Consider the following 60,021-nt stretch of genomic DNA (forward strand, 5'->3'; position numbering starts at 1 on the left):
TCTCAGAACCTGGGAAACACCCCGGGCGGGCCCCTGGCACAGGGGGTGGAGGGTTCAAGGGAGGAGCAAGGGAACCGGAGGGATACGGCCTAGTTAGCCGTCCCTCCCCTTCGCCTGCCCGCCCCCTCCTCGCAGCCGGGCTGGGCTTTTGGTCCTGCCGAGCCCGCAAGGGTTAAAGGCGGCCGCAGGTGAGGTGGGCGGGGCCGCGAGTTCTGGGGGAAAAAGGAGCGCAGGGGAGAGGATGAAGGCAGAGAGCGCGGTGAGTCACGGGCGGAGCTGGTCTCGCTCGCTCGCTTGCTCGCTCGCTCCCGCCCGCCCTCCGCCCTCTCGCGGGCTCTCACCGCCTCGGTCGTTGCCGATCTCCGGGTCTTGTCGCGCCCCCACCCAGCCTTTGGCTCCTGACTCTCGCCACAGAGAGCAGTCCTGCACACGGGGCCCATGAGCGCGGGTCTGTAGCACACCACACAGCCGCGCCTGCCGGGAGCCTGAGCTCAGCCTCCAGGTAGGAGCCCGGGTCGGGACCGCCAAGGGTGCGCTCTGTGGAGAGCCTCTGCGAAAAACTCGCTCCGATCGCGCCGCAGCCTCCTCTGGACTCGGGAGGGCGGGGGGAGCCCTAAAGGATCTGGGGAGCTTAGAGCCCGGATCGAAGGAAATTCGGGCGGATGGGAGAGGCGGCTGCAAACTGGGGAAACTGGAGCGACTGGGACAACCAGAGTACTGGCACACTGAAAACGGAGAGTACCAAAGTCCCGGCCGCTTGAGTGCCGGACATCGGGGAAAGCAGCCAGGTAAATGAGACTTAATGGTGTCTCTACTCGCCTTCCCTAATTGCGGAGCAGAAAGCGATGGTGGGCGCTCTGTTCTCTCCTTTTCTGAAACCTAGGTAGCAGGCCATTGCGCACCAGGCCTGTGCTTTCAAGCTTTCTGTGGGGAGAGGCTACTCTGGAGTCTGGGTCGTTCTAGCCTCCCCATCCCCCAGCCCCTGGGGCAGTTCCCAGGCGCCAAAAGCTATTAGGGTCCCTAGCCTCACTGCTCCCGCCCAGCCCCTTCTGGGCTGCCCCGCCCGGGCCTGAGGCTTCGTTCCTGCTGCTTCACCCTGTTCCTTTCTTGTGGTGAGGAAGCCAGAGCCTGAGTAGGCGCCCCAGCCCTCTTCTCCCTGCCTCTCCCAGACTATCAATGCCACCTCTCTGGTCCCAGAGGCTTAGGGTGGCAAGACGAGAAGACCTTACACTAAATCATTGGCTTCCTCCCCCACCATCAGAAAAGGCACACACAGGAGGCAAAAAGCTCCTACGTCTTAAGGAGAGATGATAACAGGGGGACCTTCAAGTCACAGATGTGTGATTGAGAAAGGGGGAAAGGGTCCTTAGATTCTTAATAGTTTAGGAAAAGAGTAACAATCAGAAGCCAGGAGAACTGGTTCACAGAGGTTCTGCACAGTATATATTTATTGACTGAAGCAATAAATGGACATCCTTGTTCAAGCCACTGCTTCAAAAATGGCTTTGGTTTCCTTTTTAAAACAAGAGGGTTGGCCAGGAGCAATGGTTCTCAACACCTGGCTTTACATTAGAATCATTTTGGGAGCTTCTCAAAACTATCTGGGCCTCGGATGCACTCCTTTTATCATCTTGGCAATTCTTGATCTTAAGTGATTATGGCTTTTCTTGCTGCCCTCCTCTCGCTGACCTCTTACTCTACCACCTTAAGGGGGTGGCAATTGTACCTTCCTGAGTTTTCTGACAAGCTCTTTCTGGGTGATCCCCTTCTCTGGGGAATCCAAACTTCCCAGCTTCATAGCTGGGTCTCCCCTAGCTTGGAGAAGGGGATATAGGTAGCAACAAGAGAGTTGGCTGGCACTGGTGTAGGTCAAGACAAAGAAGGGAGATTTGGCTTTCTCTGATGGGGGAAACTCCCCTGGAAACTGGCACTACAGCTGCACCCGAGGAAGGCAAAGTCCCTGCTGGAGGGAAGAGAGTGGAGGCTGGGTGTGGGAGTGAGTTTGGAAGGGCCCAGTCAACCAAGCCAGGCAGGAAGCTGAGAAGAGTAGTGTAGACCAATGCTCTTCATTCATCTTGCCTGTGATGGCATGAGGGCTCTTTCTCCCAAAACTCAGCACTTTCCTGAGGGGCAAGTTACCTGAAGCTTTGGGTTGCAAAAAACAGGCCACCCTTCTCTACCTGTCTGTGTCCTGAGTTAAAATGAGGAAGCTGAGATGGGTCTACTGTTTCCATTTGGCAGCAGATCTGCAGGGGGAAATGCCATTGCCCCCTTCTCTGACCTGAGTAGCTAGGGTGAGGGCTGTTCTAGCATTTTAACTTAGCACCCTGGGACCAGCCCAACTTCAGGGACCTATAAGAGCGGTCACTTAGAGGAAGGGTCTTCCTCTGCCCTCCTGGAGGCTCACATTCTCAGTCTGTACTCCCAAACTCTTAACCCATCTCTAGTCCTCTCCCAAAGACCACCCCTTCCCCTCTTCACTTTATTTTTTAACCTGGATACCAGAGAGGAACACTTCGCAGGGAGGGGATCAGGGTTACAACAGAAGAAGAGCCCGTTATTTTCCTCACCTCTTCTTTGTCTCCTTTAGGTTCCATCTGAGGTGCCCTTGACCGTCCCTGCCCCCACCCACCCCGGATCCCGGCAATGCTAACCGCTGTCTGTGGCTCTCTGGGCAGCCAGCACACCGACGCGCCTCACGCCTCTCCGCCGCGCCTCGACCTGCAGCCTCTCCAAACATACCAGGGCCACACGAGCCCCGAGGCTGGGGACTACCCTTCCCCACTGCAGCCTGGAGAGCTGCAGAGCCTCCCGCTGGGCCCGGAGGTCGACTTCTCTCAGGGATATGAGCTGCCAGGGGCCTCCTCGCGGGTAACCTGCGAGGATCTGGAAAGCGACAGTCCCTTGGCCCCGGGACCCTTTTCCAAGCTCTTGCAGCCGGACATGTCACACCATTACGAATCGTGGTTCCGGCCGACGCACCCAGGCACAGAGGATGGTTCCTGGTGGGACCTTCATCCGGGCACCAGCTGGATGGACCTCCCCCACACTCAGGGCGCATTGGCCTCACCTGGCCACCCGGGGGCGCTTCAGGCTGGCTTGGGGGGCTATGTCGGAGACCACCAGCTTTGTGCACCGCCGCCCCATCCGCACCCTCACCATCTCCTCCCAGCTGCTGGAGCGCAGCACCTTCTGGGGCCACCCGACGGGGCTAAGGCTTTGGAAGCGGCTGCGCCAGAGTCCCAAGGGCTGGATTCCAGTCTGGATGCGGCTGCCCGGCCCAAAGGCTCCCGGCGGTCGGTGCCCCGCAGCTCAGGTCAGACGGTGTGTCGCTGTCCCAACTGTCTGGAGGCCGAGCGATTGGGGGCTCCATGCGGTCCGGATGGGAGCAAGAAGAAGCATTTGCACAATTGCCATATTCCAGGCTGCGGAAAGGCCTATGCCAAGACGTCGCACCTGAAGGCGCATCTGCGCTGGCACAGCGGCGACCGTCCCTTCGTGTGCAATTGGCTCTTTTGTGGCAAGCGCTTCACGCGCTCGGATGAGCTTCAGCGCCACCTCCAGACCCACACTGGAACCAAGAAGTTCCCCTGTGCGGTCTGCAGCAGAGTCTTCATGCGCAGCGACCACCTGGCCAAGCACATGAAAACTCACGAGGGCGCCAAAGAGGAGGCTGCGGGAGCGGCCCCGGGAGAGGCCAAGGCCGGAGGTGCAGTGGAGCCCCCAGGGGGCAAAGGCAAACGAGAGTCTGAGGGCAGCTCGGCCCCCTCCAACTGAAGCCCTCTGGTGCCGCCTCCCTGCCGGTGTCCCTGGGACTTCGGAAGAGAGCACCTAGATCTGACGTCCTGGGCGGCTTGATTAAGAGGGGAAGGTGGTTATTTATTGAGGAGGAGGAAAAGTGGTGCGGGGACTGGGAGACAGGCGGTAGGGTTTTTTTGGTCTCTGGGGGCTGGACTGGTCGCCTTGGACTGTTTTAGGCTGCAAGGAGCTGCACATGCCCCTCGGTTCTTCCCTTCCTCACTATTTTACTGGTCCCTGGGCCAGAGGTTGGGCTGGAATGGGGCACCCCTTGCTGCATCTAGGGGTGGAAGGGACCGGCTGGAGGAGATGGTGCGTCCCCCCGGAGTGGGGCCGGGGTGCTGCAGCTACCTGTCTGAACACATCCTTAGCGCCTGGGAACCCCGACATAAAAGCGCCTCCGGAGCCGCCCTGCGGCCTGGGTCCCTTTCATCCCCCTTCTCATGCTCTTGCCCCTAGGGTTTCCGGAGAGAGCTGAGATGAGGTGGGGGAGGCCGGTGGTCCCTCTTAGAGGGAGTGTCTATCTAGCTCGAGAGTTGCTGAAATAACTCCTTTGATGTGCCTCCTTATTAACCCTTCCAGACCTGGTCTGATAGGGCCACAAAGGAAGAGGGGACAGCTTCTAAGTCAGAGTTGTGGGTGGATGACAGAGTAGGTAGGGTGAGCAGAGAAGTCCCTTTCTAAAATGAGAGATAGGAATGGGGGAGGACTGCAGATAGAAGAAACTAACCTTACCCTCTTTAATTTTGGTTCAGTCATTAACTCTTGGTCATTTAAAAAATCAGGTGCAGTTAGTCCACCTGCCCCATTCATTACCCTAGGTAGGATTTTAAGGCAGCCAGTAGCACCAGCTCTAGAGTTGATGTAGTTCCTTATCCTAGGTCCCCATCATCTGCCTTCCTCTTGGGATGGAAGGGAGAGAGTTACTTAGGCTGGTTGGGGATAGGTGAGGGTGTCCCTGCAGAGGGACCCAACAATTTCCACCCAGTGTGGTGGACCGTGCCCCTGACTTTCCTCTCCTGTCCATCAAGAACTAAGACCCCACTCTGTTAGCTTGACTCTTCTGAGTTCCTTGCTCCTGCTATAGAGTTCTCCCCCTTATCTTGAGGGGGAGATTTCCTTCCATATGAAGGAGTTGTTCTCCCATTGGAAGGGATTCCAGGAAATTGTCCAGATCCTTCCCTTCTCTTTAGATAGTAGAAATACATTTGGATTTTGATCATGGGGGTGGGGAGGGGAGAAGCCCAGCAGAAGTTGAGCCAGGCTGAGGGATAAGAAACAGATATGGGGGAGGGTCTGGCAGGCCACAGGACCCTGGGGCTGGGGGAGTTCCCAGGAGAGAGGTAGGGGCCTTGAGTCTCTCTGACATCCCCTTTCCCCTGCTCCTCTCTCTCCACCCAGAGCCCTCTGCAGGGATTAGCTGTGTATTGATTTTTAAGTTATAAGCAAAGGGTATTTTATTTAATATTAGGGCATGTGTGTGTGTGTGCATGTGTGTGTGTTGTGTGTACACTGTGTATATGTGTGTGTTTCTCTACTGAGCCTGGGGTCTCCTGAGACCCCAACTTGTTCACCTGTCCGAGGTCTAGGGCATAGACCCACAGCATCTCTTTCTCCCTTGGGGATGCTGGAGCCCAGTCCAAGGACTGGGAGCTATATGGGAAGTGGGGGCTGGGATCTGGGTGGGAATATGTGTTTGTGTAGAAAGGGCTCCCCTTGAAAGGGACAGGGTGACTTTCCCTGTGGGACTCATGAGCCTGCAGTAATTTAAGAAGTAAGGTTCTTTCTATATTCTCCCTCTTTCCCCACCTCCTTCGGTCACAACCAGAGGCCCCTTCCTTGTGGGAGCTTTAAGGGAAAGAGGGGAGTTGACTGCGCCTGCAGGTTGCCTGACCAGGTGGAGGGGGGAGAAAGGAGGGCACCGTGGGTGTAGGATGCCTTTCTCCTCCACCCATCGAAACCAGCCACCCCCTCCCTGTGCTACCAAGTGACCATTGTGAGGGGAACTCCCAAAAGGATATTGGTAGGGGGACATGGAGGCCTTGAGTCCTAAGGTATGCAGGTGGGGGCTTTGAATAGGTTTTCTTCTGCTCCCCTCTTTTATAGTTCTAGGTTTTTTGGCTGCCTGCTCTTCTAGGCAGCCCCCCTAGAGGAAAATGTAGGAATTTATTTTTCTTTAACTGCTGTGAACCCATTTAGGGGGGAGGAAGAGGAAGAAACAGCCTGTGTTTTTTATGCAACAATAAAGTCATCAACCACATCATTGCCTCATTTGTCTTCTAGCTTGGTTTCCTTTTTGACAAGGTGTACCTCTGTAGTGAGGACCAGATCAGGGCTGCAGGGCAGGGTGGAGACTTCCCTTTGATCCTGCAGCCCCTGGACAGCCTCACCTCCATCCATTTGATTGGGTCAGAGATGGGGTCTGATCCTGCCCTGGAGGGGCAGTGGGAGGGAGGGACTCTCATTGGGTTTACTGCTGAGCTGTCCCTCCCTGGTCTTCACCTGTGTAGGTTTCTAGATATTTCCTTCTTCCTCTCTATAAAGTCCCCTCTTTCCCTTCCCCTAAGAACCCAGTTCCTTTCCTTCTCAGCCAGAGCCAGCCTCTGGCCCCTCATCCCGCCCCCATGGGTGCGTGCATGTCAGCCGGGCCCTCTGGCTGTGAGTGAGGTGGGGGTGACTGACAGCAATTTCTTCACCTAGATGATCCCTATCAGGGACAAGGCGATGAAAGGCAGCCAAGATATCTGATGGGCTCCTGCCCAGCTGGAAAGTCTTGAGGGAAAGGTTGCTACTGCAACTAGCAGCTAGAGCCATGCCACAGTTACTCAACTGCAGTGTACACAGACAGCTCACTGGGCCCACTGTGTGCCTCACTCAGAGGGATGTAGAAATACCATCCATACACACTTTTCCAGGCATCTGGTGCCTAATTCGCATCAAGGGAGTAAAAATCTCAAGACTCAAGAGCCCTCCAAATAGGAAAGTAAATAGAGGGTCTGGTTTAGGCCCCAAAGAGGTAGGGCTATGTTTTTTTGTTTTTTTTTTTCTCACTTCCTACCCTTGTTTTTGCCAAATGTATTATTTTCCCCTAGTGGGACTCCTATTTCCCCCACTCTATCCCTAACCTAATTTCTCCAACCAAATTGACTCTCACTTGGCCCTTTCTATCCTTGTTTCTGAGATTCTGGTCCACAAAGTTTAGGAGAATAAACCTTGGGATAGGGGTATTGGAATGATTTAAGGGTTATAGAGGAAACCAGACTTATTTTTTTTTGGGGGGGGCAACTGTTTATTTCTATCTGTTCTGGGATGGAGCAATTTGGGAAGAGGAGGAACAGGTGTGTTTCTCTGTGACCTCATACGGGCAGCACTCCTGCTGGACACCTTTTTTGTCTTCCTGGTTCTGGGGGAATAAGACCCCAGAAGCCTGGTGAATCCCCTCCTTTTTCCACAGGTTGCCCCCAGGGATAGGAGGGCAGCTGTGGGGCCGGCTAGGCCTGTTTGGGCAGGGTTGAGGCTGCTCCTCCTCCCCTTGCAGCTCCTCCCGCTGACCTGCATTCTTAGCGGGGGCCTTTGGTGGGGCTGATGCTTGCTTGCTGGTATGCAATGCTGCCTGGCTGGCCTGGGCCCCCTGACTGGAGCCCAAGTCCACCTCTGACCCCTCAGATGTGGTGCGCAGACAGCATGATCCTGGCGATGCTGGGAGGAAATTAGGGAAATAGCTTCAGGGCTGACCCTATGGGTGACCTCTTTGGGCCGGCTCCTCTCCTGGGAAGTGAAGTAAAAGCCCTGTAGGGTGGGGAAATAAAGTCAGGAAGGGAAATCTGACAGCGGAGAAGGCAGCCTACCAACTGCAGCCTGAGGCTGCGCTATGCTCTTTCTTCTCTTACCTGCTCTCGCCACCCAGCGGGCAATCCGAGGAAGTGCAGAAGGTGAACCGGTTTGGGGACGCAAAGCCTTGACGTTTGCTGCAATGACAACCAATAGCATCCTCACAGCCCCTCCCCAACGATGCACTAGAAACCACCCTCACCGTCCCAATAAGCCTAGCTTGCCTGACCGCTCAGCACATTAGCAGTGTAGGCTTGAAAAGAATCTTGGGAAACAAACTCCACAAAAAACTGTTAGAACTAATCAATTAATAAGTCACAGGATACAGTCAGCACACACAAATCAGTAGCATTTCTATACAAACAATAAACTATTCGGAAAAGAAATCAATAATCCAGTTAGGTGCAGGGCAGGCTGAACTAAGTTGTCTGTAGGGCAGGCTGAACGAATGTTAGCTGCAGGATAACCTGGGCACTCAAACCCCCCTCTGTCTGGTCCTTTATCACCAGTTTGCATCAAGTCTGAACACTCAACCCCACTCAAGGCTGAATACTCAACCCCACTCAAGGCTGAATACTCAACCCTACTCAAGGCTGAACACTTGATCCCCACCCGTCTGGTGCAATGGAAACCCACATCTGACCCCTGCCCCCTACGTCTGAAGGCAGAAGATGACACTCTTAGCAACTACTGTATGATCCAATCACTGTACGCCAACAAGGCAGCTTGCAGACCCAGAGACCCCATTAGATTTGGGCTATAAAAACTCCCTCCTGCTGGTCCCCCTCCCATCTCGCTCTCTCTCTCTCACACCCCCCTTCTCTTTTCCACTGCTCTTTCTCTCTCTCTCTCTCTCTCTCTCTCTCTCTCTCTCTTTCTCCTCTTTTTGCACTGCTCCAATAAAGATCTCTTGGTCGCTCCGAGTGTTGTAGTCACTTTCCTTTCAAATCCCATTTACTAATAGTTTATAACATAGAGGTCTTTTTTGTTTGTTTTTGGTACCGGGGATTGAACTCGGGCACACTTGACCACTGAGCCACATTTCCAGCCCTTTTGTATTTTATTTAGGGATAGGGTCCCACTGAGTTGTATAGCACCTTGCTTTTTCCTGAGGCTGGCTTTGAACCTGAAATCCTCCTGCCTGAGCCTCTTGAGCCACTGGTATTACCGGCGAGCGTCACCGCACCTGACACAAATAGGGATAAATTTAACAAAGTACGGGGAAATATCTATACACTGAACCACTAAGACATTAATGAAAGAAATCAAAGAATACACGCACACATACACAAATGGAACAATATTCTGTGTTCATAGTTTGGAAGAATTAATATTGTTAAAGTGTCCATACTACCCCAAGGGACCTACAGATTCAATACAATCCCGGGCAGTACCTAGTCTGTAATGTACCCCATTCCACATTCCTGGAGGGCTCCATGAAGCAAAAGTGTGTGAGACGAATTTTGCTTAAATTCTGGCTATGGAGATAATTTTATTTTTGTTATTGGTACTGGAGATTGAACCCAGGGCTTCCCAAAGGCTACTCTAAGGATATAACCCTCTATCACTGTAAATGCTAGATCTTCAGACCTTTTTTTTTTTTTTTTTTTTTTAAGAGAGAGAGGGTCTTGCTGTCTCCTTGTCCTGTCCAGGTTGGCTGGCCTGGAACTTGAGAGATCTTCCTTCTTCAACCTCCTAGGTAGCTTGGATTAGAGATTTGCGCCACCCCACTGGATTTATGGAAATGTTTTATAGTGCAAAATGAACTGGAAGTCAGAATATTTGGGATCATGGGGCTGGGATTGTGGCTCAGCGGTAAAGCCCTTGCCTAGCCCGGACGGGGCGCGGGTTCGATCCTCAGCACCACATAAAAAAATAAAGGCATTGTGTTGTGTCCTAAAGAGTAATATTTAAAAAAAAAAGAATATTTGGGATCATGATCCATCTCTGTACTGTGATGTGTCTGTTCCCCTTGACCAAGACGCTTCTTTTGCTGTTTCAGTTTCACTATATGTAAAACACACCAAAGCTTTGGACTAGAAAAATTTTAAATTTCCTTTCAAAGCTATATTCTTAAAAGCATTATGGGGCAGGAGAGAACTTTTGGGGTGGGACAATATGCATATGTGTCCTTGTGCCTTTTTATAAAAAGGAATTGTTATCTCTACACCTACTAGCTTGTGACCCCTCATATAGCTCATTGGGATTGTGACTTTGGAATTCAAGACAGGACTCAAGTAACTGAGATTCTTCCTTAATTTCCAGATGCCCCAGCAGTCCCCAATCTCTTAGGAAGCTTCCCTTTTCACGCAGATTCTTTTCCACTCCCAGCTCTAGCTCCCCACAGCGACCCCATCAGATGAGGGGCGCCCGGGTAATGAGCTGCTGGAGTCCCGCAGGACTTGACAAACCGCTGCGCTCCGAGAAGTGGTGTTCGCGCGCACCCAGGTGGAAAACAGTGGAACCGCAGGTGCGATCTTCTGGCTCCGCCTCCGGGGTCAAAGGCCTTCCAGGTCACCTAGAAGCTTCCGTCCATTGGAATCCACCCGACACGAAGCGGAGGAAGAGGCTCCGGTGACCAAGTTGGGGGCGTTGGAAGCTGAGAGAGTGAGGGGTATACGGTACTGGGGATGGAAAGGGTGTGCATGGAAGAGAGGCGGGTCTTTGGGCATGCACAGGAGCGTGGGACACCAGCGAGAAGTGGGAGAGCCAGTGAGTCCGTACCACTCTATCCCAGACTATCAGGGCAGGACACTCAGACTAGGACTCTGCGCCACCAGCTGACTCCAAGCCATGTGCTGGGTTTGTTTGGTCCCAGGCATCAAGTGTCCGCGCTGTTCAGTGTCTTCCCTCTGTATACACGTGTTGGGGGAGAGAGCGCCTTAGGCCTGAGACGTGGGCAGGATTATGGAAAGGTGGCATGAAAGGGACACAGTCGTCCCCCACTCTCCGCAGATGTCGTCCTCAATCCATGACACCCCTTGTTCCTGCGACTGCTTGGTCTCCATGCCTCCGGCCTCTGCCATTCCGGCTGTGATCTTTGCAAAGAACTCAGACAGACCCCGGGATGAGGTGCAGGAGGTGGTGTTTGTACCAGCAGGCACTCACCCCCCTGGGAGCCGGCTCCAGGTGGGTAAGGCCTTATGCGATACTGAAAAGGATGGCAGTTCTAGGCATTCTTCTAAGACCTTCTTCCTCTGCTTTCTACACTTTGGAGGTTGTCAGATGTGGTGAAAAAGAAATATGAGCTTCAAGTCTACCAACCTGGACCATAAGCCTATTATTTAGCCAATGGACCCCAGTTTCCTCAGCTGTAAAATGGGAATAAGACCTTCCCAAGGACAATACCTTGGGTGATTGGCAAAGTGCCTGCACAGTGTAGGTTCTGGCCCTTTCTGAGTGGATGCTTCCTTTCTTTCTGCCTCCAGTGCACCTACATTGAGGTGGAACAGGTGTCGAAGACACATGCTGTGATTCTGAGTCGTCCTTCTTGGCTGTGGGGAGCTGAGATGGGTGCCAATGAGCATGGTGTCTGCATTGGCAACGAAGCTGTGTGGACCAAGGAGCCAGTTGGGGAGGGGGAAGCCCTGCTGGGCATGGACCTGCTCAGGTGTGGATGCTTCCCTTCTCCATCTCCCTTTTCCTCCCTCCCCCAGTCTGGTTCATAGGGACAGACTCCTTTCTGCTGAATTTGCCCTTCTGCCCTCCCAGGGGAGGCTTCCCTGCCCCTCCTCTCTCCTGGCCCCATCTCCTCAGTCTGATAAGGAGCCTGTCCTGGCCCAGAAATAGGATGGCACTGGTTTACATTTTTTTAATAAGAGTAAATTTTTTTTTCAATTGAAATCTCATGTAGAATCCAGGTTTATAAAACTGATAGAGCAGCCCTGATGGAGGATAAGTTTGGGGCTCAGGGCACTTCTCTCTCTGTTTCAGGCCTTCCTATGGAATCTTCAGAGCACAGCTTAGAAACCACTGGCATAATTGTGTTTAATATGACCAATGCCAGTGGGTTTGCTGTGTGACTTGGGCTTGTTACCAAATATCTCTGGGCCACTTCTGTCCCCTGACCTTTCTTTGCCAGGCTGGCTTTAGAACGGGGCAACACTGCCCAGGAGGCCCTGCATGTTATCACAGGCTTGCTGGAGCGCTATGGGCAGGGGGGCAGCTGCCGGGAGGACCCCATGCCATTCTGCTACCACAACACTTTTCTGCTGGCTGACCGGACTGAGGCATGGGTGCTGGAGACAGCTGGGAGACTGTGGGCTGCACAGAGGATCCAGGGTGAGGGGCGCAGTGCCAGGGCCCACCTCCCAAAGTTGTTCCCCTTTGGAAGTGGTAGAGCTGGTGGGACAGAGAGGGACACCATCCAGGTGCCAACCTTTGGGGACATCCAAAGAGATGGGAAATGAACCCTTATAGGGACTCTCCCCTCCTTTCACCTGGTTAAGTCCTCCTGTGAGTCAGCCTGTCACTTCCTCTGGGAAGCCTTCCTGGACTTCCCTGGGTAGTTAGGCTCTTCCTTACATGCAAGCAGGTACCTCCTCGCCGTTGCATTTATCTCTGTGATTATTTTGTCTCCCCCACCTCTGTAGCCCCATGAGGGTAGGGTGTTCTTGTCACCATCATATTCTCAGCACCTAGCCCAGAGCTTGGCATACAATGGGTACTTCATGATAAATGAACAACTCCCTTATCTCCTTCACAGGGGGTGCTCGAAACATCTCCAACCAGCTGAGCATTGGCACGGACATCTCAGCTGAACATCCGGAACTTCGGAGCCATGCCCAGGCCCAGGGCTGGTGGAGTGGGCAGGGCGCCTTTGACTTTGCTCAGGTCTTCTCTCTGACCCAGCAGCCTGTGCGCATGGAGGCTGCCAAGGCCCGCTTCCGGGCTGGGCGGGAACTGCTACAGAAATGGCAAGGTCTGTGTGGGTGGGTGGGGTCCCAGGAGGGCCACAGTTCTCCCTCTGCTGGGAACCTCACGCTTTCCTTCTTGGCAGGGAACATCACAGCAGAGGTGATGATGGGCATTCTCAGAAACAAAGAGAGTGGCATTTGTATGGACTCTGGAGGCTTCCGAACCACAGCCAGCATGGTGTCCATCCTGCCTCGGGATCCCACACGGCCCTGTGTCCACTTCCTCACAGCCACACCAGACCCTTCCAGGTGAGAAGAATGAGGGTTTGGGGTGCTGCGTACCAGGCAGAGGAGGTGACAGGAGATGAGCCACCTCAGTCTTGCTGTCCATGTTCCATTAGGTCAGTGTTCAAACCTTTCATCTTTGGGGTGGGGGCGACTCAGGCCCCCCAGGTGCTGTCCCCCACTTTTGGAGTACAGGATCCTGTTCGGACCCTGCCTCGATTCCAAACTCAAGTGGATCGCCGTCACATGCTCTACCGTGGACAGCAGGTGGCCCTGGGGCTGATGGAGAGTGAGCAGGTAACCCCAGGGGATAGGGCATACCCTGGGGGAACTCCCCCACACCACCTGGCACTTTGGAAATAAGGAGCTGGGAGGAGACTGCAGAGCTGGGAGAGAGGCCCCACTCTTGGAGTCAGCTGCCATGGACAGGGTGGTGACCTTGGCTTTCTCCTCCTGAGATACATTTCCCGCTCTGGCCTTTTCCGCAGGAGCAGGGGCAGCAGCTGCAGCAGAAGCAGCGGGACCTGGAGCAGGAAGGCTTGGAGGCTGCGCGGGGGCTTCTGGCTGGTGAGCAGACCCCAGCCCACCAGGAGCTAGGTGGCCTCTTCCAGGCCTTCGTGGAGAGGGAGAGCCAGGCCTACACAGAGCTGAGCACATAGCTCCTCCTGGCCCAGGGCGGGGCAGGTTCCTAGCCCCAGATGCCCTGAGGTAATGGTGGTTTGGGGCAATTCCTTCCTGCCCCTTGGCCTGTTCTGTGTGGCTGATACAGCCTTGGCCTTAATAAATGTGGTTTATTTTCTTGTTCAGTGAGCTGAATTCCAGGTTCAGTGGGGCACAAGAGGCTGGTGAGGGCAAAGGGTAGACCCAAATTTGCCACACCAGCACATTTAAAAAATTTTCTTCTTTCCTTCTTTTGTTTTATTCCTCCCTTCCTTCCTTCTAATTTCCTTCCTTCCTTCCTTCCCTCCTTCCTTCCTTCCTTCCTTCCTTCCTTCCTTCCTTCCTTTCTTCTTTCCTTCCTTATTTTCTTTCCTCTCTCAGGATTTAGCCCAGAGGTACTTAATCACATTCCCAGCCCTTTTTATTTTTTATTTTGAGACAGGGTCTTGCTAAGTTGCTTAGGGACTCACTAAGTTACTGAGGCTGGCCTCAAACTTGCAATCCTCCAGCCTCAGCCTCCTGAATCCCAGACATTACAGGTGTGCACACCACACCTAGCTCTACCCAGCACATTCTAATGAGGGAGGTGATAGGGATTAGCCATGAAATTTGTGGAGGGAATGTGAGAACAGGGAGGAAACATCCTTAATGGTGTGGGTATGTGTTATTTTTTTGTGTGGGTGCATACGTGTGTGCGCATTAAGATCAAAGATCATGCCTTGTGTGGTAGCTGGCTTCTATTTGTGAGGACATTTATTTATTTATTTATTTATTGTGATTGAACCCAAGGCCTTGCATGTGCTAGGCAAGTACTCTACCACTGAGCTATACCCTCAGCCCTGTCTGGGGACAATTAGGACCACAGGCTTGGGTCCTTGGCTTAGAACTGGGAAGGACACACCCTTGGAGGGGCAGTGAGGTGTACCCTGAGAGATGGCCTCCTCCATGAGGCAGTACCCACTTCCTGCCCACTCAGGAGCTGTGACACCAACTGGGACCCTGAGGGACATCAGCCTTTTGGAAGATTAGAAATTTGTTCTTTAGCTGGGCATGGCGGTGCACACCTATAATCCCAGTGGTTTAGGAGGCTGAGGAAGGATGATCACAAGTTCAAAGCCAGCCTCAGCAACTTAGCAAGGCCCTAAGCAACTCAGGGAGACCCTGTCTTTTATAAATAAGATACAAAAAAGGGCTTGGGATGTGGCTGGTTAAGCACACCTGGGTTCAATCCCTAGTACCAAACAAAAAAAAAAAAAAAAAAAAAAAAGGAAGGAAGGAAGTAATTAGTTTTTTAGAATTAGGTTGCTATTTTATTTACTGGTTCCTTCCCCTGAGGTGCCACCAAGTGACATGAAAAGCCTAGAGACAGTTTACCAGGGAGGGGCTCCTGCCACAGGTGAGGGGTGAGAGGACAAGAGGAAGCTCACATAGGGAGGCCACACGTCACTTCTTGGTATTTTTGGTTGCAGTTTTGGTTGTGCTAAGGGACCCAACCAGAGAGGCTTTGGGGGCTGCTGCTGCTGGGGCCCCTTTCCTTGCCTGGACAGAGCTTGGCTGGGCCCTGGGAACCAGAGTGCATGGTTTCTTGGTGGGAGATGAGGCTTGGAGTGAAGAGGCAGCCTCAGGGGGTGACTCCTTTCCTTGCTCTGGAGTGACAGAAGGGCTGCTCTCCCCAGCCTCGGGCACCCCGTGCTGCAGGGGCAGCTCAGTAAGGGTGGGTTGGATCTCCATCCTCAGAAGGTGCTCTGTCAGGGCCTCCTGCTGCCTGCGCTCCTGGTGTCTGCTCAGCTGCTCCAGCTCCTTGAGGAAGCCTGGGAGGGGCCAGGGTGGTGGCTGGAGCCTAGGGCTCAGCAGGAGGGCCCTCTGGGTTCTGGAAGGTCTCTGGGTGATCCCGAACCACACATCCTTAGTAGGGAGGAGCCCAAGGCTGACAGTGGGGAGGAGTGAGTCCCCTGCATGCCCAGGACAAGGACCTGGCCTGGCTGCACTTTCTACCACCCATGGCCCAGATGCTGATTGGGATTGAGGCCACTCCCCAGACACCACCACCCTCTTAGCTTCCTCCAGACCCCATAGGTTGGGCTCTGGGGAGGCTGCAAGCCATGGAAAACAGTGTCACCTCGCTCTGAACAGAATGGGCCACTCAGCTCCGGGAACTCATCGTCACCATCAGAGGCTTTGTCCTCCTCATCTGAGGCCCAGCGCTCCGACACAGGCTGCCCATCCAGGTCCAGGAGCAGTGGCAGGGCTCCTAGCACCATCTCCCTGCAAGGCAGTAAGAGCAGAGGCTACTGAGGAAGGCATCCTTGGTGTGGAACCTGGGAGGACACAAGGACACATGTCACAGCATCCACACCTGGACAGGTAGCAGCTCATGGTCTAGCAGTGGGGCCTCAGGTCAGCCCCAAAGAGCTAAGGGCTGGCTCCTGTGCAGCATGGGAACGAAATGGGGAAGGAGCAAACTTGAACTGTTGGGCTGGAGGAGCAGGGGCCATGGGCAATGCCAGGTTTGCAGGCTGGGAAGGAGCCCTTGTGGAGATAGTAGGTGGAACTTAACCAGGACCTTGTTCCTCCCACCCTCAGTCCTTCACCTGTAGCACTTTTGCTTGGTGCAGCTGTTGCCAGTCAGGTTGAGGATGAGGAGGCTCTGGGGGAGCTCATCTGCACATGGAGAGACACAGGGATTGAGGCTCTCATACCAACTCTGCACCCTCCGAGGATGAAGCGTATGTGCAGGTTGTGTTGAGCACAAGCACAGGGAGGTAGCGGAAGAGGGCAGAAAGGGAGGTCCCCACACAGGACATGTGCCATGAGCCAGGGCTAGGGTGTTCCTACCCGGCTTCAGCGTTTCTATCAGGTTCTCAGAGAGGTCCAGAAACTGGAGGTATGGGAGGTTGAGGAGGTTTTCCACGTGCCTGATTCTGTTTCCTGCTAGAGACAGGAAACTAGGGAAGGAATGGTGGGGGGCAGAGACAGGACTGTTGAGGAACAGAGGAAGACACCAGACACCTGGGCCCCCTGTCAGGCAGTTGGATGACTAGTGGGGACACATGGCCTATGGGAGTAGAGGAAACAGAGCAAGGCTTGGAAAGAGCTGATCAAGGCTGATCAAGAGCCAGGCTTGGAAAGCTCTGAGCAGGTTCTTGGGGTATTGCCGTGTTTCCCCTCCCACTCCTTACTCCTTCCCCCACTTGAGCCTTGGTGCCACATACCGCAAGGAGGGGATGCAAGCCAGGTTCTCAATTCGCTGGATCTTATTCTGCAGGAAGAAACCAAAGTGGGGGAAACCAAGCTGTCAGTTGGGTGGGGAGCCCTGTAAGGGGAAAAAGCCCCAGTACCACAGCTGCACTTAAAGCTGGAGATGTTGCACTTTGGGAACAACCCCACTCCTGACTGGTTGTCGCTATCTTTGGGAGATGATTGGCTTTCTTTGGATGGATGGTTAAAAGTATAAACTTGGGGCTGGATAAACTGGTTTGAAGTACCCTTTTCTGACCCCACAGCCAAAGAGGGACCTTGGAATCAGGGAAGGAAACCAAGGGCCACTAGAAAAATGGAAAAAAGCCTTGGTGGTGACTTGCATGCCAAAAGGGGAAAATGAGCACATATTCATTTGATTTGGGCTGGGGATGTGGCTCAAGAGGTAGCGCGCTCGCCTGGCATGCGTGCGGCCCGGGTTCGATCCTCAGCACCACATACAAAGATGTTGTGTCTGGTGAAAACTAAAATAAATAAATAAATATTTTAAAAATTAAAAAAAAAATCATTTGATTTGAAGACTTTCTGTGGGGAAACTGAAAGGGAGCTGGGAATATGAAGGCTGGGGGAGTCTGAAGACCACCACCAATGTCTAGCAGCCTTCAAGGATCCAAAAGGTGTAGAGGAATCTTCAATTTTCTTCTTCTTCAAAACAGGAATGGGCTTGGGCTGTATAATATGAAAAGTCTAGGGCAGATACCAAGAAGAACTAGACCAAAAGAAGTGTCTGATTAAGGAGCAACAATTCAAGGGCATGTTCAAGATCTCTTTCAGAGGGATCAGTCTTTCAACTGAGGAGAATTCCTGATTTATTTGGGAATGATTTAAACATAGACCTATTTGTCTGAACATCAAAGAAGGCACAAGATGACCTGTTTGGATGCTTTTGGATTAGACAGACCTAGTCCACAAGGGGTCAGGGGAAAGGAAGAGCAAGGAGCAAGAGTTACCGCTTGTAGATAAAGACTGTGAAGATTCTGGAGACTCTCTAAGTTCTTGATAGTGGTAATCCCCTCCCGGTCCAGGCGGACAATCTGCAGCTCAGCAAGGGTGTGAAACCTGGGAGAAGATTGGGTGGAGTGGTGTGACAAAGCTCACCTCTATGGTTTCAGCAGGAGAGATGGGAAGGAGGAGGAGGAGAAGAGATGTTTTGAGGAGGGGTAGATGGCTGAGTGACTCTCATCATTGTCAAGAACAGCTTCTTGACCCATGAAGTGATGTCCAGGTCATGAAGCTGGCTTGCCTAGGAGACCTCTATCTATGTTGATGGCACTGGGGAGAATCAGACTGAGAGAGTAGAGGCCCTTTGGGAAACTGAGTGAAATCCATTCATGATTCCTGGAGAGATTTGGAGGCCAGAAATTCTTTCTTGGGCCAGCCTGGATGGTAGGTGGAGCAGTAATGACAGCATCTCTGCAGGAAGATCCTTCCTCATTCTACCTTTTGAGTGGTCCATGGAGTGGAAAGTCACCCATTCCATCCATGAATTCATTCATTAATTCCACAACATTTACTGGGTTCCAACTAGAGATAAATGACAGAGTCTCTGCCCATCACTCTTAGGGAAGTCTTCAGACTCCCCCAGCCTTCATCTATGACAAGTGGGTGACAGAGCCAGGTACAAGGGTCTCTGGCAGCTGTGCACCAGGTCCGGAATAAGGGGATCCAGAATTGCTTTCTAGAGGAAGTGACAGATGAGTAGGAGTTAGCTACAAAGCTGGGAGGGGGACAGGGAGAAGGCATTTCAAGCAGAATGAACAGTACATGTGTATGCTAATTCAGCCCTTCTCAAACTTTAATAGGCCCACCAATCCCTTGGGATCATTAAAATGCAGATTCTTATTCAGTAGTTCTGCTGTGAGCCTCAGATTTTTTTATTTCTCACAAACTCCTAGATGAATGCCAATGTCGCTGCCCCCAACACCTTTGAGTAACAAGGTGCTAAGGTGTGAGAACACACTAATGGAGAGTTGTTGGAAATAGGCTGAAGAGAACAGAGGCCAACTCATTTTAAGGCATTTGGAGTTTATTGTGGAGATAATAGGGAGCTGAGGAAGTTTCTATTACAGAGTACCTGATCAGATTTGTTATTTAAAAGGATTGCTTTAGGGCTAGGGATGTGGCTCAAGTGGTAGCACAACGGCCTGGCATGCGTGTGGCCCGGGTTCGATCCTCAGCACCACATACAAACAAAGATGTTGTGTCTGCCGAAAACTAAAAAATAAATATTAAAAAAAATCTCTCTCTTTAAAAAAAAAGGATTGCTTTAAATAAATAATGTAGCTCAAGCGGTAGCGTGCTCGCCTGGCATGCACAGGGTGCTGGGTTTGATCCTCAGCACCACATAAAAAATAAAAATAAAAAAAATAAAGATGTTGTGTCCACTGAAAACTGAAAAAAAATTTTAAAAAAGGATTGCTTTAAGCCATACAGTACTACACACCTGTAATTCCAGCAATTTGGTCTTCTGACCTAGAAGAACCACAAGTTCTAGGCCAGCCTTGGCAATTTAGCAAAACTTTAATAAAGTGCCCTGGGTTCAATCTCAGTATTAAATAAATAAATAAAAAGATTTCTGAGAAGGGATGACAGCCTTATCTAAGGCAGCTGAGTGAGGACGCTGGAAAGCAGATTTTTTTTTTTTTTTTTTTTTTTTGGCACTGGGAATTAAATCCAGAGGCCAGAGGTGCTGAACTACATACCCAGTCTTTTTTATTTTTTTATTTTGAGATAGGGTCTCTCTAAGTTGCTGAGGCAGATATTGAACTTGCAGTCCTCCTGCTTCAGTCTCCTGAGTTACTGAGACTACTGCACCACTGTGCCTGACTGAAAGGAACGATTTTTTTAAAAAAATTTTAGTTGAAGTTGGATACAACATCTTTATTTTATTCATTTATTTTTATGCAGTGCTGAGGTTCGAACCCAGCGCCTCGGACGTGCTAAGCAAGCACTCTATCGCTGAGCCACAGCCACAGCCTTTAAAAGGAACGATTTTTAAGGAGGGAAAATCATTGGACACGATCACTGATTGGAGTGGGAGTAAGTAAAGAAACAAGGATGAGTGGACAAATCTGTAGGATTCAGCGAACTGGTCACTACGTACACGTCTCCCACCCCCCCCACCCCCCGCACTCACATCTTCTCTGACAGATCTTCATCCTCAGGGTAGGTTAAGTTCCGCTCAGTAATAAGGGCCTCAGTAATGTAGACATCCTTTTCCTGTGGACTCTGGGCAAGTTTAGCTGTGAAAACATGAGTCCAATTGTCATCTTTCTTCTTTCTTGGAGGCTGACCCTACCGTTGTCCAACTGTTCTACTTACCAACCCACTTCCCTACTTACCCCCAGGCATGATGTAAAATAGACAGCTGCTAGCTTGAGGCGAGAGAGGAACGAAGAGGAGCGGAGAAGTTCCTAAGGATGGACTGTTCTTAAGGATGGCCAAACCGAGAATGGCGGGTGAGAGAGAATCCTAGACTTGGGAGACAGTGGAAAGGGGTTGACTCAGAACAACTTGTTAGGGATGTAGTCGAAGACAAGTAAATAGGGGTGAAAGGTCTGGAGTTTGTGGGGGTGTGGAAAGACTTTGCTGGCAGCAAATTGGGCGGTTGTGGGTAGGAGGGATGAGAAAGGGGCGGTTTCCTAGAGTTCGTATCGTTGCTAGGATACCGGACGCCAGCTAGAGAGGAAGTGGAGAAGGGAGGGTGCCGCTCTGCGCATGCGGATTACGGCTCTATCCGGAAGATTTGCCCACCACTTCCGACCCCAGGGTTCGCTGGCCCATAATCCTTAGCTTCTTCCGGCTCCGTGCCGTTTCTGTCTGTTTTTCCGGTGGCGATGGCTGCGGCCGCAGCTGGAATGCTGCGAGGGGGTCTCCTGCCCCAGGCGGGTAAGGAGCGGCCCGTAAGATCTCACGCGTATTTGGCCAGCGCTTTCTAATCCTCGTCTCCCCTCCTCTACTTCTGACACTTCCGGTTGTCTCTGACTCTAGAGATGTCCCGGTGATCCCTGACTCCAGCTAGATCGCGGGTCTTATCCCATCTAATTCCCTGTGACTCCAGATTATCATAGCAACGATGTCACCAACAAAAGCATTTATTCCTTACGTCCCGATCCCCCTGCCTTGGGTTTCTTTACCCTACCACTTAGCTCTCGCCCCTGGTTGCACCAGTCTTTGCCCGAACTTTTGCCTTATGCCTCCTTTTGAAGCTCTAAGCCTGATTGTCTCTTCCTCAAGTTTTCCCTCTGACCTCTGTAAAGCAGGTTTCTTCAGTTAATTCTGTATCTTGTACCCTGTTTACTGACCCCCTCGTCCCATTATAGCCTGTAATTTTACTTTTATTTATTCGTTTATCTCCTGTGTTAAGCTCTGAAAGGACAGAATCATTTATACAGCATAGCCAGCAGGCAGCATGGTTTCTGACCTTAGTGGCATGCAGCAGATAATTGTTTAATGAATTAATTAGAGCATTTATAGGCCAGGAACTGTGATAAATGTTTTACACATATTATCCCATTTAGATTTTGAAGCATCCTGTAAGGAAAGGATTACCATCTGCCCTTTACAGATGAGGAAACAAGTTTTGGACCAGTTTAGTGACTGGGCAAGGTCACACTTAGTAAGTGGCTGAAGAAATATTAAAATTCAGTTTCATCCGATTCCAAAGCCACTTATAACAATTAGATTTTGTGGCCACTGGCAATAAACTTCTAGCCCCAGCAGGTCTCCATGCTGTCTGTCAGAGCTATTTTCTAGCAGACCCTTTTTCTGAGGTCCCATCTCAGCCTTGGGAGGGGCTGAAATTGGGAAACATTAGGCTTGGCCCTTGTGTTGAGGATGAAGGGGTCACTTTAGCTCAGGGCTTTAAGTGTCTTTTTGTTTTCTGAGGGGTGCTCTCAAGCATTGCCTGTCAACAAGAAGAGAGAAGGGAAGAGAGATGTGGAAGAGTAGCATAATGGTCAGGGAGCATACTGGTCATAAATGTGTGCCCACTCTTGCTTCAAATGATAGGAACAGCCCTCACAGGCAGTGTTTGAGCATGGTTTTCAAACTTGAGCATGCATCAGAATCACCAGGAGAACTTATTATTTTTTTTGGTGGTACTGGGAATTAAACTCTGGGCCTTTCCTGTGCTAGAGAAACTTTCTACTACTGAGCAATATCTCAAGCCCCCACCAGGAGGGTTTTACTAAAACACTTTGCTAAGCCCTACCCCAGAGTTTGTGATTCAATAGGTCTAGGGCAGGTATTTCTAACAAATTACTGGAGGATGCTGATGTTGATGGCTGAGTGAGGGTAGGTTATACTTCAAAAACCACTGACTTGGACCAGGGGTTGGCATATCATGGCAAGGCTAGTCACTGAGGTTTTTAATTTTTGTTTTGTTTTGTGGTGCTGGAGATTAAACTCGGGAGTATGTTAGGCAAGTATTCTACCACTGAACTATACCTCCAGCCCCTGGTCACTGTATTTTATAAATAAAGTTTTATTGGAACAAACCTTATCTGTTTTTTACATAAATGTCCATGGTCACATTTTGGCATAGTTGAATATAAGTGACAGATAGTACAGCCCCCAAATCTAAAATATTTACTATTTGTCCATTTAGGAAAAGGTTTGCTGAGCCCTTTCCCCCTTTGTTTAATGTGTTTTAAATATTTTCTCCTTTGTTCTCATTTTTTATCCCAATTCTGCATAAAAAGCAAGCTGGAGAAATGGGATCCTCAAGAGATCAAGCACTAAAAAAGAGAAGGTTTGGGATTTCAGGATTTCTGGCAGGCACTTCCTTGTCTATCTCTGTGAGCCATTTTGTGTCTGTCTAGAGGGTGTGCTTTTGCTCCATTTGGGCAAACTAGGGCCTCAAAAAGATTGTATTTCACTGTGTTACCATCTCCTCCCTCAGGCCGGCTGCCCACCCTCCAGACTGTCCGCTATGGCTCAAAGGCCGTTACCCGCCACCGTCGTGTGATGCACTTTGAACGTCAGAAGCTGATGGCTGTGACTGAGTATATTCCCCCCAAACCTGCCATCAACCCAAGGTGCCTGCCACCTCCCCCCAGCCCTCCCAAGGAGGTAAGGAGGAGACTGCATGCACATCACTTGGTGGTGGGATAGTGGATGAAAATGATTTTTTCTCTCATAGTGAAGTGGGACTCCAAACCACAGTCACTGATATCATTGTTTCATTTCTACTTGATCCTGTGGCCCAGGTACTTTAAGATGAAATCTGCACTTGATTCTACATTTGCCTGTGGGTTCTATGGATTAGATGGCCTCCTGGATTTCCTTCATTCTGTTCTTGTCTCTAAAAATGTGTGTGTGGGGGCTGGGGTTGTGGCTCAGTGGTAGAGTGCTTGCCTAGCATGTGTGAGGCACTGGGTTTGCTTCTCAGCACCACATAAAAATGAATAAATAAAATAATGGCATTTTAAAAATGCATGTGAAAGCTACCTGGGCAGGTGGGGGGAGGGGAGAGGTCTCTGCTATTTTTGTGTTTTTTGTTTTCTGTTTTTTTGCAATGTTAGGGATCAAACCTAGGGACTTGTGCATGCTAAGCAAGCACCCTACCACTAAGTGACACCCCAATCCTCTCCTGTCTTAAAAGGAGTTGACGCTTCCATATTTTCCTAAAGAAATGAGAGAATCATTCTGTCCTTAAAAAAACAGGAAGACTAGTGGAGTTTTGTATCTTTTTAATTTTTTTAAATTTATCTTTATCCTATTTGCCTTTATCCTATTCATTTATTTATATGAGAATCGATCCCAGTGCCCCACACATGCTAGGCAAGTGTTCTACCACTGAGCCACAACCCCAGCCCTGGGAATTTGTATCTTTTTAGTGGCTTTTGTTTTGTATACCTAATAAATTCTAGTATTCTAGTTGTCTGCTGCTGCTTAAGGATTAGGTAGCTGTCTTCTCTTGCAGGAGAGAAGGACATCAGCAACTGCAGCCTGAGGGAGTTAGGTCAGATGGAAGAGATGCTCTGAGTCATTGAGCAGCTTCCTCAAAGGTGAATGAGAAGACAACCTAGCATCTGGGTTTTTGCCTGTGAAAACAAAGAGCACTCTGAAATGGCCCTGTAGGGTCAGCCCATGGAGCATTGCTTGGCAAACCACACTTTAGTGACTGGGCCTCTTCCATCAGCACTTAGGAAATTTTTGTTTGGTTTTGCATCTTTAAAAAAAAAAGCAAACAGGGCTGGGGATGTGGCTCAAGTGGTAGCGCGCTTGCCTGGCATGCGTGCGGCCCGGGTTCGATCCTCAGCACCACATACAAACAAAGATGTTGTATCAGCCGAAAACTAAAAAATAAATATTAAAAATTCTCTCTCTCTCTCTCTCTCTTTAAAAAAAATATTTTAAAAAAAAGCAAACAAACTTAAATATTACTCGACCTTTATTTTTTTGTTTTGTTTTTTTGAGATGAGATCTCACTATGTACCATGTTCTCCAGACTGATCTTATTTATTTCTTTATTTATTTTAGTTGTCAATGGACCTTTATTTTATTTATTTATATGTGGTGTTGAGAATTGAACCCAGTGCCTCATGAGTGCTAGGCAAGTGTGCTACCACTGAGCTACAACCCAGCCCTCCAGACTGATCTTGAATTCATGAGCTCTAGTGATCCTCCTGCCTCAACCTCCCAAGTAGCTGGGGCTATAGGCAATCCAGTTAAAGTCTATTCACAGCATTTCCCTCTCAGTTCAGTCAAATTGTATGGAATTTTTCTCCCATACTTTTTTCTTAGGCCATTTGGGCATGCTACTTCTTAACTGTAGAATAATCTAAAATAGCACATGCAATAGAACTTTGTGGAATGAAGGAGATGTTCTATATCTGCACTGTCCAATATGGTAGCCACTTGCCACTTGTGACTACTGAGCATTTGAAATAAAGCTAGTGTGACTGAGTAACTGATTCTTTTTTTTTTTTTTTAAAGAGAGAGTGAGAGAGGAGAGAGAGAGAGAGAGAGTGAGAGAATTTTTTTAATATTTATTTTTTAGTTCTCGGCGGACACAACATCTTTGTTGGTATGTGATGCTGAGGATTGAACCCGGGCCGCACGCATGCCAGGCGAGCGCGCTACCGCTTGAGCCACATCCCCAGCCCCAGTAACTGATTCTTAATTGTGTTTGATTTTAATTACTTTAAATATAAATAGCCACATTTGCCTTAGTGGCTACTATATCAAACACGGCAGGTCTGGAACCTACATTTAGTACAATATTGTATTTTTTTCACGGAATTCTGCAAAAAGCACATGACTTCTAGGTTGTCCACTTTTTTTTTTTTAAATTTTTTTTTTTTAAAGAGAGAGTGAGAGAGGAAGGAGAGAGAGAGAGAGAGAGAGAGAGAATTTTTTTTTTTAATATTTATTTTTTAGTTCTCGGCGGACACAACATCTTTGTTTGTATGTGGTGCTGAGGATCGAACCCGGGCCGCACGCATGCCAGATGAGCGCGCTACCGCTTGAGCCACATCCCCAGCCCGGTTGTCCACTTTTTAAATATATTTTATTATTTTCAATTTTTTTAATGTTTTTTTGTGGTGCTGAATCAAACCCAGGGCTTTGAGAATACTAGACAAGCACTTTGCTACCAAGCTACATCCCCAGCTAAATAAATTTTAGATTCTTTGCTTTAGGGAAATAGAAAATCTTAAACAGTGTTGTAGAGATATGTAAGTGTATTCTTAGGTCCTGAGGTTCTCAATTTTGAGAAACATTTTCTTAAGAAAATTAAGTTTTGGGCTGGGATTGTGGCTCAAGCGGTAGCGCGCTCGCCTGGCATGCATGCGGCCCGGGTTCGATCCTCAGCACCACATACCAACAAAGATGTTGTGTCTGCCGAAAACTAAAAAAAAATATTAAAATTCTCTCTCTCTCTCTCTCTCTCTCTCTTTAAAAAAAAAAGAAAATTAAGATTTGTTCTGTGAAAAATGTTTTGTTTCACATTTAAACTAACAGTGCAAAAGTTGTGTTGTATTTTTCTTTCTTTCTTTTTTTTTTCTTTGTGGCAGGGGTACCAGGGATAGAACTCAGGGGTACTCCACCACTGAGCCACATCCCTAGTCCTGTTTTATACTTTATTATATTTTATTTTAAATATTTTATTAGTTGTTGATAGACCTTTATTTATTTGTTTGTTTAATTATTTATTTATATGTGTTGCTGAGAATTGAACTCAGTGCCTCATACATGCTAGGCAAGCACAACCCCAGACTGTATTTTATACTTTATTTAGAGACAGGGTCTCATGAGTTGCTTAGTGCCTCACTTTTGCCAAGGTTGGCGTTGAACTCACAATCCTCCTGTCTCAGCATCTTAAGCAGCTGGGATTACAGGTGCACATCACTGCACCCGACTCTTTTTTTTTTTTTTTTCCTTTTAATTGGTGTTATGGATTTAACCTGGGTCCTCATGCATGCTAAGCACAAGCTTTGTCACCCAACTATATCCTCATCTTGTATTTATAACTGGTAAAATAATTTAATATGAATACAGTGTCAGATTGATAACTGAAGTAATTTTCACAATATTATTGTCAAATGGTGTTGACTAGGGAGCCTGCTGACCTGTTTGGGGAGGTCAAGAGTTCTTAGGTTTGAAAGCACTACTCTGAAGATTGTGATTAGCTAATGAAAACAGAAGGGTTACAGTGGGAGGTGTTATACCTCACTGAGTCAGGTGCCCAGCTACCTCACCTGATCCCCAATGTGTTGCACATTTGGCCATCGCCGAAAGCCCCAGTGCCTATCTGGGAGAGATTGAGAGCTGCCAGGGGGATAGACAGCTGATGTCCCTCAGCATCCCTTCTTGCCTTCAGGAAACAGGCCTCATCCGGCTCCTCCGTCGGGAGATAGCAGCAGTTTTCCAAGACAACCGAATGATAGCCGTCTGCCAAAATGTGGCCCTGAGTGCAGAGGACAAACTTGCCATACGGCACCAGCTGCGGAAACACAAGATCTTCATGAAAGTCTTTCCCAATGAGGTAGGGGTGACTCTGTCACAAGGCCTGTCTTTTCCACCCTTTGCTTTCATGCCTGCCAGACAGGTTGGCTCTGCTCCCTCCATAGCCTACTTCTGACTCCTCCCTTAGCTGGCCTAGACAAACCACCTCCTAGTCGGGTGCCTAAGCTACAGTTAAGGGCTGAGGGGTTGCACCTTCACCTGATGTGGCCCATGACCAAGGTAAGTGTCACTTGTCCCCACTTTCCCCCCATCAGCCATTCTTTCTTGCCATCCTAGGTCCTGAAACCCTTTCTGGAAGATTCCAAGTACCAAAATCTGTTGCCCCTTTTTGTGGGACACAACATGTTGCTGGTCAGCGAAGAGCCCAAGGTCAAGGAGATGGTGCGCATCTTAAAGGGTGTGCCTTTCCTACCACTGCTAGGTGAGCAAACATTCCTGCCAGTTAGGGCTGGGAGTGAGGTGGGGCAGGTGCCACTAGCCTGGTGCCATAGGGAACATGCTGTCATGGATGGGACCAGAATCAACGGCAGGTTTATTGAGGGCTGACTGTCATTTGACACCTCTGTTGTCTCACAGCCCCACTTCTGTGCTAGAGGAAAGACCAAAGAAGACAGAAAGGGGGCTCTGGGGTGGGAGACGGCAAATTCAGACACCTTGAGTCTGCGATGTAGTGGGTGCTGAATTCACCACACAGATAAAGGTATTTAAAATAAATATCTGAAGTAAAGGGTGCTGGACCAATGACCAGTTTTTCCAGATTCTTCTAAGACTCACTAGGGTGCTTATCTGTAAAGAATATTGCCCATGTCCCTAGGAAATTTGAATTTTATAGGAAAACCATATTTATAGTACCACCTGTGATTCTTTTTTTTCCTTAAATTTTTCTGTTGTAAAATACATATAATATAAAATTTACCATTTTAGGAGCCAGAATTTGTGGCACACACCTGTAATCTCAGCAACTGGGGAAGCCAAGGCAGGAGGTTTGCAAGTTCAAGGGCAGCCTCAGCAATTTAGTGAGCCTCTCAGCAACTTAATGAGACCCTATCTCAAAATAAAAAATGAAAAGGACTGGGGATATAGCTCAGGGTAACACACCCCTGGGTTCAATCCCCAGTATGAAAAAATAAAATAAATTTTACCCTGTTAACTATTTTAATTAATTTTAGTTTTTTTTTTTTTTTTAGTTATACATGGACACAATACCTTTATCTTATTTATGTGGTGCTGAGGATCAAACCCAGGGCCGTACACATGCGAGATGAGCACTCTACTGCTCAGCCTCAGCCCCCCTGCTAAATATTTTTTTTCTCTCTCTCTCTTTTTTTTATTTGTTTTAATTAGTTACACATGACAGTACAATGATCTTGACATATCATACATTTGAATCAGATGGGATATAATATCTCATTTTTCTGAGTGTACAGGTTGCAGAATTACATTGGTCATGCAGTCACATATATACCCACAGCAGTAATAATGTCTATTTTATTCTGCTGCCTTCCATTCCCCCCTTCCCCTCCCCTCCCATTACTTTTCTCTACCCAATCTAATGTGACCCACTTCTTTTTTTTCCCCCTCACATCTTCACCTGCTATTTTTAAAAGTATAGTGATGTTAAATACATTTATAATATTGTGCAATCACCATCTCCATAACTTTTTTTTTTTGAGAGGGGCCTAATTAAGTTGTTTAGGGCCAAGGCTGGGTTTGAACTTGTAATCCTCCTGCTTCAGCCTTCTCAGTCACTGGGATTACAGGTGTGTACCACCAGTCCTGGCTTCCATAACTTTTCATCATATATATGTATATGTCATAGATAGACACAATACCTTTATTTTATTTATTTTTATGTGGTGATGAGGATTGAGCCCATTGCCTTACACATGCTAGACTAGACCTTTACCCCATTGAGCCCCAGCCCCAGCCAGCCCCTAATTTTCATTTTGTAAAATTGAAACTCTATCAAATAACTCCCTGTTTTTTCCCTCCACTCCATGATTCGGTTTTTAAGAAAGTTTAGGAAATGCTGACTTCAGGGGGTTGGGGCCATTGGATGCATGATGCAAGTTTTCAGAAGGAAGGGAGGGAGGGTAAAGATCTCTACTGATGGGGCTGGGGATGTGGCTCAAGCGGTAGCGCACTCGCCTGGCATGCGTGCGGCCCAGGTTCGATCCTCAGCACCACATACCAACAGAGATGTTGTGTCCGCCGAGAACTAAAAAAAAATAATAAATATTAAAAAATTCTCTCTCTCTCTCTCCTCTTTCACTCTCTCTCTTAAAAAAAAAAAAAAAAAAAGATCTCTACTGATGGGAGTGGGTGTGGCAATGGAACCCAGACTTGGGCAGGCTGAGAGGGGAGAGAGGGGCAATGGAGAGCAGATTCCTAGGGTTGGGACATTATTTCTAGAGAAGACAGGCATTTGTGGGGAGCCCAGCTGACTCTCTGTTCTTCCAGGTGGCTGCATCGATGATACCATTCTCAGCAGACAGGGCTTCATCAACTACACCAAGCTGCCCAGTCTGTCCCTGCTGCAAGGGGAGCTGGTAGGAGGGCTTGCCTTCCTCATGGCCCAGACTCACTTCTTGCTTCAGCACCAGCCCATCCAGCTGACGGCCCTGTTGGGTCAGCATGTCAGACAGCAGCGGGACGGGGACTCTGCCACTTTGGCCACTGGGAAGCCTGATCCTCCTGACCCTGTTCCGGACTCCTAGCCAGCCTGTTTTGCCAAGCCATGCCCATAAATATACTCTGCTCCTGTTGACTGTGCTGTCTTCTGTCAGAGTTGTGGAAGAATTTGGGGTGGGAGAGTGTCATGTGACTTGACTTCTATTAACAAAGACCTCCTTGGGGGCAGGGCCACTTGGAGATACACAAGAATTCCATATCAGAATGGAGGCTGCTAATTACTGTCTTTTTTTTTTCCAGTTGTAGATAGACACAATATCTTTATTTATTTTTAAGTGGTGCTGAGTATTGAGCCAGTGCACTCTACCACTGAGCTACAGCCCCAGCCCCTAATCACTCTTTGTCCTTAGTTTTCCCAAATTGGGACCTGATAGTGCAAAGCCTGTCAGTTCTCCAGGTACAAGGCAAAGAGCCAGGAAAGATGAGGATCTTGCCTCTGCCTCCTTACCACAGTTCTTTACTACATATATCTCCACAGCCCACCCTCTTGGGGCTACAACCTGTCACAGTAGCTCAGCTAAGTAAAGACTATATACATATCAGTTTATTCCTCACCATGTTGTCCCCATTTCACAGAAGATGAAGAGTCAGAGAAGTTAAATAGTCTGCACAAGGTCATGTAGCTAGTAAATGGCAGAACAGGGACTCAAATCAGACTTTCTGTTCTGATGACCTCACCCAGAATTTTGACACCAGGTGGGTTTTGGGTGAGCTCTGATGTTAACGCTCCACCCTTGGGGTGTGTGTGCCATATTGTAGAGGTTGGAGCACTGCTTGTGATAAAATGAAGTATATTTTACAGACTCTGTTTCGCTGTTTACAAGGTTATTTTCAGGGTCGTCTCTGACTCTCCTCACTTCCCTTCCTAGAAGATTTTTCCTCTTCCCTCACCATAAATGGCATCTCTTCCATGCTTGTCCTTTTTTTCTTTAAAATGTTTTTTTAGTTATAGATGGACACAATACCTTTATTTATTTTTATGTGGTGCTGAGGATCGAACCCAGTGCCTCACACGTGCAAGGCACGCACTCTACCACTGAGCTACACTACTTGAGGCCAGCAGTTCTCCAGTCCCTTCATGCTTGTCCTTTTGAAGGCAGCTAACAGCTGTGTCCAGTAGCAAACATTCTCAAGTGGTTCTGCACAAAAGGACTAAGGTAGCTGGGTTCTCTGTTGACCCAAGGGTTCTGGGTACTCTAGCAGGACTCCCCCAGTCTTGAGGAACCCAAAATTCCTAATAAAAAAGCTGAATTAGTGGCCTGTTATTGTCCTTATAGGAGCACATCCTGGGTGAACCCAAGAATGTATCGGGAGGGCGGCTCTTCGGCATTCCTTCCCAGACTGGAGCAATGCCACAATGTCCTTGGTCCTGGATATGTATATCTGGCAGTGATAATCTGCAGCAGTGTTTCCATGGCCTGGGCCAGGACCAACCACTCATAGTGCCCAATTTTGTCCTGGGTGCCCAGGGATGTCCAATTACTGTGAAGTGAATTAAAAGACCCCTGAGGCTCCTAGATGTGAGAGCTCGTCTGGCTAGTGCTGCCCAGGGCTGCTTAGTGGCTCTCCCAGCCTCCAGAACCCTGCCAGCTATTAACAACACTCCTTGTCCTGGGGAGGCTAGAGTAGTGCTGAGATTCTTTGTGGAGCTAGGACAGCAGATACCTAAGAGATGCATGACTCTGAAGTGTGACCAAGCCCACAGGGGGACAAGGTGAGGTAGATAAGTAACCCACATGATTTCTGGGGCTGTAAAAGAACTTCACATTCTATCTTCACCTGCCTGAGTCGCCATCATTAAAAACCCACTTCTTTCCAAAAAGCTGCTTCATTGCACTTAAAGTTGTCAATCTGTCAATCCTTTTGAATGAATTTTAGATCTTTCTCAAGAGCCAATTTTTAATTAGATTTGAGCAATTGGACTTATTCCTCTAGCAGAAGGGTAGAGGTGCTCAGAAAGGCAGGTGAGGGTGTCTAAATTGCCTTCCCTTTTTAGTATCTGGTGGGTTATTGCCCCAGACCTGCTCCTGGCCCAGAGACACTGTGTTCTGGGATTTGTCTCACTTCAGGGACACTTCTGAACCCTCTTGAAGAGACATGGTGGGGCTTTGCTCCCTGAGAGCAGCTTCAGTATGGGGCCATGGACTGTCCCCTCTCCCCCTGACTGCGCTGCTGACTATGCTCCTGGCACTATCTATTGTGTCGGAGGCAGGAGGGGGGCATCTGTCCCTTCCCTGTCAACCTGATACCTTACCTAGCTCCAAATTTTGCAATCTATTTTCAGATGTAAAATGAGAGGCCAGGGTTAATAAGGAAATGGCCTTGGGCGCTCCCTTGGGTCAAGGCCACACTAGTCTGAACAAATCCTTTACCACTCTGGCGTGAGGCCAGCAGTTCCCCAGTCCTCTAATCTGTCTGGAACCGTGCCTAGTGGGGACTATGCCCCCATTCCCAAACCACGTTGGTCCACTCAGTCCTGAGTCCTCCGGGGAGCAGGGGGGCAGAGCTGAGCGGCCGCCCGGAGCTTGGCGGGAGGAGGCGACAGGGGGAGGGGAAGGTGGGGAGATCCGGCTAGAGGGGAGGCTCCGACGTCTCCTTCCTTCCTGGTTCCTGCAGCAGCTGCTGCCACTGCTCAGCTCTGTGAGGAGGGAGCCGGTGACTCTCGGAGACAGTGACTCAGAGGCAGAGCGGTGCGCGGGCCAAGGAGCACTGGCGTCCATGGACCCTGGGGTAAGGGGGCTGCGCGACACAAGCTGACACTCCCAAGGAGGGCTTCCTCCCACCTGGAGCTGGTGGGTCTGCTCCTCTGGATCCAGGGCTGGGAATGGAGGTGGCAAGGGGGTACCTGCCTGGCTCCCCTGGACCCCCTCCTTCCTAATGGTAGAATCTCCCCCTCTGCGGGCAAGCTGTGAGGGGTCAGGATCCCAGAGGCCAGGACAAGGGCACAGAGATACCCAACACTGGAAGAGTTTGGGAACTTTCAATGGCAGAATGCAGGAGTTTCCCCTCCGTTCAGCATCTTGCACCCTGGGCCCTTAGCCCCGATCTCCTGGCCACTCTTACCCTTCCACGTCCCTGTCCCCTCCGGCCTCAGCTCCTCAGGTGCTTACTAGCTCCACAAGAAGGTCCGAGCTGCTTCCCCAGCCTTAGGACATCCTCACCCCTTCAGTCCCCTCCCCCCCCCCCACACTCACACAGCCTCATGCATTATTGATCTCCTGGTGGAGCCAGGATGACCAGGGCCCGTGCCAAGGGCGCCTGTGGGCACTGCTGCGGGACCTGGGCGGACCTTGGCATGTTCTTGGCCACCTCTTCTGCCGCCCACAGTGTCTCCATCAGCCCAGTGTCCTGCTCTCTCTGGGTGGGCGGTACTTCTCAGGAGCCATAGTAAGAGGATAGTGAAGCTTTGGAGGGGACTGAGGTGGGAATCCTACAGGCATGTTTTGTGGAAGGAGGCACAAGGGAAAATAGGGGCTATCTCAGGCCTCAGTTTCCCCAAGCAGAAAACAGGAGTCCAAGAACTTGCGGGTATGGAGACCAATCGGGGTTTGATGGGTGTTCTGCAGGGTGATAGTGGCAAAGGAGTCTCCACACCATTGCGCTGGGGGTGGAGGGTTTCTAGAGAAAGAGACAGCTGGATTGAACTCTTGCCTGTCCAGTATCTGAGTCCCTCTGTCTCTTCTTAGAGCCTCTTCCTTCACTTCCCTGCTTTACCTCTGATCCCCATCCTGCAGGGAATCCTGCCAAGAAAGCACCTAGTGTTTCCGGGAGCCCCAGGATGTGTGCCCAAGCTGGGATTGGGCACACTTCTTATGGTTTTCTCCCAGCACCAACCTGTCTGCAGTGTGCTGGTTCACCTCTCTAAGCAGCAGCCATAACCAGAGGGTGTAGGCAGGGGACCCGCCCAGGGTGGCATAGGAACAGATGCAGGGTGTGGGGGAGAAGCATGGCAGGTGAGCCCTTATTCCCAGAGGGCACAGGAGGGATCAGAGGTGGGTAGGTGAAAGCAAGGGCAGCACTAATGGGGTCTCTCTCTTGTTTCAAGGGCCCCCTCAGGTTCAGGTGACATCTTTCCCCTTTGACCTGCTCTACATCCTCAGCAGGGAGTGGCCTCTCCCTCCTCCATGGACTTCCAAGAGAGGGACACCCCCTCACTGGCCGAGAGCACTCAGTCCTCGAAGCCTAGCAGCACGCAGCAGGTCTGAGGGGCAGCAGCAATGGGTGGGCCTACCTTGGGCCCGAGGGGCAGAGGCAATGCAGTGGGCTCAGTAGCTCCCTCCCTCTGCCCTGGACTGCAGGCCTCTGAGCTGTGGGAGGTAGTGGAGGAGCCTCGGGGCAGGCTGGGAGCAGAAGGTGTCAAGCCTGAAAGGCAGGAAGGTCACCTGCTCAAGAAGAGAAAGTGGCCTCTGAAAGGCTGGCACAAGGTAGGCTGTGCAGGGCATGGGGAGGCTGCCTGGCTACGCAGGCTTTTGCACATGGAGGAGAAAAGCCTATGTGCGTTTGCTCTTCTCTGTTCTCTGTCCTCTGGGCCACGCGGTCTTACTTCTCCTGGGCGACTTCACAGAGGTACTTTGTGCTCGAGGATGGGATCCTCCACTATGCAACCACCCGGCAAGATGTGAGTCAGGGCCCTGGCTTGGGTTCTGGGAGGAATCTGCCCCAGGATGCCCTGAGCAGGCAGTGGGTATCTGGAATAACCCAGAGCAGGGTCCAAGTCCCAGGTACACCATTTGCTGAGTGAGCAGCCTCTGGCCAGTTATAATCAGCCCTCTGGATCCTTAGTTCCTCATTCTCTGATTCAACCAACTGCAAATCTAAATACATGTACTTTTTTTTTCTCTTTCCACATTTTTTTTATTGGTGCATGATATTAGTACATAATGATGGGGTTTGAAATTACATATTCATATATGCACGTGATAATACAATATAATTTGGCCAATATCATCCCCCAGCACTTCCTCCCTCCCTTCCCACAAAATGTATGTATTTTAAAATTATATCTGTACTGAAAACGTACAGGTTTGTTTTCCTGTCACTACTACCTAAACACCAATACAACTATTTACACAGCATGGACACTGTATTAATTATTATCGATAATCTGAAAATGATTTAAAGTGTATGGGAGCAGGGCTGGTGTGTAGCTCAGTAGGAGAGCACTTGCCCAGCTCCATCCCCAGCACCACACACACACACACAAACACACACACACAAATAATAAAGCCCACAGGAGGATGTGCATAGGTTACATGCAAATACTAGGCCATTTTATATAAGGAGCTTGAGCATCCACAGATTTTGATATCATGGGGGTTCTAGAACCATTCTCTCAAAGACACCTTAGGGACAACTGTACTTCCCTGAGCCTCAGCCTCCTCCTCACTAAGATGGGGAGCATGCTTGCCTCCAGGTAGAGCTGCCCTCTTGGTAAGGGCATAGTGCACATGAGACCTCTGGATGAGGCCTTGGTACAAACTACCCAAGAAATGAGAGCGTTCCCCCTTCACCTTTCTCATACTGGCAACAAGGAACTGAAGGCTGCACTCCCAGGTTCTCCATGGGGAGGGGTCCACCTTCCTCCAGACAGATTCCCAGGGGGAGAGTATTTGTTCTTGCTCTGTGGCTTCCTAACTCAGAGTGAGGCTGGACATACTGGAGGGTTCTGTACATAGAACATGATTGGCAACCCCCTCTGATAGTGTGCCTTGGACCTGGGGGTGAATTACTGCCTGACCCTTGAGCCTAGAGTGGTATTAGGGAGATGGTGGTTTTGTGGCCCAGAGACACTAAAACCAGTCCTCTCACCAACCTTCTACTCAAGATCACCAAGGGGAAGTTCCATGGCTCCATTGATGTCCGCCTATCAGTCATGTCCATCAACAAAAAGGCCCAGCGCATTGACCTTGACACTGAGGACAACATCTACCATCTCAAGGTAACATCCTGGGAACCAGGGAATATTATGGCCTTCTGCCTAGGAGAGGTGCTGGGCACGAAGACATAGGGGCTGAGAGTCTGTGGAGCTCAAGGTCTTTTCCTGAATTTGACAAAAAGAAAGTTGCCATTGTATCAAACAGCAGACCACCCCTATTGGTTGTTATGTGAACAGGTCTGGGGCTAAGAGCTCAGACAGGGGACTGTGCTTCACCTGCTTGCAAGGGGACTTTGCACTAATGGGGCACTATAGGGACAGACACTATTTGCCTGCGACCAGAATCCTTATAGCTCCTGGCAAGTAGCCCTCCCTTCAAATATACTCTCCCTTCTCCATCATGTCTGCAGATCAAATCCCAGGACTTGTTCCAAAGCTGGGTGGCCCAGCTGCGTGCCCACCGCCAGGCCCAGCGCCTGGACTTGCCCAGCACCACTCATCGGAAGGTATGATGGGCTGCAGGGTGGATGTGATGATTCAGAGATGGTGGCTCCGGGGAACTGTGAGACCCACAAAGGTGGGCACCATCCTTCCCGACCCTTGGTTCACCACACAGGCTCCTGGCACCCAGCTTCTGACAGCAGGTAGCACTTCAGCTCTACCTGGAGTTGGACCTCGGGAGAAGGTGTCTTCCTGGCTGAGGGACAGTGACGGGCTAGACCGCTGCTCTCATGGTGAGGGATCCCTCTCAAGTGCTTCTGTGGGTGTGACCCATGCTGTCGGGTCTAGGTGGTATCAGCAGGAGGGAAAAATGGTATCTCCATCCCTACCCCAGGGAGCCCCAGTCTGATGGGGGAGATGGCCTCTGCCTCCAAGGTGGTCGAGTCTCCTTGAACCTACTTGGAGGAGCCCCAATCTTACAAAGGATGGTGGGGCTTGTGTCCTAGGCCCATAGACAGACATGGATGCATGACCAGGATTCCTGACAAGGAGGACAGTGAACACCCGTGCAGGGAAGAATCCTGAGCTGTAGTGCCGGGCGGGGATGTCCTCTAGAATCGGGTTCCTGCAATAGGGAGGTGTGGTGTTGGCCTGGGGAGGAAAGTGTGCACCCAGTGAGGAGAGTGGCAGGGCATAGGGCCTATGTGTGGCTAGAGGAGCTGAGAGGTTGTCTGCAGACAGGGTAGAAACCAGGGAGGCCACACCATGGAGCTTTGGGATCTTGAGCAGGGAAGAGGAGCAGTGTCAGGGTCTCTGTGGTGGCTGGTGACATTTTGGAGGAGAAAGGAAGCTGAGGGACAGATGGGGGGTCTGGCTGGCATTGGAGCAGTGTCCTCCTTTATTCTCCATCAGCACTCTCTGAGTGTCAGGGGAAGCTCCAGGAGTTACACAGACTCCTCCAGAGCCTGGAGTCCCTGCACCGGATCCCCTCTGCCCCTGTGATTCCCACACACCAGGTAAGGATGGGGGAGGAGACAGGGCTTCACCCCCATCACCTCCCTGGGGCGGGCCTCCCTTCCTCTATATTGCTGGAGTTTCCCCGGCCCTCGCTTCTTCCTCTGAGATGTCACTTCCCTGGGGATGGTACCTGGGTGCCTAGCATGATCTGTGCCCTCTTTTGTGGTGTCTGCCTCTCCCCGGGTTGCCCCCTTTCCCCACCCTGTGAGTGAAACTTCTCCCTCCTCAACTTGCAAGGCCTCAGTGACAACTGAGAGACCCAAGAAAGGAAAACGGACCAGCCGCATGTGGTGCACACAAAGCTTTGCCAAGGACGACACCATTGGACGGGTGAGGTGGCGTGAGGACCCCAGTTGCCGGGGCAGGATCCCCGGGAGGAAGCTTCCATCTACTCCCTCCCTTTCACCTGCAGGTTGGTCGTCTCCATGGCTCTGTTCCCAACCTGTCTCGCTACCTGGAGTCTCGGGACTCCTCTGGCTCCCGTGGGCTGCCACCCCAAGACTATGCCCACCTGCAGCGCAGTTTCTGGGCCCTGGCCCAGAAGGGTGAGTGCAATCTAGGGGGTGGTGAGGAGCAGGAGGTAGAGGGCGAGGAGTCTGATGGCCTGCCCTGCCCCCGACAGTGCACACTTCCCTCAGCAGTGTTCTGGCTGCCCTCACCACCGAACGGGACCGACTGAGGGACCTGCACCAGGGTTCAGAGCTGTCAAGGATGGGGGTGAGCCTTGGGGACAGGGCAGGTGGTCAGGGCCAGGGCTTGAGGCTGAGGACTTCAGGCCTCCAGTCCAACAGCAGGTCTGCGCTAGGGCTGGGGGTTTGACAGAGGCCATCTCTGCAGAGAGGAGGGTGGCAGGGCTGGGAAGACTTTCTCCTCCTTCACCCTGTCCCTCACCTTCCTCCTCAGGTCTCTGAGGCCCCAGCTGGGCAGAGGCGCCTCCACTCACTGTCCATCTCCTCAGATACCACTGCAGATTCCTTCAGTTCCCTCAACCCCGAGGAGGTGAGGAGCCAGGGCGGGCTTCAGGCCATCTCCCCTGCACCTTCTTCACTACAGGAGCGAAGGCCAGGGTGTTGGGCAAGGTTGGGTTTTAGCCTGAAAACAAAGTCCAGAAGTCCTGGCTCCAACGTTTTTCACGCAATGTGGACACGGCCACCCTTGACCCATCCTTACAGATGTAGTATGCTTTGTTTTGAATTCAGAGTTCATAAGGTGGTGGCTCTCACCTACCATATGACAAAACTGAGACCCAAACAATCGAATTGATGGGCCCAGGCTCCCACAGTTATGGCCAGGCTGAACAGACTCTGGGACTGGACTCTGTGGGTCTGAATCCGGCTCCGCTGCGTGCCAGCTTTTTGGCCTGAGCCTCACTATCCTAACCTACAAAGTGGAGGTAAAAAATGCACCTTTGCACAGGATGGGTGTCAGTATTGAGTGGGTTGATACAGGAAAAGGATTTGCAGCAGAGCTCAGAGTTGGTGGCCAGGAAGTGCATGCAGTTACTATGGAACCGGGTCACCTCCCCCGCAGCTGGGGTTGGTCCTCTACACTCTTGCGTCCTGCACATTGCCCCTGCCTCTCCTGGTCTGCAGATGGCAGAATCAGTGGATGTCCCCATAGTGCTTTCCTCTCAAGGGAGTGTTGAGCAAAAGTGAGTCTTGCCTGGCTTTCCACCATGGCCTGACCCTCCCTTGGCTCCCACAGCAAGAAGCTCTGTACATGAAGGGGCGAGAGCTGACCCCCCAACTATCCCAGAGTAGCATCCTGTCCCTTGCTGATTCCCACACGGAGTTCTTCGATGCCTGTGAAGTTCTCCTTTCCGCCAGTTCTTCAGAGAATGAGGTGAGGGAGGAGGAAGGCCGGCAGTGAGGGGGAAGGGAAATTGGGAAGGTACGGGTGAGTCCAGAGGGACTAGGATCTAGATTCCTGAGTCCTTTCTCACCACCTTGGCTGCTATCTCTGGGAACACATCCACATCTATTGGGGCTTGTATGGTTTTGCTCAGAAATCTCTGCTGGAGACCGAGTTTGGCATGTTTTATCCCCCTTGGGTCCTCTGACATTGCTGCCTCAATTCCCACCCTAGTCATCTCCCTGTGACCCATTTCAGCTTCAGCACCCCCTTGACTCCAGGTCTCCTTACACCCTAAATCTCAGCAGTCCCCAGATTCCCTTCTCTTCTGCCAGGTTCCTTAGTTCTCCTACCCTCACCAGTGGTAGGGCTAGGCGCTGTCCCTCCAAGGCAGCTGGGCACAGTCCACAATGCCAGTCCTCCTGGGGCAATGTCTTAGGGTTCAGAGCTCTCATCCCCCAATACCTTCTCTTCCCCTTCCCATCAGAGTGCTAGCTGGGCAGATTCTTGCCAGGCCCTGGGCACTGCCCAGCTGCCCTGAGAGACACAGTCTGCCCAGCCTGTCATCTCTTCTGGCCCAGGGCTCTGAGGAAGAGGAAGAATCATGCACCAGTGAGATTACCACCAGCCTGTCGGAAGAGGTGCTGGACCTCAGGGGAGCTGAGCGCTATCAGAGAGGTGCCAGGCGGGCATGTGGATGTGGGGTGTGGGTGGGTAGAGGAATTGCATTTGCTTGTGGCTCTCGGACTCATGCAGACCAGTCCCTTGTGGTGATGGGTGGGCTAATGGCTTTGGGTGCTGACCCCAGCATGACCCCTGAGCTGAGAAAGTCTAAGCCACAGCTGGAAAATATTCCAGAAGCAGCTCAGGGTGGAGAGCCAGGCTCAGACTTGGTGCTGGCCTCTGTTCCTGTGGGCTGGGAAGGCCTACAAACAGGCCTGACAGAGAGCAGAAGGTCCCACTTTTTTTTGGCACCAGAGGTTGAACTCAGGGACACTCAAGCCCTGAGCCACATCCCTGTATTTTAGAGACAGGGTCTCACTAGTTGCTTAGTGTCTTGCTTTCACTGAGGCTGGTTTTGAACTCGTCCTGCTTCAGTCTCCCAAGTCACTGGGATTACAGGCGTGTACCACCCCACCCCACCCACTTTGCCACTTTTTATTAGAGTACTTTTGGACCCGTCATTTTGCTTCTTGGAGTCTATTTTGTCTCCTATAAAAGGGGCTGAATAGTCTGTGTCTGGACATTTGCTTCTGTGTTTATAAAAGGGTGTGTGTGTATATGTGTGTGTGAGTGTAACTTGGCCATGGTTTCTGGGGCACAGTGTCTGGCAGTGGAATTGTCCCCCTGGGTAGTTTGAAGCCCTGCTCCCTGCCTGAACCCCTGGGAGCTTGTCAGCAGATCCTAGTCACCCAGCCCACAGTGGGTGGAGACCCGGGCCTGGGAACTGAGCAGATCTACAACCCAGCAACTCCCCCCAAGGTTGGGAGGCATCCTGTGTGGACTGGTGGACTGGCCTGTGGGCCTGTGCGTCTGGGATGCCAGTATCTAGAGGGAGAGTGACTTGGCTGGGATGGGCCCCAGGAGGGTGTGTTCCAGCGAGAGCTGCAGGGCCCCCTCGCCGCCGCTGCCTGCCAGCCGCCAGCGGGCCGGGGGCTGACGTGAGCCTGTGGAACATCCTGCGCAACAACATCGGCAAAGACCTGTCCAAGGTGTCGATGCCCGTGCAGCTAAACGAGCCGCTCAACACGCTGCAGCGGCTCTGCGAGGAGCTGGAGTACAGCAGCCTCCTGGACCAGGCCAGCCACATGGCTGACCCCTGCGAGCGCATGGTACCTGCCCCAGGGCCACTTCTTCCTCCCTGGAGACCCTGTCCCCCAGAAATCCCAAATGGGCTGATCCTTGCTGCTGAAGTTCCATCTCAAGACCCCAGACTTTGCTTGCAGAGAGGGGTGTCCCTTCCCTGGGCCCTCCTCTGAGTCACCAACCATGGTGACACTGCCCCTGCTTTCCTGCAGGTATACATTGCGGCCTTCGCCGTCTCTGCCTACTCTTCCACGTACCACCGAGCAGGCTGCAAGCCCTTCAACCCTGTACTGGGCGAGACCTACGAATGTGAACGGCCTGACCGGGGCTTCCGCTTCATCAGCGAGCAGGTGTGGGCCCAGGGTGAGGGGGCCAGCCTCCAGGAGCTGGGCAGGGGAGGACCTGTACTTCAGGGTCCAGAAGCTGGGGCCAGTGGGGCCAGAACATGGAGAGGAGCATGGGGCAGGGTCCCTGTGCCAGGCAGGTGGAGGATTCTGTGCTGGGGAGCTGTCAACTCCAAGTGGGAAGTGGACCTGAAACAGGTGTAGAGGGCATCCTGCAGACTTGGAAAGGCACCCCTCAGGGGTGATCTTGAACTTGATCTTGAAGGATGGGTACCAGTGGGGTGTGGGTGGGGGTTGTGGGAGACTGGACGTTCCGGTCAGCATAAAGGAATAGGTGGCTCCTGTTCAGGAAGGTGAGAGATAGGGCTGGAAGGTTAGAGACAGGCCAGATCCTGAGGAGCCCTATTGGTGAAGGTAAGGAGAGGTTTGGCTTTTCATTTGTTTCTAAATCCTGAAGACAGTGGGAGTCGTGGAAGATATAAACAGTAAAGTGACTTCTTAGAGCTGCTTTGTGTAAAAAACACCTTGGTGATCTATGCTGGTTGGTGGAGGCCATTAGGAGGCCATTAAAGTCATCTTCATAAGAGCTGATGACAGCCTGCACTTGGGTTATGGCATATTAAGTTCAAAAACTATTTATGTGCTGCTCTTGACAGGACTCAGTAGTCAGCAGATATTCTTATGTGTAGGGGATGGAGATGTGGCCAATGAGGGAGAAGGCTAGGTAGCCTCATCATCATCATTCAATGGGCTCGACTTCCAAAGAGAGATGTCCAGTAGAACTGGTCAGTGGGCCTGAAACTCCTCAGAGAGTGCTGAGCAGAGCTAGTAGACTGGGGAGTCACCAGCTTACAGGGCGGGAGAAGATCCAGGCTCTCTCTGGTGTGTCTGGGCAGGAGAATGGGTGGTCCATGGGACCTGGGGGGCATCAGTAGCTTTCTGAATAAAGATGGTTTTAGAGAAAGGGTAGGGCAGTGAATGGATTACAGAGGATGTTAAGTGAAGGTTTGAAAAAAAGTAGAGAGGGGCTAGAGTTGTGGCTCAGTGGTAGAGCGCTCGCCTAGCACCTGCAAGGCCCTGGGTTCGATCCTCAGCACTACATAAAATAAATAAATAAAATAAAGATCTGTGTCCAACTACAATTAAACACAAATAAATATTTTTTAAAAAGTAGAGAAAAATATAGGCTATTTCCAAAAAATGTCACCATGAGGGAAAGAGGAGAGAAAGAGAGACCACTAGAGGGAAGATGAAAGGTTGAGGCAATTTGCTTGTTTGTTTAGATTTTAAGGGTTTTTAAAAAGACAGTATCAGGCACCATGGTGCATGCCTATAATCCCAGCGGCTTGGGAGGCTGAGGCAGGAGAATCACAAGTTCAAAGCCAGCCTCAAGCAACTTAGTGAGGCCCTAAGCAACTTAGTGAGACTCTGTCTCAAAATAAAAAGGGGTGGAGATATAGCTCAGTGGTTCAATCCCTGTACTGAAAAAAAAAAAAAGGTGGTGAATATTTTACATAATACAATAGGAAACAAGTGTCCCTTCCCAACCCATGGAGGGGACATCTGCCACTAACATCTTCCCAGAAATGTTTTATACAGGGATGAGCAGAAATGTGCTGGTCTAGGAAGGGAAGGCTTACTATTTTTTAAGATTGGAGAAACAGGAGATTCTTTCTATTCAGAGAGAAGAAGAAAAATAGAGGGAAGGACAGAAGGTGTGGAAGAGGGAGCGGGAGGGGTGTGGCGGAGGTCCCAGGGAGAAGGGCCTGGGAGGGGCTGGCGGGCAGCCCTGGGCTTGAGGAGTTGTCTTCTTCAGCTCTGTTCTTCCTGGCTGTGGGGGTACAAGTGTCCAAAGGGGCTGACTTGGGCCTGGGTCCTTGTGGGATTGCTGGAGGATGTGGGGCCAGAGGTAGAAGCACGTCAATTCTCAGCTTCCCACTGAGGGTTGTGTTGGGAGTGAGATCAGAGGACACTGTGCTCCTGGCATTCCTGGTGAGTGCTGGAAGCAGGCCATTGAGGGCAGTAAGTGACAAGGTGTAGGCATTGGTAGGAGGACGCAGTATAGGGTTGACAGAGCAGAGCCCTTGGGGACAGGAAAGTCTTGGCCGGAGCCATGGGTGACAGGACTGGGTAGAGAGATGAGGAGGGTGGCTGTGGGATGTTAGAGTTTAAGGTCCCAGATGTGGAGCTATCCCAAGTGAGGACGAGGCCAGGTGTGTCCAAAGGAGTGGGGTGGAAGGGCAGGGTGTGATTAGCGTCCACGGGAGGGGAAGATGAGGGCAGAGGGTCCTCCGGGGGGCTGTTTCCGATAGGGGTGGAGGTTCTGCTGGGCATGGTTGGGGGAATATTTCCGTCTGAGCCGGGTTTCTCAAGGGCACCATAGAGAGGGTGCCAGGAGAGCTCCCAAGGGGAGTGAGTGGGTGAGAGGGAAAACAGACAGGTTCCGTGGGGAGAAAAAGATGTGGATTTGGTGGTAGCCAAGGATGACGGGAATGAAGAGACCTGGAACTAACTGATCCTCTAGTTCACAGGGAAATGGGGTGGGGGTAAGGGACATTGAGGGACCCTGATGTCAGGAGCAGACCCCAAGCTCCTTAGGGACAGCCTCAAGGGAACTTATTTGCTCTCCAAGGTCTCCCACCACCCCCCCATCTCGGCATGCCACGCAGAGTCAGAGAACTTCGTCTTCTGGCAAGGTGAGGGGGCAGGTGCAGGTGGACCTGGGGAAAGGGCAGCCAGGGAGGGTCTGGGACACTCTCTGGCCTTATTTCTGCTGTCCCTTCTCCCTCCCCCAATCCAACTGCAGACATGAAGTGGAAGAACAAGTTCTGGGGCAAATCCCTGGAGATTGTGCCTGTGGGGACAGTCAATGTCAGCCTGCCCAGGTGAGTACTGTGACTCTCAGCAGCTGGTATCCTCTGGGCTGGAGATGGGAATGGGGCAGGCATTCAGGACAGGAAGGACGGTCTGGCTTCAAGCTGCTGCTGCTGCAGGTGACAGTGTGTGCAGGTTTAACCGCTCTATGTGCAACAGCTGCCATAAAGGAAGGAAGGGGAGGGAGAAGCCTTAGGACAGTAAGGCTGGGAGGGCCCACGGAGTCCTCTGACTCAGTGTCTTTCACAATTTTTTGACCTTGATATAGTGAGAAATGCATTGAGTCTTCAAGCCAGTAAGTGCATACACATACACAGAGGAACCTAAAGGGATGTCCAGACTGATGGGTCACAAAGCACATTTGGAGCTGTGGTACACTCCTGTGATCCCAGTGGCTCCGGAGGCTGAGGCAGGAGGATGGCAAGTTCAAAGCCAGCCTCAGCAAATTAGCAAGGCCCTAAGCAACATAGTAACACCCTGTCTCTAAATAAGAAATAAAGGGAGGGGGATGTGGCATCATCTAGCTCAATTTATAGGTGGGGTACTGAAGTCAGAAAGAAGGAGGCTTATTCATAGTGACAGGGAGCCTGTCTGTATTTTTATATGCATTACCTAGGCACTGAGGAGCTTCGTAAAGGAGTCAAGTTCACTGAAAGCATTCTGTGAAGGTGACTTTGCTTTTTAGATAAGTCATCTCTCACTGCAGAGCTGGCACTAGGATCCTAGAGGTTCCTTCCACAGACTCAGGTGACCTGCTCCAGAGAGACAGGTGCCCTCCTGCCTCTGGCCACTTGTTCCCCAGGGCCACCACTCCCCTCCCATGCCCTGTCTCTCTCAGGTTTGGAGACCACTTTGAATGGAACAAGGTGACATCCTGCATTCACAACATCCTGAGTGGCCAGCGCTGGATTGAGCACTATGGGGAGGTACTTATCCGAAACACACAGGACAGCTCCTGCCACTGCAAGATCACCTTCTGCAAGGTAGACATGTCACCTTGACCGTTCCTGTTCACCCCCAGCAGGTTCTTCTTTTGTGGTTACCCTGGGTAAGGTAAGAGACACCCCCTTAGGACCCCACCTTCTCCACCCCAGGCCAAGTACTGGAGTTCCAATGTCCACGAGGTGCAAGGTGCCGTGCTCAGCCGGAGTGGCCGTGTCCTCCACCGACTATTTGGAAAGTGGCACGAGGGGCTGTACCGGGGTCCTCCCCCAGGTGGTCAGTGCATCTGGAAACCCAGTAAGTGAGATGGGCAGGGAAGGCTGGGCAGGGGTGGGGACAGCTGTGGCACAGTCCACTTGCCCAGCCCCTTGCCTCTCCTCCAGACTCAATGCCCCCAGACCATGAGCGAAACTTCGGCTTCACTCAGTTTGCCCTGGAGCTGAACGAACTGACGGCCGAACTGAAACGGACACTGCCGTCCACAGACACGCGGCTCCGGCCTGACCAGAGGTCAGTGCCAGTCAGGGTGTCCCTGGAGCCCTGGGCCCACTCCCCACTGCTAGGGCCTTGGCAAGTTCAGAGCTGGTGCTTCAGAGTTGCCTCAGGGAAATGGGGCCTGTTTGGGGGACAGAGCTCAGAGCTGGGAAGGAGACAGAGGCCTAGGCTTTGAGAGTCCCTGGGCTGGCAGCTCCACTTATGGCCATCTGGGTCATCAGGTACCTGGAGGAGGGGAACATCCAGGCCGCAGAGGCGCAGAAGAGAAGGATCGAGCAGCTCCAGCGAGACAGGCGAAGAGTGATGGAGGAGAACAACATTGTCCACCAGGCCCGCTTCTTCAGGTGCCGCACCGGCCTCTGCCCCTCTCTGAAGCCCCTTCCCGCTCAGGGTGGGGTAGGGCAACCTTCGGATGCAGTGCTTCAGGGTTCTGCCTTTGTTCTGCTGGTCCCCTGCTCACACCCATGGCCCTCTCCCCCCCGACAGGCGGCAGACGGACAGCAGTGGCAAGGAGTGGTGGGTGACCAACAACACATACTGGAGGCTGCGCGCCGAGCCGGGCTATGGGAACCTGGATGGGGCTGTGCTATGGTAGCCCTGGCTCTGGGGGCAGGAGGCCCTGGTCCTCACTTCTCCTGCCCCCACTCTCGACCACGGACACATGGGTGAGGCCGGGCTCCCCCTCACTGCCCTTGAGACCAAAGGGGATGCCCTGGCTCTGGCCCTTTCCCTCTGCTGGCCAGAGGGCTGCAACTCAGCACACGCCCAGCCCCACTGTTGGGGTAAGAAGCAGAATCCATGCTTCCCCAGTCTTGTTGCCTCAACAACTGGCATGTGCGACCCTTCTCGCTCTGTCACCCCCTTCCTTGTCCCCCTTGGAGTGCTTGGAGGAGACTCTAGGCTCCCAGGATCTGCTCCCCATTTCAGTGCCTTCCTAGGACACAGGGGACCCCTTGATGCCCCCCAGGCTTCCTGCGCCCAGGGCGCTGGCCCCTGCTGCGAGGTTCAAGTGAAGGAGAGGAGACAGCTTTTCCTTCCACCTGCCCTGTCTCCAGCATCTTCTCCCCTTGCCCTGGAGAAAGTCCAGCAGGGTCTCCTCCAGTTTCCTGTGGCTGGTCCCTGGCCATCCCTACCCTCCTGCATCCTCTCCTCCCAAACTGCAAAATGCCTGCAGCTTCCACCAGCTCCTTGGTCCCTGATCCTCAAGTGGTTCCCCTCAGTCTCAGCTCCGCAGATGCCCCAAAGTGAATGAGTCCTCTCCAGAGGCGGGTGGGCTGGGGGAGGGGGTAGTCTGAGATGCCTGGCCTCAGGCCCACGAGGAAGGAGTGAGCAGGTGTGAGTGTAAAGTTGTGTAGGAGTGTGTGTGTGTGTGTGTGTGTGTGTGTGTGTGTGTACATGTGCGCGTGCGTACTGTGTCCTGCTTGCAGGCAAGCAGGGGTCCTTAATGTAGTCTGGATGTCCCCTCTGCTGGGTGTCCACCACTGTTGCTGCTCATTTTCTTGCCTCTGAGTCAGGTGAATTGCTATGACATTCCAAGCTCCAATAAAGACTGTCCCAGATGTTGGCCTGTGATCTTTCATTGAAAAACATGTGTCCAAGCACCAGAGAAGGCCACTGCAGGTGGTTGAATTGTGTCCCCTCAAAAAGATATGTTCCTGGTCCCTAGTTCCTGGGAATGTGACACATTTGGAAACTAGGTCTTTGCAGATAGAAAATTACAATGAGGTCATATGGGATCAGGGTGGGCTGTCATGCAATGACTGGTGTCCTTTTAAAAAGAGAGGAAGTTGGGAACACAGACACACACAGAGGGAAGAGGACCATGGAAACTCAGGTCATGGGCCGTGTGGGCAGGTGGGCACAGACTGGAGTGAGGCATCTGCAAACCAGGGAACATCAAGGACACTGCAGCCAGCAGAACCCAGGCGGCAGCATGGACAAGCGCTGGGAGAGAGCCCTGCTCTGAGCCTTCTCGAGAAGGAACCAAGGCTAACACCTGCTTTTGGACCTCTGGCTCAGCTGTGACAGAACAGATGTCTGCTGTTTTATGCCACCCACTGTGTGAAACTTTGTTATGGCAGCTCTCACTCTCACTTCTACCTCCGGTGTCTCTCTTTATGCACCTGGCTCAGAGAGGGCCCTTTCGGACACTTGTCTGGACTATTACAGTCACTTCCATCCTAATGCTGGCTCTCATGGGGATTTCAAAAGAGAAAATGTGGCTCTTCATTGCTGCTTTAAATACCTCCGTTGCTGCCCAGGTCCTGGTGGAAAAAATCCAAATCTTCAAGCAGGTAGAAAACTGTATGGTCCTTGTTCCCCTGGTGTGGGCATTTGTTGTAGGGTCTGTGTCCCCCCAACTCCAAGATCGATGAGAGTTCAGGAAGGGAGGGGAGGGAGAGCAGCAGGCTGAAGGTCCACCATCGAGGTCCACTCAGGCATTATTCCACAGCCGAGTGACCTGGGTCCAGTAGCCCTTGCCTTTCTGTTCAGATGCTTCCATCTATCATTGGGCTTCTTTGGGGTCTTAAAGGAAAACGTCTGTGAACAGCTTGGTCCCCACACTTCATTACTTTTCTCTCAGCCCCTCAGCCTGCCTCACCCCTGCCCCACCCCACCGCAGCCACATCCCCCTGTCCCTGCTCTGGTTTGGTGGGTCGCCCCACCCAAAGTCATACTTCCTCTGGGAGTGACAAGAACTGTCACTTTCTTCTCCCTCTCCCCAAGCCAGAGAGAGCCCCCACTCGACTTAGGAGGCTGAGACAGGAGGATCACAAGCTTGAGGACAAACTCAGCAATTTAACAAGACTGTGTCTCAAAATGAAAAAAATAAAAAGGAGAGGAGATGTGGCTCAGTGGTAGAGCACCCCTGAGTTCAATCCCCGGTTCCAAAAGTAAAGAAATGAATATTTAAAAAAAAAAAGGAGCTTGTTGGTGTAGTATCCCTGAATTAAATCCCCCGTAATATGGGGCTGGTGTTGTGGCTCAGTTGGTAGAGTGCTTGCCTCATGTGCACAAGACCCTGGGTTCTAATCCCCAGAATCACATACAAAAACTAAAAATAAAAAATCAAAAGAAGGTATTGTGTCCACCTACAACTAAAAAATAAATATAAAAAAATCCCCAGTAATGCCAAAAAAAAAAAAAGTCAAAATGAGCACACTTGTCCAGATGACACGTGTCAAAATAATCTCAGTGCATCTTCAAACCAACCCAAACCTATGCACATTCAGGATCTTTCAAAAACAGTGTGCACGACGGATCCTGGCCATTCCCTAGAGCAACGCAGCACCTGACAGCAGCCCGTGTCAGACTTCTATGTATTTTAAGAACTGAAATTTGAAACAGGTCAAATCCCAAAGTCGTTTTTTCCAGTGGAGACATGAGACCAGAAGCTCCACTGCCCAGGAACCAAGCCCTCTGTGCCTTGCCCCATCTAGATCTGCATCCTCTCCCAGCCCTGCTGCCCAGGTGTCAACGTAACGTTGCAGGTCGGGATGGGAAGATAAGATTGTTGTCACCTTGCTGGGGACCAGCAGGGGAAGAAGAGTCCTTTCCTTTTTTAAATACTTATTTATTTATTAGTTGGACACAATATCTTTATTTATTTTTATGTGGTGCTGAGGATCGAATCCAGGGCCTTGAATGTGGTAGGCAAGCGCTCTACCGCTGAGCCACAACCCTAGCCCCAAGGAGAGTCCTTTCAGAAGAACTGTTTTCTTAATACCCACCCTCATCCCGCCAGGGTTTGGTGGGCCATTGCCACTAGGGGCTCAGGACTGGTGCCAGAGCTCCTGCACAGGGTGTGAATGGCACAGGGTGAATGGGTGTAAAGGGCAGTGATTGACTCCTGGGCGCTGGGAAGACCAGAGTGGGTGGTCTCAAATCAGTGCTCTGAGAAGGAGGCCCTATCTCAAGTCCATGTCAGCCTAGTCTAGATGTCCCGGAACACAGTGAGACCTCCTGTCTTTGCTTGGAGGACATGGAGGTATGTGGGCTTAATGACTATAAATCTCTTTTTTTAATATTTATTTTTTAGCTGTAGTTGGACACAATACCTTTAATTAATTTATTTATTTTTATGTGGTGCTGAAGATCAAACACAGGGCCTCGCATGTGCAAGGCAAGCGCTCTACCACTGAGCCACAACCCCAGCCCCCCACCCCCACTATAAATATTGACTCAGCTTGGAGTACACCAGTGCGTCAAGCCAGGGCCCACTTCCCCGGATGACAAAGGACAGAGCTTGAAAGCAGAGGCAGTGAGACAATCAGGGACCCCCATTACCAACAGAACCCCTTAGGTTTAAGGGGGTAAACCTCCTGGGGGAATGCCAGAGTCAAGCTAGCTCTCAATCTTATGGGGTCAACAGACATTACAGAAAACTAGGAGTTGAAAAGTGAATCTATCTTCAAGGCTATGGGAGAGAGAACACATCTGGAAACAGGATGCAGGGAAGTCAGCTCAGCCTTCTGAAGTTAAGTGGTCAGCAGACTTCGAGGGTCTCCTCAGATGAGAAAGGGCAAATGCATGTATAGAATAGTCCCCAAAGTCACCTACAGTTAGCCTTTACTTTATTAGCATAGTAAAAAATTGCACCCTGAAGTGGAGACTTAAGATGGTAATGAGACACACTTCACATGAAGAGGTGTGATAAAGAGCCCTGACCAACCAAAACCCTACTCCATATGTGGTGACATCAAGACATTTGGGTCCCTGCCTATCACACAGCCCACAGCTGTCCTTTTTTTTTTTTTTTTTTTTTTTTTTGGCATTGGGGATTGAACCCAGGGGCACTTAACACCAAGCCACATCCCTAGCCCTTTTATTTTATTTTAAATTTTGAGACAGTGTCTTTTTTTAATATTTATTTTTTAAGTTGTAGTTGGACACAATACCTTTATTTCACTTACTTATTTTTATGTGGTGCTGAGGATTAAACCCAGGGTCTCGCGCATGTGAGGCGAGCACTCTACCGCAGAGTCACACCCCCCGCCGGAGATAGGGTTTTACAAAGTTGCTTAGGGCCTCAGCTAAGTTGCTGAGGCTGGCCTTGAACTTGCAGTCCTCCAGTCTCAGCCTCCTGGGCTGCTGGGATTACAATCATGTAGCACCAGGCCTGACTGTGGATGTTCTCTTTTGGGGCAGGTACCAGGGATTGAACTCAGGGGCATTCCACCACTGAACCACATCCCCAGTTCTATTTTGTATTTTATTTAGGGCCTCACTGAGTTGCTTAGTTCCTTGCCATTGCTGAGGCTGGCTTTGAACTCGTGATCCTCCTGCCTCAGCCTTCTGAGCTGCTGGGATTACAGGTGTGCACCACCGAGCCCTGCTGTGGATGTTCTTTATGAGAACAGCCTGACACATAGCACTGTGTCTCCCTCTGGCTCTAGCAGAAGTCCCAATAAAGCCTGCCTATGTATTCATGCTTACTTGACTTGCTTTTGTTTCTACTGTCACTGAGTCAGTTACTGTCTTCAGTATCACAATCATGGGGGCAGAGGGAGGAAGAGGCACGAGGTGTCACAGTCCTCACCTCATTTACTTTGGACCTTCCACCACCCCAGCAACTGCTCCAGATATGGATCTATTTTTAATTTAACTATTGAATAGCTGACAGGGACATCGGAATTGCAAGATTAGTTGCAATTAACCCTCAAATTCTCTGCATCTTCTGAATAAAGGGAGGTGTGTGTGTGTGTGTGTGTGTGTGTGTGTGTATGTATGTGTGTGTGTGTGTGTGTGTAATAAACCAGAGAAGGAAGCGAGCGCTGAGTCTGTGGAGGGGCCGGGCATTCATATTCCCTCTGAGGGGAGGTGGGGAGCAACCCCGAGGCTGGCATGGGTGGAAAGAAGCAGTGCAGGGTGGAGCAGCCTTTAGCTGAATGGCAGGGTGCTGAGGTGTGTAGGGTACCCATCCTCTCTGTTTAGGGGAAATGGAAGGTAGTGAGGACAGTGGGGCTGGGGGACTTGCAGTGCCTGAGATAGCTGCTGAGGACTGAAAGGTCTTCAAGTCTGACCTCAATTCCACTGGTGGCTTCAGGGGCTGGAAGAGGTTGGCCCTGAGAGTGGGGATTCTAGGGTGCTTCCCATGTTTCATTATATCATCACATAGTGCTCAGAATCTTGGAGTTGCTGAAAGATACATCCAAACCTTCAAAGAGGGGTTGGTTCATATGGCCAAGTCCAAACCATTAGCTCTATGGTGCCAGAACCCTGGGCATGCTGGGCCCTGTTGATTCCTAATAAGAGAAGCCTGTCCTGAGAATGAAAGGTGGATAGGCAGGCTGGGCTATAGAAATGTGTGAGTAGAAGAGAAAGGAAGAGTTAGGGCAGGAGCAAGAAGGAGAAAGAAGAGCAGGAAGTGTGTCTTAGACAAGGTGGTGCAATCCTCCAAGAATCCTGAAGAGGGCGCCTGAGGCCCTGGAAAGGACCAGTTCAGTCACTTCCTGAGCACCACCTGGCAGGTGGTGCTTCAACCATCTGTTCAGAGTGTCAGGCTCCCAAGCCCGTGGCCATGGCTGGGGTGAACTCAGCAGTAATAATTGGCAGCAGCAGACACTATTTACAGCCCACATTCCTACCAACTGCTAGTCACTCTACCATTACCCCTTTAATGACTCAGAAAATTCTCATGAGAGGGGAAACCCCTGTTCTGGGAGACTTAGGTGTCCCCAACCCACTTCTAGAAGCTGCTTAGATGGTCTGCAGGAAGGTGGTCAGGACCTCTCACTGCAGGTAACAGACTCACCAGGACAACTTGTCCAGGTCCTCCACCCCCTGGAGCCTTTAGGTGTTTTCCTAAGTTGCCCTGAACGTCTCTCTTGCTTCTGCGTCCTCAGAGCCAGCCCATCACACACTGGGGTGGGTACCCCTCAATTTAGCCTTTTTTTGGAGGGGTGACAGGGATTGAATTCAGGGGGCACTTGACCACTGAGCCATGTCCCTAGCCCTATTTTGTATTTTATTTAGAGACAGGATCTCACTGAGTTGCTTTAATACCACACCTCCACTGAGGCTGGTTTTGAACTCTCAATCCTCCTGCCTCAGCCTCTGGAGCTGTTGGGATTACAGGTGTGCGCCACCCCACCCGGCTCAATTTAGTCTTCAATCCCACTTTGGACTTCCAAAAAGAAAGGCAGATAGAATAGGAAACAGGAAGAGCATTACCCTTAGATCCAGACAGAACCCCTCTTCAGGCACTCTGCATTTCTACTCTTGTCTGGGGTTCTCCAAATGTCAGGGGTTGGCTGGAGAAGATTCCTGTGTGCTTCTGAAGGGGGGAGCATAAGGGGGGAGCATACGTGTATGCATGTGTGATTTGGAGGTGGGGACATCTATTATGCCCTCCTGGGAAGGATAAGAATGGGAACTTGAAAGAAGGTATCCATTATGCTACAACTAGTTTAGCAAAGTCATGGCTGTTGTGATCTTGTTACGGGGCTGGGGTCTTCTAGGAAACTGAGGCAGTGCAGAGACTCCTCCCCCTTCAAACCCCAATTCTTGTGATTAAGTCAGAAAGATTTCAGACATGTAACTCAGAGTAACAAGCGTGAGTTTATTAGAAGGGATGGAAAAGGGGAAATGGGGACACTCTCAAGGGAGAGAGTGGGTCCTCTTAGAAGGGAGAAGGACAGCACCGCATCTCTTGCCCTCTAGTTTTCCAGGGAAATTTTCAGAGAGTTCCAACCAGGTCCACCTCTTGACTTTTGACTGAGGGCAGGATGACATGAGACTTTCAAGTCACCACTGCCATGACAATTCTAGGTCACTTTGGCTCTTGCTGGCCGGTTCTAATTAGAACCTGTTCTTACAGATTTTATGGTTAGGGGGAATTATCCTTATCTCCCTGAGTTCTGGATTCAGCCTGTGTAATGTTCACAAAAGTCCCTTTTTACTGGCATTTAGGGCCTGCATTTTTTCTGCAGATAACAGGTAGTTTGCTGAGGAATGGACTTCAGCCAGGCAGGGCTGCAGGTAAAAAAAAATAAAGAAAGAAAGAAAGAAAAAAAAGCATGTGGGGGTCAGTCAGCACAGTGGACCCATTTTATAGAATTATTTGTTAAACTCATGTTCCCACCACTTGAGTCTCTCTGTTTCCTATCAGTCTCATCTAGGACCCCTGAGAATGAAGAAACAGTGGGAGGTTGCAGGGGCGGGTCCCATTGACTTCCCTCCCTACTCCTCTTAGCAAAGTCCTGTAGGCTTAGGGCAGCCTCTTTCCTCCATAGGAGCACCCTGGGCCTGAGTCATCTCTGGCTGTGCTGCCCCCACTCTGGGGAACCCTCCCCAGGCAGCAGCCAGTCTTCCAGGAGAGAAACAGCAGAGTTTAGAGTGTGGGCCTGCAGACTCCAGCTGGGGCCTTCAATTTCCCAGTATTTTTGTCAACAATAGGAAGATACAAAACATCTCTTAAAAGGTGGGGAGCTCTGGCATTGGCGGAAAGGGAGGAGCAGCATCCCTCATCTCTGAGGTCCCCTCACCATCAGCTGCTGTGACAGAATACCTTCCTTGTGTCCGTCAGCTGACTGATCCCACTACCCCGTTAAGGAGCCTGGCTTGGGGAGTCCTGTCCCACCCGCCCCAGACATTCAAGACAAGCAAGCTACAAGGGGCCAGGAACTTCTGGAAGGACAGGAAGACCCAGATTGGCAAACATGGAGGTCAAGGAGATGTGGACACCTGTCCCCAGGCATCACCTTCAGCGCGAGCTCTGGAACCCACAGGGAGTGGCCCAGGAGGGGATGTGGCTGGGGAAATGCGGACCGCGAGATGCCTGAGGGCAGCCAGGTGGGGACAGGCCTCCAGGAGCAGCAGAGAAGGGCCTGGCCCCTGGCCCCGGGCACTCGCTCGGGTGCAGCAGGTCAGCTGGCCGCGGGGCGGAGCCCGAGAACCAGAGATGCCTGAGGAGGGAGCTGGCGCGCCGCGCCGCGGCCTTGGTCGCCTGTGCCCGCAGCGGCGCTGGCCCGGGCTTCCCTGGGCTGCCTGGCTCGCTGCGCGCGCGGAGGGCGATCGTCGGTGGCTGTGTCCGGACTCAGTCCCCCGCCGGCGGGGACACCTGGCTGGGACTCGGGAAGGAGGGCACTTAGAGCCCGAGCCGGGCGCAGGTGTAGCTGCGTCTCTGCGTTTTCCTTCTGCTCACGCAATCTATGTCCCCTTGGGGAGGGACATCAGTACGGGGCGCTGCGGGGCCCGGGACCGTGACCTCAGCCTGCAACCTTCATCCTAGAGAGTGAGCGGGTCCGGGGCGCCCCAATCCCACGTGATTTCTCGCACAACCTTGTCATTATGTCCAGAGGAAAGGGACCTCAAGATGCCTGACTGTGGAAAGACGCGCGGGGCCGTTGTAAGGAGAAAGCAGAAGAGAAACTGACTTGAGGAGGCGTGGGACTTGGAAGCCCGGAGGGAAGTGACAAGAACAGGCAAGGGAGCGCCTCTCCCCTGATGGATGAGTGACAGAGGTCATCATACAGGTGGTCGATTTCAACTTATCATTTCTTTATTGTTTTTTAAAATGAAAGTCTCTTTTGCTGCTGATAGCAATTAATGCATGCTCATCGAAGAAAAGTTTTCAAAAAACAAAAATAAGAAGAAAATAAACCTCCCCTGGCACAGCAAAGAGGCAATAAATAGCATCTCCTTTTAGAAAAGGAGTTAGGATGTAGAAGAGGAGATACTTCAGACAAAGAGATGTAATAAGACAGATACAGCTGTAGTAAAGCATTGTTTCACATGCTGCCCTCTTTGGTGAAATGTCTTTTTAAAACTTCTGCTCATTTTTGATGAAATCCAACTTAGCAACTTTTTAACTTCATGAATCCAGATTTTTGGTGTTGTCTCTAAAAAAAAATCTTTGCCTAGCCTAAGGTCACAAAGATTTTCTTCTAGCACTCCTAGATTCAATCTCCAGTGTCAAACCAAATTAAACCACAACGTTAATTAATTAATTAGGGACAGACTGACTGGGTGTGGTGGTGTATATCTGTAATTCCAGTGAGTTGGGGGACAGGGGCAGGAGGATCACAAGTTCAAGGCCAGCCTCAGTAACTTAAGGACACCCTATCTCAGAAGATAAAATAAATAGGGCTAAGGATGGAGCTCAGAGATAGAGTGGCACTGGTTCGATCACCAGCACTACAAATTAAATTAAATTAAAAGTAAATACAGATAAAATAGGTACAGACATTGGGCCACAATATCCAATAAGATTGGTTTGAGTTGGGTGTAGTGGTGTACACCTGTAATCCCAGCAGCTCAGGAGCCTGAGACAGGAGGATCCCGAGTTCAAAGCCAGCCTCAGCAGTGTCAAGGCACTACAACTCAGTGAGACCCTGTCTCTAAATAAAATACAAAACAGGGCTGGGCATGTGGCTCAGTGGTTGAGTGCACCTGAGTTCAATACCAGGTCCCCCCCCCCCACATACAAAAAAAAAAAAAAAGATTAGTTTGAAGTGAAAGCATAACAAAGTTTTCTGCTATTCTTTATGGCCTTATAGAAAGGCCTCATGAGGAGTTCCCTTCCTGGGAGAAATCAATCCCTCCCTAGATGAGAGAGAACAAGGTCTGCCATTTGGTCAGATAAAAGAATCCTTCAATATACCCTCTCCCCAAATCCTGCATCCTGATGCCATCTCCTGCGAGACATCTGGGGACTTTTTCTAGAGCTCTAAAACTTTGGAGACCTTGGGACTGGCTTCTTTCCCCTTCGAATAATGTCCTGGAGATTCATCCAGGTGCAGCACGTGATAATAGTTCATTCCTTTTCCTTGCTGAGTAGTGTTCCATGGTATAGATGAATCACAGTTTGTTTCACCATTCACCCATGAAAGGACATTTAGGTTTTTCCCAGTTTGGAGCTATTATAAATAAAGCTATTATGAACATTGTATTCAGGTTTTCGTGAGAACATAAGTTTTCATTTCTCTGGGATAAATGTTCAGGAGTGAGATTGCTGGAGCCTTTGGTGTTTGTTGAATTTTATTAAAAAATGCAAAACTCTTTTCCACTTTGAGATTTCTTAAGTTTCTTTCCTTTTGGGTTAACTTGTTCATTTCCTCTCAAAAGACTCCAGGGAGAACAATCTTTGATTAGATTATCACTGATCTCATTCTCAGGAACAGGGTTAACATCTCAGAAATGACAACCTATGTGGGTTTTCATTTTCCCAGGGTTTCTAAGCAATTTGCTTTTATTTTCCTATTAGGGAAAAGTGATCATCTTATAATTTAAATCTATAAAGAATCACATAAGCCTTTCAGAAGTTTTTTTTTAAAAAAATAGAGATGAAAAAAGTGAGTCCCAAGTCCATAACCTGTGGCTAAATGATTTTTCTTTGTCAAGTTACTGAATTTCCTTTAATTTCATGTTCCTCTTCTATAAACTGGGAAAAGTATTTACCTGAGAAATATTTATAAAGAATAGAGGGGAAGTAACGTAAAATGTCTGGGAGATTCATTGTAGGCACCAAATAGAATATAACTGCTATGACAGTGAACAACCCCCCTCCAGTCCTGGATTTAACTCTAATTTCAGGTACCTAAGATACAACAGCTGAGCACTTAATTAGGAGCAGATTGGGCTGACACCTGCTGTCACTTGCTCAGGGACTGACTCTGAGTGAGGCCACACTCTAGAGGGGATGTCAAATCTGACCTCAGGTCTGGAGCAGGGCTTCTTAGCCAGGAGCCCACTTCATAGGACCCACCATTGTTAACATGCAACTTAAATAACTTACATCTCTACAGCACTATCTTGGGTATGGTCTAAAAGTGCTTCAAGTGACAGATGGGAAAACATCCCAGAGAGGAAAGAGACACTCTGGGAGGGAAGCAGGCACCTAAAAAGACTTTTTTTTTAAAAATTCCAAATCCTTGTGATAACATGTCTGGTACACACTATGACTCCATTTTTACACAAGAGAAGAGCAGAAATCAAGACCCTGGAGACCCAGGCCAATGATCCTCCCAGCCCAGGACATCTTATCTTTCTGTGTTGTTATCTGTCTTCTTGTCTTCTCACCAGAATACAACCCAGCGATGGTGGCTCTTGCCATCCCCAAGGGCACAAACTAGGTTCTCTCAATTGTGATTCTAAGTGTCAGAAAATTTACTGAACCCCCTTCCTGAATTAGGCCCAGAGATGTGTTGCATGATGAGATTCAACTGAGGCTTCCCAAAGGATTCTGGCCTGGAGGGCAGGTTGGGGAGTGGTCAGAGCCAGGGCTGGGAGGGTTTCATAGAATACTGCCTCTACTGGCACAGGGAGTGAGGGGCCCCCAGGTGCGAAATACTGAGAAAGAATTAGGCTCATAGCCAGGGCTAGTGGCATAGGACTGTAATCCTAGCAATTTGGGAAGGTTGAGGCAGGAGGAGTATAAGTGCAAGACCGGCCTCAGCAACTTAGTGAGGCCCTAAGAATTTAGAGACACCCTGTCTCAAAATAAAAATAAAATAAAATAAAATAAAAAGATAAGGGATGGGGTTGTGGCTCAGTGGTTAAGTATCCCTGAGTTCAATCCCTGCTGAGAGAGAGAGAGAGAGAGAGAGAGAGAGAGAGAGAGAGAGAGAGTTAGTTAGTTCAGGGCTGGGTCTTTGGACCTCGGAATGCAATGGGGCTGCTGTGGGAACCAATTTCTGCTCCCCAGGCAAATCAGGATCCCTGTTAGAAGGGGCCATTCCTTGCTTCCCTGCAGCTCCACAAACACCCAGAGCCCACTACATATGGCCCTGAGCTAGCACCTGCAAGCGCAGAGGTCTGGGTGGCCAGTGCTGCACCTTCCTCAAACCAGTTTCTCCTCCACTCGCTCCCTACAACCGCCTGCGCCCTTGAACCCAGCTCAAATATCTCCAGTCGGTCCCCTCCTAAAAACTGCAGAGGAAATACGGACAGGGTGTGCGGGAGGCGGTCCGAGCTCGCTCTCTCTGCAGGGTGAGGGGTGCAGGCTGAGGTCTCGGTCCCGGGCCCCGCTGCGCCCCGTACTGATGTCCCTCCCCAAGGGGACCTAGATTGCGCAGCTACACCTGCGCCCGGCTCGGGCTCTAAGTGCCCTCCTTCCCGAGTCCCAGCCAGGTGTCCCCGCCGGCGGGGGACTGAGTCCAGGCACAGCCACCGAAGATCGCCCTCCGCGCGCGCCTTGAGCCAGGCAGCCCAGGGAAGCCCGGGCCAGCGCCGCTGCGGGCACAGGCGACCAAGGCCGCGGCGCGGCGCGCCAGCTCCCTCCTCAGGCATCTCTGGTTCTCGGGCTCCGCCCCGCGGCCAGCTGACCTGCTGCACCCGAGCGAGTGCCCGGGGCCAGGGGCCAGGCCCTGCCCTGCTGCTCCTGGAGGCCGTGCCCCACCTGGCCGCCCTCAGGCATCTCGCGGTCCGCATTTCCCCAGCCACATCCCATCCTGGGCCACTCCCTGTGGGTCCCAGAGCTCGCGCTGAAGGTGATGCCTGGGGACAGGTGTCCACATCTCCTTGACCTCCATGTTTGCCAATCTGGGTCTTCCTGTCCTTCCAGAAGTTGAATGTCTGAGGCGGGTGGGACAGGACTCCGTGGGATCAGTCCGCTGACGGATGTAAAGAGGTGCTCTGCCTCAGGGGTTGATGGTGAGGGAACCATCCTCTCCTTTTGGATCCCATCTTTTGGGAGGATGGTGATGGACCTTAGATTTCACTATTGTCTTCTTGCCTCAACTAAATTGTTAGGTAATTTTTGGAATCATGTTTGGTTCCCGCCTACAGTTGGCTTATCTCTCTTGCCTTCCAAATTCTGATTCTGTTATATGCAGAAGTCAATCTGCCACTCCATCCCCTTAGTTGGGTGGCATCCTTTCCCCAACTTATCCATGAGGAAACTCATCCTCAGCAGAAAATGGCAGAGACAGGCCTAAGAATCCAGGTCTTCCATAGACATCATTGGTCTTTCCTCTGCACCCCACCCCCAACCTGTGGGAGCTGTGAGAGGGGGCCGGAAGGGCATGTGAGTGATCCTGCCATATGACCCTCCAGGCCTACATCCCTATGGGACCAGGCTGCAGGAGGGGTGGTCTTGAGCCTGTATTGTGAGAGGGAGGGTTTGTGTGACCTACCTTCCCAATCTTTTGTCTTCTCTCCTCTTTACTAGGGGGAGCAGTAGGGTCCCTTGTTAGTCATGGGTTTTCTGCTGAATCAGGCACTGGGCCTGATGGCACCACCTCAATACTTACCCTTCTCAGACGGATATCTTCTATCTCACCACCTGTCTCCCATCCCAATGTGGCTACTTCTGGAAAACCAAAGGTAAGGACCAGAGCTAGACTCAGGTGACCCAGCCCACACTGTGGTCAGGTTCAGGTAGCTGGGGAAGCAGGAGGTATTGGAGAGGAGTCTAGGGTGGCTTAAGAGTCAGATTATGAGGGCCCAAGTGGTAAGACTAGTGGAGGGGCCTGACCCCCATGGGTGTGATGGGGGTGGGGGTGAGGTAACCAGCATATTCAGATGTGGAGGAATCTGACACCCCCTCTCCCACTATCACAACAGCCCTCAGAGTGGTAGATTTGGGGACAGTGTTAAAATTTGGGGATATCTGAGTCTTTGGGGGGTACAAAGGTTATGTTTTGGATGCACAAAGCCCAAGTTTGGAGATAGTTATATATGAATTATTGATTATCACTGGGCAGCACCTTCAGCCATCATCACACATTTGTGGCTTTGCTTGATCCTGCTTTGATAAAGATACCCAAGTACCCTAGCACAGTGGTGCACACCTGTAATCCCATCAACTTGGGAAGCTGACAAGTGAGGATCTCAAGTTCAAGGACAGCTTTAGCAATATAACAAGACCCTCAACTACTTAGCCTGTCTCAAAATAAAAAATAAAGCTGGGCACAGTTGCGCAGTGTTGCACACCTGTAATCCCAGCAGCTCAGAAGGCTGAGGCAGGAGAATTGTGAGTTCAAAGCCAGCCTGAGCAACTGTAAGCCACTAAGCAACTCAGTGAGACCCTGTCTCTAAATAAAATGCAAAATAGGACTGGGGATGTAGCTCAGTGGCCAAGTGC

General features: G+C 50.7%; 5 protein-coding genes across 9 annotated transcripts; 4 read left to right on the forward strand and 1 right to left on the reverse strand.

Annotated features, from left to right (window-relative positions):
• Positions 1 to 2,646: 2,646 nt before the first annotated feature.
• On the forward strand, positions 2,647 to 3,777 carry SP6 (Sp6 transcription factor; the record flags this gene model as incomplete). The annotated part of the gene is made up of 1 exon (XM_081271962.1): positions 2,647 to 3,777. One exon carries the CDS (start codon positions 2,647 to 2,649, stop codon positions 3,775 to 3,777), a length of 1,131 nt encoding a protein of 376 aa, XP_081128088.1.
• Positions 3,778 to 10,114: 6,337 nt separating this feature from the next.
• Positions 10,115 to 13,580, forward strand: SCRN2 (secernin 2). 3 transcript variants are annotated; one of them, XM_081270032.1, is made up of 8 exons: positions 10,115 to 10,236; positions 10,585 to 10,758; positions 11,058 to 11,239; positions 11,711 to 11,910; positions 12,335 to 12,550; positions 12,629 to 12,794; positions 12,887 to 13,067; positions 13,259 to 13,580. In XM_081270032.1, the coding sequence occupies exons 2-8, from the start codon at positions 10,585 to 10,587 to the stop codon at positions 13,427 to 13,429; spliced, it is 1,290 nt and encodes a 429-aa protein (XP_081126158.1). In that variant the 5' UTR covers positions 10,115 to 10,236; the 3' UTR covers positions 13,430 to 13,580. The 3 variants fall into 3 exon arrangements, with proteins under 3 accessions (XP_081126158.1, XP_081126157.1, XP_081126159.1); XM_081270031.1 differs by having other exon boundaries at positions 10,123 to 10,250; XM_081270033.1 differs by having other exon boundaries at positions 10,132 to 10,243.
• Positions 13,581 to 13,699: 119 nt separating this feature from the next.
• On the reverse strand, positions 13,700 to 20,156 carry LRRC46 (leucine rich repeat containing 46). The gene is made up of 8 exons (XM_081270034.1): positions 20,030 to 20,156; positions 19,825 to 19,930; positions 17,639 to 17,747; positions 16,643 to 16,689; positions 16,266 to 16,375; positions 16,022 to 16,091; positions 15,550 to 15,695; positions 13,700 to 15,241 (listed from the first exon to the last, which is right to left on the reverse strand). The coding sequence occupies exons 1-8, from the start codon at positions 20,037 to 20,039 to the stop codon at positions 14,874 to 14,876; spliced, it is 966 nt and encodes a 321-aa protein (XP_081126160.1). The 5' UTR covers positions 20,040 to 20,156; the 3' UTR covers positions 13,700 to 14,873.
• A 271-nt stretch (positions 20,157 to 20,427) lies between these two features.
• On the forward strand, positions 20,428 to 29,427 carry MRPL10 (mitochondrial ribosomal protein L10). 2 transcript variants are annotated; one of them, XM_081270656.1, is made up of 5 exons: positions 20,428 to 20,576; positions 22,591 to 22,760; positions 26,515 to 26,679; positions 26,937 to 27,081; positions 29,121 to 29,427. In XM_081270656.1, exons 1-5 carry the CDS (start codon positions 20,525 to 20,527, stop codon positions 29,375 to 29,377), a joined length of 789 nt encoding a protein of 262 aa, XP_081126782.1. In that variant the 5' UTR covers positions 20,428 to 20,524; the 3' UTR covers positions 29,378 to 29,427. The 2 variants fall into 2 exon arrangements, with proteins under 2 accessions (XP_081126782.1, XP_081126783.1); XM_081270657.1 differs by having other exon boundaries at positions 20,569 to 20,590.
• Positions 29,428 to 31,909: 2,482 nt separating this feature from the next.
• Positions 31,910 to 46,553, forward strand: OSBPL7 (oxysterol binding protein like 7). Of its 2 annotated transcripts, XM_081271002.1 has the most exons (23): positions 31,910 to 32,081; positions 33,397 to 33,550; positions 33,650 to 33,775; positions 33,916 to 33,969; positions 35,176 to 35,289; positions 35,637 to 35,732; positions 35,843 to 35,960; positions 36,580 to 36,683; positions 36,922 to 37,014; positions 37,097 to 37,229; positions 37,307 to 37,401; positions 37,588 to 37,683; positions 38,389 to 38,526; positions 39,117 to 39,213; positions 40,120 to 40,367; positions 40,554 to 40,691; positions 43,318 to 43,381; positions 43,492 to 43,570; positions 44,398 to 44,542; positions 44,654 to 44,798; positions 44,885 to 45,011; positions 45,218 to 45,340; positions 45,483 to 46,553. In XM_081271002.1, exons 2-23 carry the CDS (start codon positions 33,476 to 33,478, stop codon positions 45,589 to 45,591), a joined length of 2,517 nt encoding a protein of 838 aa, XP_081127128.1. In that variant the 5' UTR covers positions 31,910 to 32,081; positions 33,397 to 33,475; the 3' UTR covers positions 45,592 to 46,553. The 2 variants fall into 2 exon arrangements, with proteins under 2 accessions (XP_081127128.1, XP_081127127.1); XM_081271001.1 differs by lacking the exons at positions 31,910 to 32,081; positions 33,397 to 33,550 and having other exon boundaries at positions 33,560 to 33,775.
• The last annotated feature ends 13,468 nt before the right edge of the window (positions 46,554 to 60,021 follow it).

The sequence above is a fragment of the Spermophilus citellus genome (genome assembly GCF_964194105.1).
Source record: "Spermophilus citellus genome assembly, chromosome: 17".
Taxonomy (NCBI): Eukaryota; Metazoa; Chordata; class Mammalia; order Rodentia; family Sciuridae; genus Spermophilus; species Spermophilus citellus.

Excerpts from the sequence above, each read along its gene's own strand:
- SCRN2 (XM_081270032.1), top strand. The coding sequence starts at position 10,585 with ATGTCGTCCTCAATCCATGACACCCCTTGTTCCTGCGACTGCTTGGTC. Across the intron at positions 10,759-11,057 it reads CCCCTGGGAGCCGGCTCCAG|TGCACCTACATTGAGGTGGA; the intron begins GTGGGTAAGGCC and ends TTCTGCCTCCAG. Across the intron at positions 11,911-12,334 it reads GGCTGCACAGAGGATCCAGG|GGGGTGCTCGAAACATCTCC; the intron begins GTGAGGGGCGCA and ends TCTCCTTCACAG.
- LRRC46 (XM_081270034.1), bottom strand. Across the intron at positions 16,690-17,638 it reads ACAGTCTTTATCTACAAGCG|AATAAGATCCAGCGAATTGA; the intron begins GTAACTCTTGCT and ends TTCTTCCTGCAG. Across the intron at positions 16,092-16,265 it reads GATAGAAACGCTGAAGCCGG|ATGAGCTCCCCCAGAGCCTC; the intron begins GTAGGAACACCC and ends CTCCATGTGCAG.
- MRPL10 (XM_081270656.1), top strand. The coding sequence starts at position 20,525 with ATGGCTGCGGCCGCAGCTGGAATGCTGCGAGGGGGTCTCCTGCCCCAG. Across the intron at positions 20,577-22,590 it reads GGGTCTCCTGCCCCAGGCGG|GCCGGCTGCCCACCCTCCAG; the intron begins GTAAGGAGCGGC and ends CTCCTCCCTCAG. Across the intron at positions 27,082-29,120 it reads GCCTTTCCTACCACTGCTAG|GTGGCTGCATCGATGATACC; the intron begins GTGAGCAAACAT and ends CTGTTCTTCCAG.
- OSBPL7 (XM_081271001.1), top strand. The coding sequence starts at position 33,569 with ATGGGTGGGCCTACCTTGGGCCCGAGGGGCAGAGGCAATGCAGTGGGC. Across the intron at positions 35,290-35,636 it reads ACAACATCTACCATCTCAAG|ATCAAATCCCAGGACTTGTT; the intron begins GTAACATCCTGG and ends TCATGTCTGCAG. Across the intron at positions 43,382-43,491 it reads GAACTTCGTCTTCTGGCAAG|ACATGAAGTGGAAGAACAAG; the intron begins GTGAGGGGGCAG and ends ATCCAACTGCAG.